Here is a 70,488-nt window from a genome sequence, read left to right on the forward strand (position 1 = left end):
CTTTTATTCGTTGCATCATCAAAGTATGTTAGAATAGAGCTTTACAGCCAGACATTGCTAATATAAGAAAAAGTGACGTTAAGAGTTAACATGTTCCTGTCCATTTGTTTCATCTAAATTCATATTTTTTTAAATAAATAGACAGTCACTGAAAATTTTACAGCCAGACATATTAGTAGTTATGGGATCTGTTCTATTGCTCAGGCTCTTTAATGTGGTAAGGAGGACTTTCAAAGCTTAGAGGAGAAAATAATCATTCCAGGTAACATTTCTATGTTTGAAATACTTTCAGCGGATAGAAGTGGATGATAAATAGAATCAAAATTTTAAATACACAGTATTAAATATCTTGACAAATGCCACTATACCTGCATTGGAGCTAGTAGCATCAATGCAAGAAGTTATTTATTCTGTTTCTGTGCATTATTTTTTTGCTGAGGAAGATTTGCCCTGAGCTAACATCAGTTGCCAATCTTCCTCTATTTTGTATGTGAACTGCCACCACAGCATGGCCACTGATAGACGAGTGGTGTAGGTCCACGCCCAGAAATTGAACCCAAGCCACCAAAGGAGAGCACACTGAATTTAACCACTAGGCCACCAGGGCTGGCTGTGCGCCTTATTTTTAATAAGGCAGTTTATCCACAAGTCTCTTCATTGCCTATACAAGTTTAATTTTTCCTAATTCTGTCCTTAAGGAACACTGCATTCTTCTGAGACTAAAGATTAATGACAATGTAAATTAAATCATTTTGGTTTCCAGGGGATTTCACAGATTTGACACTCCATTCTGGTACATGAAAAATCCCAGATTCATTTCTCAGGGTTTAAGAGTCAATGTCCATTTTATATAGTACCTTTACAACATCAATTAATTATTTTTATTTCATACTTTATCCCGAGATAAAGATTTGGAATGCTAATTGAAACTCAGGTCTAGTTACTGCCAAGGAGAACTTAATCCTTAAACCTTCCTTTTCTTATATATAACCTTTTGTAGTAGCAGTTTAAATAATGTCTTATGTAAGGTGTCTTGGATGAGGAAAAATATCCGTGGTCCATAGAAATTTTATACACAATATTATTTTTCCAGATCTCACAAATCTGCTAAGAACATTTCACTCACTTTTTTCCTTTTCTCCCTTCAAGAATTTAAACTGTTATTTCTCTGGAATCTTTCCCCAATGCCCTAAATTTCATGATAAATCACCTTTCTTCGTCGTTCTTCCTCTTGCCTAATTTTCTTTGTATCTCTTTTTGTTACATTTTGCACCTCTGTTGCTCTCTGCAATATTGATTAGAAATAAAAAGTCAACAAAAACTAATGCAGCTATGAGAGAAATTTATTGGTCTGCCGTCTTTTGTCTTTCTGCTCGCTTTAGTATCTCTTTTGTAAACAAGCTTAATATTTCTTCCTCCCTTTTAGGTTTAGCTAGTTCAACATTTTTTATTTCTCCAATCTGTGAAAGCTCATTACTAGGTTTCTGAGATTAGCACTTTCTATACGTTCTACTAAAAAGTACTTCTTACTGACTTTTGGGTATTGGATTGGCCTATCTGTTTCAAATGCAGATTCCTTCACATTTGTCTTTATCACAATAGAATTATTTACATCTAGATACTCAAAGTAGCAATAAATGGCAATGTTCTCACATATTTTGGAGGCATTTTTAATATTAAAAAATGATTTGACCTCTCTGTAGTCATCACAGTCATCTTCACGGTATGGAAGATCACACTTGGCAGCAGAGGTCTAGCACTCTAACTGTTCAAAAGAGTGGATCAGCGAGTCGTGCCACACATTTCATTCCACTTCAATCTTCTTCTTTTAGAAGAGCTTCTCTACTGAAATAAGAAAAGAGTGCACATCTGTGTGCACGTCCATCTGTCAGGTAATTTCACACACAATCCAACTACGTATTTTCATATTACCTTCCTCATTTTACAGGTAACAATGTTGAAGCCCGGTAGTTATGTAATTTGCCCACAGACATAAGAACAGTAAGTAGAGGATCCATGATTTAAGCCCTCATAGGTCTGCCTTTACAATTCCATGCTGTTTCTAATACGTTTCTGTCTCCTTAAGGAGAAAGACGTATAACCATTTAGGAGAAAGATCTAGGTGCCCTTCTTTATCATATAGTTTGGGGAATTCTAAGTGAAGTTTGCTAATATTGTCTTTTGCACAGTTTTCTGACTTTCTCTTCCCCCCAAAAGCCAACATAGTAAATTTATAGATTGGGATTTATTTATTTGTTAATCTAAGAAACATTTATTGGACATCTCTCTGCTAATGATACCAGGTAAGACGTTGAGGAAACAGAAAGATGAAATACAGGCTCTGACTTAAAAACATTAAGTTTCCATTTGCTATGTCCCCCTTCAGTAAAATGAGTAAAATCATAATACCTACCTCATTTCATTTTTCTCAGGTAGTTATTATTATTATCTACCATTTTACTGATGAGGAAACTAAGGCAAAGAAAAGTTGTGATTTTCTAAGGTCATATGGCTAATCAGTGATGGAGCTGGGATTTGAACTCAGGCAGACTGGCTTCCACTTGTGTGTTCTCAGCCACTATGTCGTGCTGCCTGCCTGATGATCAGTATACATCACACTGGAGCATGACATGACACTGGCTTCTTTCAGTTTTGATACAGATAGGGTACAAGCTCTCATTTCCCTATTAGTGAATCTCTGAGTTTTTGATGTCACTCTTAGAAAAAGATGTTAAATGTCTTATGTGTTAGTCAAAGAAACCACAAGGACCCAGAAAATGGGTCTTTCTCTTTAACCAGGTTTAAAATGAAATAAAATGACCTGCTTTTTAATAAAATGTACAGTGGTAACAATAAATAACTCTGATCTCACAGAGCAGTTTTGAGAATCAAACTAGATAATATAGGGCCCAGCATGGTGGTGTAGTGGTTAAGTTCACATGCTCCACTTTGATGGCCTGGGGTCCGCAGGTTCAGATCCTGGGCGTGGACCTACACACCGCTCATCAAGCCATGCTATGGCGGTGTCCCACATACAAAATAGAGGAAGATTGGCATAGATGTTAGCTCAGTGACAGTCTTCCTCAAGCAAAAAGAGGAAGATTGGCTTACAGATGTTAGCTCAGGGCTGATCTTCCTTACCAAAAAAAAAATTAGATAATAATCCTATAGTGGTTTTAGCACTGAATAGATGCTTAATAAATTTTATATGCTTTATGAAAAGAAAATTGCAGAGATATTTTTGCATTTCCTGCTAGGAATGAGCTGTTTATGTCTTCCAAGAATGAGGGATAAAATAGACTTCTTTTTCTAAATTTGATATGGTTTGTTAAGTCTCATTAAAACTAAAACTTACCCTGAACTAATATACTAGGACGTGTCTCTCGTCGGCTGCTCTGCCCCTAGCCAGAATACAAGGCCTAAATGATGTACACCATTGAGTCTAAGGTGGTAAGAAAGCATTTGTGATACTGAACAAAGTTACAAACCAATTAATATTTGTATTCATTGATTTTATTTGTAATTTTAGTTTGGCATACAGAAGTCAAAAAGGACATTCCACGAAAAAGGAAATAAAAGTTTATACCAATTGAATTCCTAATATATGCTGTGTAATATGCGAGGCATTTTCTCATGTGTAATCTTATGTATTCTTTATATAACAGCCCTTATAAATGTTGTCAGTGGACACTAAGTCAAGCTTTTCCTAGGACTTGGAAATAAGGAAAACTGCATTGCCCTTGAGAGGTAAACTGAGAAGCCAGCACATAAAGGATGACATAGAACTACTCACAGTCATCTGCCAGGCCTCTAGGACTAAACAACACAGAGAGGACACGTAAATTAGAAGGGGGTTGAGCAGAACTGGGAACTACAATAATAACTTCTATTTAATGAGCACCTACCCTGTGAAAAGCAGTGCACTGAGCACTTTTTATTCTTTTTCTGCAAGAAACTGTAAGAAAGTGGCGGAGTTGGAACTTGACAGTAGCCTCTCTGACACTGATGTCCGCAACACTGGAATCCTGGGAGACAATGTCAGCCATCCCTGTCCTACCCCTGTCTGGGAAAGAGGACGCCTAGAGTGGCCGTAAGGAGTTTTAATGAATATTTGCCACTTTTTTTTTTTTTCCTGCCCAATATCTAACCTCTGTTTCTATGCATGGGGTATCCATACAGCATGCGTCTTGGCAGGAGGCCCGGCCAGTCCGAGGCCCCCACCAGACCTGAAATCCAGAGCCGAGGAAGTGGAGAAGCAAGAGAGATGTTGCTCTGGTTGCAGGGCAGCCAGAGCACATGGAGTGTCAGGGGCCTCGCTGTCAGAGGTGCACTGGTCACCCCAGTGACCAGTGCCAGCTGTAGCCACAGGTGACATAATTCCGCCCACCAAGTTCCCTAGTATGGCTTTGGCACAGCCTTACTTTATTCCTGCTCATTTTCTGACTCTGGCTCCCCAGCCTCCCCCGGGTGCTGTGAGTTAACCAACAGCCTTTCAATGACGTCTTTTCTTGCTTCTATCGAAACTCTGAGCAACACAAATATCCTAGTCAATATAACTCAAGCAGTCTCTGTTGGGACAGCTGAATGGAGCTGTCTTTGCCTCATCCATTAAAAACTTACTCATATAATTCCCTATCCTTGTTTTCTCACCAAGCTTGTGATCATGATTTGGTTTCAGTCAATTGAAAAAGAATGAACTAGTCATGCTGGCATGAGATTTCTCATTCACCAAAACGGTTCTGCTTCTCATGTCAAGTTAATACATTGATCTTCTGGCTTTTTGACAGTGTCAAGAGTTTTGTTCATGTGAATCTACTTTTGAAAGCCAGCTTCACTCTAATATGCCAACAACTCATGTGCCTGAGGGCCAAAAGAAAAGGATTTTGGTGAATTCACCAAATGTCCACCAATATAGCCTCTTTGGGTAAAAATGCCCCATCCCAACATTGCTACTGGCTCAATCTTGCCTTTCTCCAAACTTTTCTGTCATGGAGATGAATACAAACAGACTAGTGTAGAAAAAATATCTGGTAAGGTAACTGTCAAAAAAACGGCAATTGAAAGTTTCAGAATTCATAATTTGCATATGACCCAAGTGTTGGAAATTTACCAAATTGTTAACAGTGTCAGAAAATTCCAAAATCAAAACTTAATTTAAAACAAATGAGGGCAGATTGGATGGAGAGGTAATCTCTCTGAACTCCATCTGAAGGTACAGGGATCCAGAGGTAGAATATAAAATCCTGTTCAAGAGTGACCATGGTTAGAACTAGAGAAGACTCCCTTAGATTACAAGACAAGAATGATGTGAGAAGAGATATTGGCAGACAGAGCTCAGCCCAAGGTTTTCAAAGAGCCACAAATAAAGAGAGAAAGGAACTTCAGCTCACATGAGTGGATAAGGAAGATAATCCAGGGCAAATATCATAGCTAACTAAGCTTTTTTCAGTTCCTGGAAATACGTTATGTAGGTGCACAAAATCCAATTAAAAGACCTGAGAGTGAGAGGACAGCTGAAATGGAAATTGTGCCTCAGGGAACTCTGGAGATGGGGCCAAGCTTGGACCTTTGGACTAAAACTATGAGGCAATGGGGTTTAAGCAAAGGGCAAAGAAGGTGAATTTTGAGGCTTCCATCAATCTTAATCACAGTGTCGGTAAAATTTGTGTCTGTTTCACAACACGTATAGTCCCAATACCTTGAGTCACTCTTAGAAACATGTTTTAAAATCCCCCAATCACGGGGCCGGCCCGGTGGCGCAAGCGGTTGGGTGCGCGCGCTCCGCTGCGGCGGCCCGGGGTTCGCTGGTTCGGATCCCGGGCGCGCACCGACGCACTGCTTGGTGGGCCATGCTGTGGCGGCGTCCCATATAAAGTGGAGGAAGATAGGCACCGATGTTAGCCCAGGGCCGTTTTCCTCAGCAAAAAAAGAGGAGGATTGGCGGATGTTAGCTCAGGGCTGATCTCCTCACAAAAAAAAAAAAAAAAAAAAAAAAATCCCCCAATCAGGAAGAAGCCCCTTGACATTGGTCTTAGCAATGATTTTATGGATATGACACCAAAAGTACAAGCAACAAAAGCAAAAATAAACAAGTGGGACTACATCAAACTAAACAGCTTCTGCACGGCCAAGAGAAACAATCAAGAAAATGAAAAGGGAACCTATGGAATAGAGAAAATATTTGTAAACCACATAACTCATAAAGGGTTAATATCCAAAATATATAAGGAATCCACACAACTCAATAGCAAAGAAAGCAAATAATTCAGTTTAAAAATGAGCAAAGGACATGAATAGACATTTTTCTTCTTTGTAAAGAAGAAAAGAAGAAGATATATATATCTGGGTATATATCTGAAGGAAAGGAAATCACTATCCCAAAGAGACATCTCCACCTCCATGTTCATAGCAGCATTATTTACGACTGCCAAAACATGGAAACAACCTAAGTGTCCACTGATGAATGAATAGATAAAGAAAATGTGGTGTATATATATATACACTGAATATACAATGAAATATTATTCAGACATAAAAAAGAAGGAAATACTACCATGGATGGACCTTGAAGGCATTATGCTAAGTGAAATAAGTTAGACAGAGAAAGACTAGTGCTGTATGATCTCACTTATATGTGGAAGACCGAATTCATAGAAACAGAGAGCAGATTGGTGATAGCCAGGGGCAGGGAGTAGAGGAGTGGGATAGGTGAGGACGATGAAAGGGTACAAACTTACAGTTATAAGATGAATAAATTCTGAGCATGTAATTTACAGCTTGGTAACTATAATTACCAATACTGTATTGTATATTTGAAAGTTGCTAAGAGAGTAGATCTTAAGACTTCTTAACACAACAAAGAAAGTTTGCCACTATGTGAGTTGATGGATGTGTTAGCTGATCTTACGGTGGTAATCATTTAGCAATATATACATATATCAAATTCTTACGTTGTACACCTTAAACTTACACAATGCTATACATCAATTATATCCCAATAAAGCTAGACAAAATAAATTACAATACAACAGCAAAATAAAGAAATAAAATCTCCCAAGATTTTTTGTTCAAATTTACTGAAAAATACATGATATTTTGACTATTTCTGTTTAAAGTCTTGAAAATTTGAGGTTCATTAAATAATCTCATGTGTTCATTGTTCAATCTCTAAATGAAAGCAATCGAACTGTAGTGTAAATTCTCAGGTCCCCAAATAAGATTTTATGCATTCAACTGTCCTACTGTAAATGCTGATTTAAAACCATTTTTTGTATCTGATCTTTTGTCCATGTTAAAAGGATATCAAGGACTTTATTTTTTGACTGAATTTCTGCTAAGAAATTAGTTACTTTTTACCCACCTCAGAATCAGAAAAACTCTTAGATTCAGCCCAAGGCTTATCTTGTCTGTTGTGCTTTGTTATTTAAAACAGCCCAATATTTTGTATCAGTGCCTTTAAAAATGTATGAGGATGAGATCATATAGTATTGTCACACAATTTTAAGACATCATCCATCTTTAAGCATCATTCTCCTAAGTCTGCACCAATACTCTCAGGTCATTGTAAAACATACATTTTCAGATTCACAGCATCTTAAAAGCTTCCAAGAGTTTAAGCTTTGAAAGCTTTTAGAATGGTTTATTGATCCAAAGCGCCTGTTGGGAAGGTCTAATTTATGTTTCCCAGTTATGATCACAGTGTCTGTAGTAATCTATATTCTTCTGTCTGCAGTTAATCTATATTCTTCTGAAGTTTGACAACTTTATTTTCTGCCATACTTAGTATCTTCACTTATTCCATCATTTCAAACATGTTCTATCATAGCTAAAAACCAAAAAATAAATAAACACGGGGGGAGAGGCACATTATATACAAAAGTATAATTTAATTATTTCTTTTATTCATTATTTTAACTAAGGTAGATGATGTAAATTTCCTATTCAAACATGCAGTCAGCAAGAGACTTCATTGACTACAACTAAACAAGTTTTCCTAAAATCTCCATAGCTAATAGACACTGAGTTTAGCTTCAGATAAAGAACTGAACTAAGTTATTTTATTTCAGAAAAACCAACAAATGAAAACTAATTGTACTCCATTACTCCTGGGAAGTAAAGAACTGTTGTCAGGTACACTTTAGTGTCAATGTATTCCACCCCAAGAGTAATGTTAGCCCTGATGGTTTTTACTTCTCAATGTTTTAGTTACATTATATGCATTATATATGCATTTTAAAATTTGTATACATTTTTATATCACTTCAACAAAACATAACTTGACAACAGGTAATCCTCTGGAATTAACTATCCCATCCACATAAGTTAGTTAAAGATGGAAATCAGTGACAACACAGATCTTGCGATACAATGATAAATATGACTTCAAAATTAATTGTGTTTCCTTATCCAGACTATATTTATAGATAATCACTAGAACACCATTTTAGAATCTCTTTCTCACATTAAGCATTAAGAACTTTATCTTTAAGGGATATTTTATTTATAACACATATCACAATTTACATTTATTTTATTTATGTTTTGCAGTGGTTGTCTGTCTTTCCTTTCATTTGACTATTAACTTCATGAGATCACATTGATTTTGCTCACTGTTATGGCTCATAATGCCACATGGTAGCTGACACACACTGGGCTCCCATTAACACCTTTTGAATGAATAGTAAACAGGAGCAGATGTTTGTCAGACATGTTTCTCAAGGGTCTGTTGTGAGGCCAGCCAATTAGATCTTCAACCTCTCTGGGATATACCAAGAAAAAGTATGCACAGCTCTATGGGAATTTCACTATGCTATTCCCAAACTTCCTCAGACCAGTGGTTACTATCTCTCCCATTATCACATATACATGCGGGGCTGAATGATAGGGATATATTCTGAGAAATATGTCTTTAGGCAATTTTGTCTTGGTGCGAACATCACAGAGTGTACTTACACAAACCTGCATGGTGTAGCCTACTACACACCTAGGCTATATGGTACTAATCTTATGGGACCACCGTCATATGTGCAGTCTGTTGTTCACTGAAATGCTGTTATGTGGTGCATGACTGTACCCAAAAAATAAGTAGAGCTGGAGATCTGCAAGTGTCACTCCATTGTTGATACCAACAATAAAATGAGAAATAACAACTAGATTACTGCCAGAGCAAGGTCAAGTGGTTTGTTTTATGATAAAATTGAGTCATTATGCTGAGAAAATGAATTGCTTAACATTCTAACTCCCTCCTTAGAATTAGAAGATTTTTACTACTGTTATTTATTAAAATACTAATTATTGTCTAGTAATTTCCAATTAAACTCCAAGACATTACATCATGCCTGCAGAGCACTATTCCACTCATCTTGGATGTGGCTTCCAAATTCCCTTGAGCAAAGAAATCCCAGTTGCCCCTATTTGATCAGAGTTAGCACTGCAGTTGAAATTGACTTTTCATCCTTGTATTGGTCGCTCTCCATCTTGTTATATGATTGTCAGAGTTGGTGGGACATCTTCTTCCTACTACAGTAAAATAACTGGAATGGGGGCTGAACTGGTGGCGTAGTGGTTAAGTTTGTGTGCGCCGCTTTGGCGGCCCAGGATTCAGCAGTTTGGACCCCAGGCGCAGACCTACACTCTGCTTATCAAGCCATGCTGTGGCGGGGACCCACATAAGATAGAGGAAGATGGGCATAGATGTTAGCTCATGGCCAATTTTCCTCAGAGGAGGAAGATTGGTAACAGATGTTAGCTAATCTTCCTCATCAAAAAAGAAAAAAAATTGCTGGAATGATTTACAGACACAATGCAGCTGTAAACTAGCATGGATTCAAAATACTGTTGGAAAGCATATAGAAAGCATGTCAGGAATTTTACAGAAACAAATTTTAGAACACTTTTCATAATGTGGAAATTGGATCAAAATTTTCAAGTTTGTAATATATCTAGGCTAATGTATAATGTATATTAATCTTGAAATGCATGAAAGAAATACTTTTTGGGGAATCATAAAGAAAAAATGCACCAGAAAAGATATATCTTAGTGGTAATGACTCTTTAGCAAACTAATGTTTTAAGGGGAAAAAATGTAAGTGTGATCACTATGGAGTTGATTTCCTGACCTGGAATTTTAACAAGATTCCAGGGTAAGAGTAGAGAAAACGCACCACAGGTGAAATTCATTCATGGCCCAAATCAAAAGAAAGCAATTACAATCAACTATTTAAAACCCAGAATTTTCATGATGTCATCCATATGTTATAATAATATACATTCCCCATGGGACTACATAAAACTATTTTATTTTGTTTTGTTGTTGTTGTTGTCGTCTTTAATTTTTTGTTTATTGCAGTAACATTGGTTTATAACATTGTATAATTTCAGGTGTACATAATTATACTTCTATTTCTGCATGGATTCCATCATGTTCTCATGTTCACCACCCAAATACTAATTACAATCCATCACCACACACATGTGCCTAATTATCCCTTTTGCCCTCTTCACTCCCCCCTTCCCCTCTGGTAACCACAAATCCAATCTCTGTCTCTATGTGATTGTTTGTTGTTGCTTTTATCTTCTATTTATGAGTGAGATCATATGGTATTTGACCTTCTCCCTCTGACTTATTTCACTTAGCATAATACCCTCAATGTCCATCCATGCTGTCACAAATGGCTGGATTTCGTCATTTCTTGTGGCTGAGTAGTATTCCATTGTGTATCTATACCACATCTTCTTTATCCATTCGTCCCTTGGTGGGCACCTGGGTTGCTTCCAAGTCTTAGCTATTGTGCATAACACTGCAAGGAACACAGGGGTGCATGCATCTTTATGCATTGGTGTTTTCAAGTTCTTTGGATAAATACCCAGCAGTGAAATAGCTGGATCATATGGTAGTTCTATCCTTAATTTTTTGAGGAATCTCTATACTGTTTTCCATAGTGGCTGCACCAGTTGGCACTCCCACCAGCAGTGTATGAGAGTTCCCTTCTCTCCACATCCTCACCAACACTTGTTGTTTCCTGTCTTGTTAATTATAGCCATTCTGATGTGTGTGAGGTGATATCTCATTGCAGTTTTGATTTGCATTTCCCTGATAGTTAATGATTTTGAACATCTTTTCGTGTGTCTGTTGGCCATCTGTATATCTTCTTTGGAGAAATGTCTGTTCAGGTCTTTTGCCCATTTTTTAATTGGGTTGTTAGTTGTTGAGATGCATGTGTTCTTTATATATTTTGGAGATTAACCCCTTATCAGATGTATGGTTTACAAATATCTTCTCTCAATTGTTAGGTTGTCTTTAAGTTTTGTTGGCGGTTTCCTTTGCTGTGCAGAAGCTTTTAAGTTTGATGTAGTCCTATTTGTTTATTATCTATTGTTTCTTTTGCCAGGTCAGACATGGTGCTTGAAAATATGTTGCCAAGACCGATGTCGAAGAGCGTACTGCCTATGTTTTCTTCTAGAAGTTTCATAGTTTCAGGTCTTACATTCAAGTCTGTAATCCATTTGGAGTTAATTTTTGTGTATGGTGTAAGGTAATGGTCTACTTTCATTTTTTCGCATGTGGCTATCCAGTTCTCCCAACACCATTTGTTGAAGAGACTTTCTTTTCCCCATTGTATGTTCTTGGCTCCTTTGTCAAAGATTAGCTGTCCATAGATGTGTGGGTTTGTTTCTGGGCTTTCAACTCTATTCCATTGATCTGTGTGTCTGTTTTTGTGCCAGTACCATGCTGTTTTGGTTACCATCACTTTGTAGTATATTTTGAAATCAGGGAGTGTGATACCTCCAGCTTTGTTCTTTTTTCTCAGGATTCCTTTAGCTATTCGGGGTCTTTTGTTGTTCCATATAAATTTTAGGATTCTTTGTTCTATTTCTGTGAAAAATGTTGTTGGAACTTTGATAGGGATTGCATTGTATCTATAGATTGTTTTAGGAAGCATGGACATCTTAACTATGTTAATTCTTCCAATCCAAGAGCATGGAATATCTTTCCATTTCTTTGTGTCTTCTTCAATTTCTTTCAGAAATGTTTTATAGTTTTCAGTGTACAGATCTTTCACCTCTTTGGTTAAGTTTATTCCTAGGTATTTGATTCTTTTTGTTGCAATTGTAAATGGGATTATAGTCTTTTATTTATTTATTATTTTGTGAGGAAGATCAGCCCTGAGCTAACATCCATGCCAATCCTCCTTTTTTTGCTGAGGAAGACCGGCTCTGAACTAACATCTATTGCCAATCCTCCTCCTTTTTTTATTTCCCCAAAGCCCCAGTAGATAGTTGTATGTCATAGTTGCACATCCTTATAGTTGCTGTATGTGGGACACGGCCTCAGCATGGCTGGAGAAGTGGTGCGACGGTGCGCGCCCAGGATCCGAACCCGGGCTGCCAGTAGCGGAGCACGCGCACTTAACCGCTAAGCCACGGGGCCAGCCCTGGGATTGTATTCTTAATTTCCCTTTCTGCTACTTTGTTGTTAGTGTATAGAAATGCAACTGATTTTTGTATGTTGATTTTGTACCCTGGAACTTTACCGTATTCGTTTATTACTTCTAAAAGTTTTTTGGTGGATTCTGTAGGGTTTTCTGTATATAAAATCATGTTATCTGCAAATAGTGACAGATCCACTTCTTCCTTTCCAATTTGGATCCCTTTTATTTCTTTTTCTTGCCTGATTGCTCTGGTTAGGACTTCCAATACTATGTTAAATAGGAGTGGTGAGAGTTGGCATCTTTGTCTGGTTCCTGATCTTAGAGGGATAGCTTTCAATTTTTCACCATTGAGGATGATATTAGCTGTGGGTTTGTCATAGATGGCTTTTATTATGTTGAGGTACTTTCCTTCTATACCCATTTTATTCAGGGTTTTTATCATAAATGGATGCTGTATCTTGTCAAATTCTTTCTCTGCATCTATTGAGATGATCATGTGATTTTTATTCTGCATTTTATTAATGTGGTGTATCATGTTGATTGATTTGCGAATGTTGAACCATCCCTGCATACCTGGAATAAATCCCATTTGATCATGGTGTATAATCTTTTTAATGTATTGTTGTTTGCGATTTGCTAGTATTTTGTTGAGGATTTTTGCATTGATGTTCATCAGTGTTATTGGCCTGTAGTTTTCTTTTTTGTGTGTTGTCCTTGTCTGGTTTTGGTATCAGGGTAATGTCAGCTTCATAGAATGAGTTAGGTACCTTCCTCTCCTCTTCAATTTTTTGGAAGAGTTTGAGAAGGATAGGTATGAAGTCTTCTTTGAATCTTTGGTAGAATTCACCAGGGAAGCCATCTGGTCCTGGACTTTTATTTTGGGGGAGGTTTTTGAACACTGTTTCGATCTCCTTACTGGTGATAGGTCTATTCAAATTCTCTATATCTTCTTGATACAGTTTTGGAAGGTTGTATTGATTCTAAGAATTTAAACACTTCTTCCAGATTCTCGAATTTGTTGGAATATAGCTTTTCATAGTATTCTCTTAAAATTTTTTATATTTCTGAGGTGCCCATTGTAATTTTTCTTCTTTCATTTCTGATTTTACTTATTTGAGCCTTCTCTCTTTTTTTTTTGAGTCTAGCTAAAGCTTTGTCAATTTTGTTTATCTTTTCAAAGAACCAGCTCTTGGTTTTATTAATTTTTTCTATTGTTTTATTAGTCTCTATTTCATTTATTTCTGCTCGGATTTTTATTATTTCCCTTCTTACACTGATTTTGGGTTTTGTTTGTTTTTCTTTTTCCAGTTCCTTTAGGTGCACTGTTACATTGTTTATTGAGATTTTTCCTGTTTGTTGAGATAGGCCTGTATTGCTATCAACTTCCCTCTTAGAACCGCTTTTGCTGTATCCCATAAATTCTGGCATGTCGTATTTTCGTTTTCACTTGTCTCCAGGTATGTTTTGATTTCTCTTTCGATTTCTTCACTGACTCAATCATTGTTCAGTAGCATTTTGTTTAATCTCCACATATTTGTGGCTTTTCTGAATTTCTTCCTATAGTTGATTTCTAGTTACATACCATTGTGGTCAGAAAAGAGGCTTGGTATTATTTCAATTATCTTAAATTTACGGAGATTTGTTTTGTGGCCTAATATGTGATCGGTCCTGGAGAATGTTCCTTGTGCATTTGAAAAGAACGTGTATTCTTCGGTTTTTGGATGGAATGCTCTGTATATATCTACTAGGTCCTTCTGTTCTAGTGTGTTATTTAAGACCAATGTTTCCTTATGGATCTTCTATTTGGATGATCTATCCATTGTGTAAGTTGAGTGTTCAAGTCCCCTACTATCATTGTCTTACCGTCTATTTCTCTTTTTATATCTGTTAATAATTGCTTTATATATTTAGCTGCTCCTACGTTGGGTGCATAGATATTTACAAGTGTTATATCCTCTTGTTGGATTGTTCCCTTGATCATTATGTAATGCCTTTCTTCGTCTCTTTTTACAGTTTTTGTTTTAAAGTCCATTTTGTCTGATATGAGTACTGCAACCCCAGCTTTCTTTTCATTGCCATTTGCATGGAGTATCATTTTCCATCCCTTCACTTTGAGTTTGTGAGTGTCTTTAGGTCTGAAGTGTGTCTCTTGTATGCAGCATATATATGGGTCTTGTTTTTTTATCCAATCAGCCACCCTGTGCCTTTCAATTGGAGCATTTAATCCATTGACATTTAAAGTAGCTATTAATAAGTATGTACTTACTGCCATTTTTTAACTTTTTTTTTCTCAGTGTTTTAGTAGCCCTTCTTTGTTCCTTTCCTCTTCTCTTGCTCTCTTCCCTTGTGGTTTGATGGCTTTCTTTCATATTATGTTTGCCTTCCTTTCTCTTAGTTTTTTGTGTGTTTATTATAGGTTTCTGGTTTGTTATTAACATGGGGTCCGTATACAGAATTGATGGTCTCTTTGGTTTGACCTCTGTCTGAAAGCTCTACTCTTTAACTCCCCTCCTCCCACATTTTATGTTTTTGATATCATATCTAACCTCTTTTTTGTGCATTTGTATCCATTACCCTCTTATCATGGTAATAGATAATTTTTCCTATTTGTGGTCTTCTCTTTTCCCCTTAAATAAGTCCCTGTAGCATTTCTTGTAGTACTGGTTTCTTGGTGACAAACTCCTTTAAATTTTGCTTGTCTGGGAAACTTTTTATCTCTCCTTCCATTTTGAATGATAACCTTGCCAGGTAGAGTACTCTTGGTTGTAAGTTTTTTCCTTTTAGCACTTTAAATATATCATGCCACTCTCTTCTAGCCTGTAAGGTTTCTGCTGAGAAGTCAGCTGGTAGCCTTATGGGGTTTCCTTTGTATGTAACTTGTCTTTCTCTTGTGGCTTTTAGGATTCTCTCTTTATCTTTAATTCTGGACATTTTAATTATGATGTGTCTTGGTGTGGACCTCTTTGGGTTCATCTTGTTTGGTGCTCTCTGTGATTCCTGTACCTGGATGTCTGTTTCCTTTCTTAGGTTAAGGAAGTTTTCAGCAATTACTTCTTCAAATATATTCTCTGCCCCTTTGTCTTGCTCTTCTCCTTCTGGGACACCTGTAACACGGATATTAGTGCACTTGATGTTGTCCCAGAGGTCCCTTAGACTGTCTTCACTCTTTCTAATTCTTTTTTCTTTTATCTATTCACCTTGGGTGATTTCTTCTAGTCTTTCGTCCAGCTCGCAGATCCATTCTTCCGTATCCTCTACTCTGCTTTTGAGTCCCTCTAGTGAATTTTTCATTTCCAGTGTTGTAGTCTTCATTTCTGATTGGTTCTTTTTTATATCTTCCATTTCTTTGTTGACATTCTCACTGAGCTGATCCATTCTTCTTCCAAGATCAGTGAGCAACCTTAACATTCTTTGTTTGAACTCTCTGTCAGGTAGGTTGTTCATTTCTGTTTCACTTAGTTCCTTTTCTGGGGTTTTGTCCTGTTCCCTTATTTGGAATGTATTCCTCTGCCTCCTCATTTTGCCTCTTTCCCTGTGCTTGTGTCTATGTATTAGGTAGGTCAGCTACATCTGACCTACCTAAGTAGCAAGAGCTACTCCTGCTCTTGGATAGGTGACCTTATGTAAGTGCTGCCTTAGGAGGCCTGCTGTGTGCTTCCCTCACTTCTGAATGTTCCAGGAGTGACCCCTATGTGGGCTACGTGTGTCCTTCTGTTGTGGTCTGTTTGCTCTCCCTGTAGGCACCCAGGGAGGCTGAGTTATGCTCCTGGCCAGCTGTTGTAATGCTCAGCTGCTTGTAGTTGTTGTGGGCCCTTCAGTCTCTTTATCAGGTGTGGGGAGCCCCAGCACAGTTGGCTGCAAGTTCTAATACCACATTTGTGCTGCAGTATTTCTTTTAAGTGAGTAGGCCCCCAGCGTGGCAGGTTGTTAGTCTCAGGGGCTTACAATTGCTATAAGCCTGCAGTCTTTAGGTCTCTTGTCAGCTCTCTGAGGATTGGAGCTGGGTAGGGCTGGCCTCAGGCACGGTGCACCCAATTGTTTCAAGCTTTGTAAGGTGGGGCAAACCCCCTATGTGGGTCTTAGAGAAGCACAAGTCTTCTGTAGCTGACAAGACCCACTGCCCACAGGTCCACATACACAGTCAACACAGTCCTGCCCCGTGCACATGCCCCCACCTCCTGAAGTAGACCCAGTCTCTCCAAGGCGGGAGCCCCACACACTCCACCACCACACTCTCCACCCGCTCCTTGTGCATGCCCTGCCCCACTGAAGAGGGTGGCCCCACAACCTCCACCTGCTCCTTGTGCACGCCCTGCCCCACTGAAGTGGGCCCAGTCGCCAGGCTGCAGAGAATCCAGTCACCAATCTATGTAGGCACACAAGTTGCCTGAGGGCTTGTTGTTGGGTGAGGCCAGTCCCTAGGGTGGGCTGCCTTTCCTGGCTGAGCTGGATTAAATTGGTGCTCTAGTGGGTGAGGCAGACCCTGGGCTAGCAGGCCTCAGGGAGAACTCCAATGACATCTGCCAGCGTCTGTGTCAGCATGCCCACACCAGGCCACAACAATGGCAGCCTGGAGAGGTCCCACCTCTCACCGAGATGCACTCAGAGCCTATCAGGTGAGTCTCTTTTCACCAAAGCACTGTGTACCTTTCTTTCTGTGATTTTTGGTTGCTTTCTGAAATGGGTGAATTTGTGCATGGGCCCTTTAAGAGCCACTTTTAATTTCTTTGTGAACCAGGTTTTCTGGGGGTACTCCCCAATGTTTTAGTAGCAGGAGAGGTCAGGCATTATGCCACTCGTCTCAATTGTTCTGAGTCCACAAAATGCCCACAGAGGGGGTGCTCCCGGCTCAGGGCCCCACTCCTTTAAGGAGGGCTGCATACCTTTGGGCTGCTCCCGGGTGGCCATGCAGCTGGCGGCTTGTGAAGGCGGCATTTTTTCTCTCCAGAAGGGAATTTCTGCCTCTTCCACCTCAATTAGGATTGTCATTTGTTGCAGGAGTTCCTCTTACCCAGTTTTCAGTTCTCTCTTGGGGTAATTTTTCCACGAGTAGTCGTAAATTGGCTGTGTCCGTGGGAGGAGGTGAGTTCAGAGTCCGCCTACGCCGCCATCTTGACTTCTCTCCCAAAACTATTTTTATTTTGAGGAGAGAAAATATGTTCTATAAATTTTTGTTTTTCCTGAGTTACCACTTATTTTTTCAAAAGTTGCTCAACATCTAGCACCCACTTCTTGGCTTCTAAGTACCATTCTCCAATACAAGGAACCAGAGCTACTTGGAGAAGTGGCAGATTCCATGGCTGGACAGGGAAAAATACAAGATGAACCTGGGCCATCTTCTGGTGTCAGAAGTAAGAAAGTATAAAGGAGCCAGAAGGAGCTCCCAACGGCCAAGGAAGTAAGAATTTGAGCAACAAATAAAACATAGTATCGGATTATTACTTGTAGAATAAAATACATATTCATGAGTCCATACCTATGTAAAAACATATTTGAGGAAATAAATAGGGAAAGGGACAACTCTTTCTCATAGAAAAGAAAGTCCACTAATAAATGTAGAAGGAATGAGGGAAGTACAGAATCACCATAAGGCAAACATGACAGTGACAATTGTTGGAGGCAAAATCCACTAATATATGCTAAAAATTTTCGGGTAAAAATTTCAAGAGAAACAAGATATTACTATAGTTTCAAAGAATCTTCCCCCAAATATGGATCACGTATGAAGGGAAAATAGCAACTTTATAGCGGAGAAACCAGAAGACGCTATGCTATTCATGTGACCATAGTTAATATCACCAGCAATAAGATATATCAAGACCACGCACCTCTGAGAAGGGCCCAGAATCACTTTGGTGTTATTTTTAGGAAAAATACATAACAAAAATCTGGTCATGAGAAAACGTCAGACAAACCTAAATTGAGAGACATTCCACGAAAGAACTGACTAGTTCTTATCCAAAGCGCCAAAGTTATGAAAGACAAGAAAAGAATGAAGAACTGTCACAGATTAGAGGAGACAAAGGAGATTACACAACTAAATGTAAGGTAAGATCCTGGGTTAAACTCTGGAATAGAAAAAGAATGTTAGGGGAGAAACTGGTAAAATTCTAATAAATATGTAGTTTAATAATGTTGTATCCTTGTTTATGTCTTGGGTTTTGATCACTGTACTATGATTATGTAAAAGTTGCCAACATCAGGGGAAGCTGAGCGAGAGGTATGTGAGAACTCTGCACAATTTGCAACTTTTGCATAAGTATAAAATTGTTTCAAGATAAAAAGTTTAAAAGCACCTTTTAAAAAAAGGGATCTCATCACGAACATTTATAGCTGATCTATATGAAGAGAATCTATAGTGATGAAAATCAATTTTATTAAGTACTATGGAGAGAATAGATAAATAATGAGCATTTCAAAAAATGATTGAGCAATGCATTGAATAATGCACATTGTAGGTAGAAGTTGACAGCTGAGGTGCTTCTAGAATGATCTCAACAGAAGAATAAATTTTGACCATTTTACTGAAACAGTAGATGTGAAACCATCGATGTGTATACAAAAATGAAATAATTACTAGAGATAATGTTTTATTGAATCTTATTTGCCAGGCACATTAAATCTCCTGGCAAGCTGATGAGTTAAATATCTGATCTGACCTCTTCAAGCAGTCAAACTACATCCACAAGGTTACACAGCTAAGAGGCTAATCTGTGTTTTTAATGCAGGCTGATGAAGCTCCAAGTCAGTGCTACCATTGACCATTAGGCTACATGATATACCTTTAATCTCTGAGCTTTAAGTTTATTCTGTGGCGGAAATGCTAGGTTTGCATTTTACCACTTTCTACAACTACTAATGAAGAGTAGCAGGCACCCACGGCTGGAGGAAGGCCTCCAGTTTATGGTGGCAGAGTTTTTCTCTTTGAGAAGCAGGGAATGATCACAACCTTGAGTTCTTGGTCATTAGATGCTAATCCACTCAGCTAAACTGGTCAGAGGACTCAGATGTCACACGTGTGCTGTGACAGCAACTCAACCCGCCTGAGCAATGCGGCCTTCTCCAGAAGTCACCAACGCAATCTGATACTGGAGGGCGCCATGTTGAACTGCGTTAGTACAAGCAGAGGCTTTAGTGGCCATTCAGCCAACTGTGTTTTGCCTTTCATAATTGGGTTATTTGGAGCTTTGTTCTATGTATATAAAAACCTCGACAGCCCTAATTTCTAGGCCCTGGAATTTCTAAAATAGTATGTGAAGGTTTCCACAAATGCAGCCTTCGTGTTGTGCTTCAACACAAACACATTATTCATTAATAAGGAATTGAAGGAAAAGAAATATCTGGTTCTCATCACTATAGGAAACAGCATATAAAAATAGAAAAAAAAAAAGAGCAAAGTTTAATATGAAATAACTCTATCTTGTTCTGCTGCTATTAGCAATATTAGCTTTCTTTATATGTAAACTTTGCTGAATAGACTATAATTGTGTTGAATAATAGTATCTTTTTAAGTCTGAAATTCTGACATTTGTTTCAAATTCATAAAATGAAAAGTGAGAGGGAGTTTCCAGCCCGTTAAATCAGGGGGAAGGAAGAAATTAACATGAGTACTTAGCCAAAAGCCATCTGAACATTCCTAATCCACTGGACTAGAAAATCTTAAAAGAGCTAACTTCTAAGATAGACAGTACCTAGTGGTGACGGCCAGCCTGGAGAAGTCATGAGAATATTAAGCCAAATGTTAATTCCCCAATATTCCCACTATTTAAATCTCTGATTGAGGGAGTGAAAGGGGTCATTTCTGACTATTGAGGGACTTTTTTTGTAGCAGTTTCTGCCAAGGTTTGAAATAACAGTCGCATGATTTCTGGTCAACATAATGAACTTGTGTGAACCTTAAGAAATGTTGCAAGTTCACTTCAGTTTGGTGATTTAACTAAAAGTGATTTTTAAATAAGAAAATATTTTAAATTAGCCTGTGGAAATACACTGTACACGTCATTTTTTCCTTTGTTTATATAAAACGTATCATATACGAAGAACGGAGAGTCTGAGTTAATTGGACAATAGTATATTTTCTTCAGCTTTATCTGATCAGTTCTAAAGATCACCACTCCCCTGACTCCAGAAGCTGGGATTCAATGCTAATTAGCTCAATGCCTGTGGGCAAGTCATTTAACAACTTTGGCCTCTGGTTTGTTACCTGCAAAATGAGACTTTGTGAGTAGATAAATTCCAATGCACAGTTCAGTTTTGAAAAAAGAAATGATTCTAAGTTTAAATTTCATATTTACAGAAAACGGATACTGTCATTATAGGGTTTATGGGAATGTATTCTCTTACAATGCTTTATAAATTTTGAACTAAAGCTTTTTCTTTTATCAGAAGTGGTTAAAAAATAATTCTACAGGTAACTTGAGAGTGATGTCAGCCAGTTTACCCACATCAATGATTGCTGAAAGAAAAATAAGTTTGAATATTGAGCTGAAAATTGGAAGCTCTAGGTCATATTGACTGCTTTATTTGTCTCTGGCTGCTCAGTTTGGTACCATTCTGCATGCATAAAAAGACCTTTTCCTAAAGGTCTTTATTGGGTACGAAACACATGATTAATGAAGCTTTGTCATAAGACTAACAAGAAAACAACAGTGGAGGAAGTATTTTATCTATAATTAAATCACAATGGGCTATTCCTTAGATATGCCATCTAAAATTCTGTTTAGCTAATAACATGCCATCCAACTAGTCCACATATAAAACTCTTTGCCCTTCCTCCCTATCCAGCTCCATTTTTTTTACAACCCCCTATTCTAATTGACTGAAAACACAAACATGTGACTGGATATAAATCTCAAAATAAAAAGCAAAGCCATTAAAAGGAGAATGGAAGTTGATGGAGAGTGTGTTGGGTTTCCTCTTTGTAATGGCTCCAGTGAGCTTTCCTTTTCCTCCTTTTTTTAGGGTTGGGGCTTGGGCCAGGATTCTGAAGTGATTTGCTAAATGTTGTTTCCCACATACTTTAGAGCAGGTTTAGATTTCGAGTTTGGTAAGGCATGCCCATGACCTGATTTATGTGTCTGAGGTTTCCTTGGCCCTGAGCAGTTTTCACAGTCAGACTCCTAAACAATGGAATCACAGAGAACCTCTTAGGCTCAATCAACACTCTTCATGTTCCTTCATGCGAAACATGTAAGAAACTTCTTGATTTTTTTTAGCATCATATAGTTTGACAGAGAGCAGAACTTGACTTTCGCTGATCATAATTCTCTTACTTTTAAGTGGGAATGAAGGACTGATTCTACCATCTATGAACAGCAACATAGACCCGGCCAGGATGGGAGCCATATCAAGGTTCACTGTAGTCATTTTTGGTTCTGGAAATTCATTCTATCCGTGTGATGGCCTTTCCCGTTTAGATAGCTAAATGGACTCTTAAACTTGATCAATGTAAAACTAAATTTATGCTTTCCCTAAAAAACAACTCACGTCTTTTGACTCTCCTAATGACATTGATTCCACCAGTACTTTTTACTCAATCAGGTGGTTAAGCATGGAGTCATCTTTGTCATCCACCTTCCTCAACAGTTCATACCACTGCTCATCAGGCCCTGACGACTTTCCTCATGATGCCTTCAGTTCTTTTCCAGCAACCATGTGAATTCAAAACTGAATCACCACTGTGATCCTGGCACATCAACTTATTCAACTATCCATAAAATATGTCTAGTAAAATTTAGCAGAGCTAAGCAGAGGAAAGGTAATGAATATGTTGTCTGGAGAGATATAAAGAGAAAGAGGGGAAAGATGGAGATAGAGATCAAAATAGAGATAGGGATAGGGATAGATTAGGGACGCAGGTATGGTCCAGATACACATCCAGGTAGAGGGTTTTTCAAGAACTTGGTACCTACAAAGTTGTAGCAGTATACCGGATAAAAGAGATCTTAATCTTCTTTAGAAGAAAGCATTAATAATTAAGGCTTGAAGGTTACTGAGCAAGGGATGATTTGAATAGGACCCCAAAGCCTTCTGGAAGGGAAGAGATGGGAACTCAACACCTCCTCCCAAGGAGAGTTTTTACGCAAGTTGTGATGGACAGAGAAGGCCCTCTTCAAGACCTAGTGGTAAAGAAGCAAGGACAGTGAAGGGGAGGGTGTTCCTGAGATAAAATCCCTGTGAGAATCAAAAAGAGTCAGGGCAAGAGTGACGGCCCCTGAGCCTAGAATGGGGTAGTGACAGAAACTGTCTTTCTGGGTTTGTGGTGCAGCTGACTCTGGTCCCAACTTCGACTTCTAAGCTGCAGATTTTGAACCACAGAAAGTGATTGTGCTCGTGAGCAACTCAAATTGCAGTGTGATAAAAAGTGAACATTAGGAACCCCAGTCTATTTGGCATGGAGGGACAAAACCAGCAAATTAACACCGAGAAAGAGGCATCCTCCTTCCCCTGCTGAGAACCCCCAGCCAGGCCTTCAGTAGCAGGAAGCTCCAAGGTCTGCCAGCACATTCAGTTCAGCGGCTGCATGAGCCTCCTTTGCCACAGTGTCCACATCAGACTTGTGAGGCCTGCCAGCAGTACCAGGAGCGACAGAATTGAGAGTAAACCCACTCAGCGGATAGATTCTTTCTTTCTTAATTTCATATGCCAATAGTAGTCAGAACTGATTGCTTGGGGACAGAGGAAGCTTTAGGATAGGAAGTTGACAGATTACCTGTTAACAGAGTAGGAAATCAGAGAGAACCTCAACTTTGTATTTTAGGAGCCTATGAGCAACTTTCACCCCCGAACTGTTAAAATGGGCCATTTTACTTACAAAGAAAACACTAAAACTCAGCTGGGAAAACTGTCTCCTGAAACAATTGGCACATTGTGAACACCCTGATTTTTTAAAGCCGTAGGAGAGAAAATGTTTATCTGGTTGGAGGACCTGATTCTTTTCTTACATATGACAAACTCTAACAATGGATGATCTGAAAGTTTTTGTCTGAAAGGGAAGGACTTTAATTTGTGGCTCTGATTTTTTTTAAAAATCATTACCTATAATAAAGACAACTTTTTTTACATCTGCCTGATAAGAAGAGTTAGATGTTTTCGTTGTCTTTCAAAGCTCTGAAGAAACAAGATATTCCCAGCAGTTTACCTGAACAAATGGCTTCTGTTTAGCATAATGATTTCTTAAATATCACTTTTAACTCCTGTGTTAAAGAGAGCAAGTAAGCGTCATTCAAATTTTTCCTGAGCTGTATGGGGCTCTGTGGCTGCTGTTTAACCAAATTCAGAGGCTAGTGTAATTAGTCTGCGGGGACTGTGTGGTCATGCAGAGCAATGAACTTGGCTGGCAAAGTTGGCAGGCCAAGAATATTTTTCTTCTTTTTGTACTTTAAAAAATCTGTGTAAAAACTGTTTTGCTCATAATTCTCTCTGGTCCATTTATGGTAAACATTTATATGTTTTTAACTCTTTTAAAAAAAATTATAACTAATTTATTCTATAGATTAATCAAATATGAAATTGAAGCCAACGTAATATGTAGGAGGAACAGCAAGTCAAGCTTTGCAAAAGTCACGACAAAAGTGAATTAGAGCTTAAAAAAATTATGATTTTTGGAAGGAGTGGAGTAGGAAACAAGAATATACACTTCTATGAAAGGCATTTCTTTTTCATTATTGTATATTTGATGTACGGTTCTTTCTTGATGTGAATACTGGCAATACCTATTATATCATGAAATTGAAGTTATCTCTTTTATAAAATAAAGTCACAAATTGTGACCCCAAAGTTTGATGTGTTGCAGGATATGTGACCAAATGCATTCAGAAATAACCAGTAAAGAGCTGGAAACCCCAAAGCACATGAGATGTGTTACATGGCACTCAGTCTGGGATTTGAAATTTATTTTGTAATTATTTGTGGTTGGTCTCCTGAGTGTATGTTTCATGTATTTCTTCCTTTTTACCCAGAATGTAATTTTGCTTGGGTGGTGACCGTGTGAGAATAATGGCACTGTGGGAAGAGTGCTTTGCAGTTTTCATTGTAATTTGATCAATATCAGTAAACAGTTTGTCTGAAAGCTATTCATATAAAAATAAACGACTATTTAGTAACTGTTCTTCCAATGCTCAGAGAAGTGAACAATTTACACACAAGGGAAAAAGTGTATTGAATACAAAAAAAGTGCATAGACGAATAGCAAATTTTCTCCTAAGAAATTGTCTTTCCGGGATCCCCCCCCACCACCACCATTACATTAAAGCATCAGATAATTGACAGTGAATCAATTATCATCAATGATTTAAATAAAAATAAACGCCTGGGTTCATCATGTGGAAAAATGAGGTAAAAATTAAAGCAGGATTATGCTTGACTTTAAATGGGCAGGATGATCCAGGATGTGGTTACGTGTATCAGTCATTGATAAATAATCCTGGGGTGCTCACTCTGTGGTTGTACCCTAGATCGTGTTTGTTCCTGGATTCACGTTTATTGTTCTCAGTTCTTGATATTAGAAACTGGGGAATCATATTTGACTCTTGGTGTTTTTGTCTCTCCACCTCATTCAATCATCAATTCTAAATTTGGTCCCAACTATTTCTCACTTGTGTTTCTTTTGTCCTGTATCTCCTAGTGCTATACTGGTTCAGGCCTCCTCATCCTTTACCTGAACTACTTCAATGGTCTTTTTACTTCTATTTCTATCTGGAATCTTGTCTCCCTCCAATTCATCTTCCAAACAGGCACCAAATAACAACTAGAATGCAATGCCACAATGGCCAAGTACCCTTGCTGAAGACAGAGTATTGACACATGGTCTACAAAACGCCTATGACCTGGCTCACGTCTTTGTCTGTTGCTGCTTTGTGACTCAACCATTGATCAATTTAAAAATATTCAGCACCTACATGCCAGGCATTGTGCCGTTCATTACGGTAGCGTAGTGCCCTCAACATAAGAGGAACTTAATAAATATTTTACCTCCTAAATATTTCTTAACAGACCGACTTCATTCCGTGTCCACTGACACCACGGAGCCCAAGTCAGGCTCTTGTCTGGATGCTGTAACAGCTTCCTAACTCTGCTTCCAATCCCCAACTCTGATCTAATCTCCACCTCCTGCGGCCAGAAGGATCTTTCAAAAATACAAATCTGACCACGTTATTTCCAAGTTTAAAATTTTGCAAAGATTCCCTAATGAATCTAAGATCAAGGTAAAGCTCCTAACCTGCCACCTAAGGCCTTGCAGCCGGCCCCTTGCTCCCTCTCTACATTCCTGCCATAGAGGATATTCCACTGCTCCGCTCCTCCCATCCTCCTTTCCTTTGTCAAATGATACTTATCCCTCAGGTCTCAATTTAAACCTCACTTTCTTAGTGTAGCAGTTCCTTACCCTCTCGACTAGGTTAAATTATTTTTCCCTGCATTACTGTGGCGTTGCTCCACGGCACTCATCACACTTGTAATTGCTTGTTTAATGCCCGTAACTTCCTCAGAGAAGCTCTCCCTCACGCCCCTGACAAGAAGTATCAGAGTTAAACGTTCTCATAGGTCATCTTACTTAGCATGCATCATGGTTCAATAATTATTTGTTGAGTTGAATTGAAAATAGATCTCTAGTCCTCCAGGAACTTTGAGGTTTGGCTCTAGATGTACCTACATACTCCTAGATAACTCGTGCTCATTTTTTAAGTCTCAGCTCACCTGTCAGCAACTCCAGAAGCCCTTGCCAATCAAACTTTATAGCAGTCCCAGGCTAGACTAGATCCCTACTCTCAGTCCTCACATCATACCGTGCACATTTCTGTTATTGCACTTACCAGAATGCATTACAGTTATCTATTTATGGGTCTGTCTCATTAGATAGTAGTTTCTTTCAGATTAGGGATGATGCCTTATTCATGTTTTATATTCCAAGGGTACAGGGACCAACGCATATAAGCACTTAATGAATATTTATTGAATGAATGGATGGGTAAACACTTGTAAAATAGATGACCTCTTGCTTCCAAGTAATATACCCTTTCAAATAGGAATGAGGGACATCTCAGTGTCAACCCTGCATGGACTGAAGAACTAGGGCCCTCTTGGGCACCCCCACACACTTACACCCTAGGCTTTGACACTGTATGAACACAACCCTGACTTGAACTGAAGTTGTTTTCAAGACACTTATAAAATCAGTGATCAAAAGGTAAATTAAACTGAGTTATAAAAAATAGATAAAATTATACTTATTTTAATCCTAAATTTGTACACTGAGAATTATATCCTTTAGATATATACATAGGTGTGTATATATATATATATATATATATATGTTTTGTTTTTTTTTTTGTAGGGGAGCAGAATTTGCCAACTCAAGATGTGTCTCTTTGGCATGAGGATTATTTTGGGTTGGTTACTTTTAAGAAACTGTAGACGGGGAGAAGCTCTGAAGACCAAGTAGAAGTTACCCTTTGTAAAAGATATTTATATGTGTAAAGGAAATCTCCATTTGTAAAAATGTCTCCCTCTCTGTACCAGGAAGAGGAGGGGGATAACCTTATCTCTAGAAACTTATCAATGCAGAAGACAAGGACTTAAATCTGCATAATAACTTTACTTTTGTTTGCTGTACTTTTTCTGGTAATCTCTCATAACTGACTCCCCCCACCCCCAACATCCTCCTTTGTCTTTAGCTGAAGATGGTATTTAAGGTAGTGAACTCAGCCATTCTGGTGAGTTACTCAGCTTTCCTGGGTTTCTCCCACATATACATGTTATAAAGCTCTGTTTGATTTTCTCCTTTTATTCTGTCTCATGTCAATTTAATTCATAGACCAGCCAGAATGACCTAGAGGGTAGAGGAATTGTCTTCCTTGCCTAACACTGTGGCAGGTAGAATAACGGTCCCCCAAAAATGTCCACATTCTAATTTCCTGTGAATATGTTACTTTATACAACAAAAGGGACTTTGGAAATATGATTAAGGTAAGAGTCTTGAGATGGGAAGATGATCCTGGGTTATCTGGGTGGGCCCAATGTAATCACAAGGATCCTTATGAAAGGGAGGCAAGAGTGTCAGAGTCGAAGAAAGCTTTGAAGTCAGAGAAAGGGACCAGGAGCCAAGGAAGGCAAGTGGCCTCTATAAGCTTGAAAAGACAAGGAAATAAATTCTCCCTGAGAGCCTCCAGAAAGAACACAGCCTTGCTGACACCTTGATTTTAGCCCAGTAAGACTTCTACACCTATAGAAGTGTAAATCTGCATTGTTAAAGCAGATAAATGTGGTAATTTTGTGGTAAGCAGGTAAATTTGTGGTAATTTGTTACAGCAGCGAAAAGAAATATATATGTATGCTATATGTATATTCTGTGTATTTGTATCTATATTGTGAGTATTTGCGAGCACTCCAGTACTATTGCCTTTATGTTGCTTAAGAGCCTAGAGGAAGAGACAGACGATAACAAACAATACACAAATCATCACATATTTAGAACTGGGGTAGGTGCTAAGAAGAAGTACAGCAACCTAGGCTCTAACACTTATGCTTCCCTTGTCAAGAGGATCAGGGACTATATTTACACACACACACACACACACACACACACACACACACACACACTGTTTTCCCAATGGCCCAGAGTTAAAGACACAGAGTTGGTCATCTGGTTGTATTTCAAGAGGATTTGATTTTGCATCATGTATATAAATTCAAAAAATAATTGTCTAGAAGAGAAGTGCAGGAGAATTTTTGAATATGCCACCTCATTTGTAACTACACTTACTTATGTCTGTCTTGTCAATGTAAAACTGGAGAGGACTCAAGCACATTTTCTAAAAAAAATTATTAATAGAGATTTCAAAAATAAATTTTCTGGATCTAGTAGAATATTACAAGATTTTAGAAATTTGGAATATTTCAATATCTAATATGAAACATCCACCAAATCCCCATATATTGCCCTCCTGTGTCAGAATACTATTATAATGAACACAATTAATCTCCTTTCCATTTACAATATTTTATTTTAAAAGAGTCAAAATATTTGCGATTATATATTTTATGAGACTGGAAAATAGACTTCTTCATCACCTTCACTCATTGGTAACATAGTTTCAAAAACAACAATAATTACATTTGTAAGTATTTCCTCATCATATCTGCACTATCATGATTGTTTTTTATTGTCAGAAATAAAATCATCCCCCTCACTGACAACCAGTCATGTTCTTCCAGGAAAAGATTACCTCAAATTCTGCATAATTACATAGTGCATATTAAAGATAACAGATAATTAACTCAGGATATTTACATAATAGTTAGTTGGCATGCTCAAATAAAAATGGAAATATACTTAAAATCGCAACCAATCTGCACAACTTAATCATGGGTTGTGGGTTATTGTTGTTTTTACTGGCATAATTGATTCCTTCTTGTGTAACAAGAAATGTGCAGAAAATTTATGTGAACCATTTTTCATAACTTGCATCACACGTTATTTTTTAATGTGCTCTTTCAAGAGGAATGTGGTGAAGGCCACAGAAGACAAATACTAGAAGTGGGTTTTTTTCATAGTTTGCTCAAATATAAAATTAGTATTTGAACTGTTAGTCTTTTAAAATATGTTAGTATTTTAGGTCAGAAAGTCTGAAGTTTACCTTATTTTTTCACCAAGAGTTTGTAATAAAAAGAGAGATAACTATCTCAATAATTTTTGTGGTTTTACAAGAATTGGATTTACATTCCCAAATTATTTTAAGGAAAAAACAGACTTTAAAGGATTTAATCCACAGAAATGAATGAAAGAACTGAAATTCAGCTTAAATAGTTGATTTAATTTGAGATATTTAGGTCTAATCTTCCATCTAGTGTAGACCTCTTATGGATAGGACCACATAAATAATTCTCAGATATTATACAATATTCATTTGTAATGATTATATTCAGTAGGATTATTAAGGTTTAAGATACTCCCGTGGTATTCAAAGTAAATTATAAAAAGCATGACATTCCATAGATGAAGAACATATCAGCATTCCCTAAAAGAGTTATATCCTATTAAACAGTTTCATTAAATATTAATAGGTGATATGGAAAATATGTTCTATCGAATATGCCTGAGAAATTCTTGATATAACATATTGATTGGAATTTTTACTACAGGACTTATCAGAGCCTTAAAATGTTAATGAGTATAGTGAATTTCCAAAAAAAAGAAAAGATGTAATTTGCAATTTTCCTAGCTTTATCAGCTAGGAAAATCGGTCCTAGTTCTTTTCACTCTATAATTCTGACCTTCTGCATCAGGTGACGGGTTCTAGGTTGAAAGGTTGTTACTCCCAAGCCTGCCCAAATTCTCTAGGAAGATGTGTTAGCTTTGTCCTCTCTTCCTACCAGAAGCTCTAGGTGCAGAAACTATTCATTAGGTTGAATTGTGAATCTAAACTGAAATTAACTCTAGTGATTTATGGACCTACTCAGCATTCATTCATCCTCCTGTGGAATTAACCCCTGATATTTAGAGGTATCCTCCTGTTTTATTTATTTATTTATTTATTTATTTATTTATTTATTTATTTTTATTGGTTTATAACATTGTAAAAATTTCAGGTGTACATCATTGTACTTCTATTTCTGCATAGATTACATCATGTTCACCACCAAAATACTAATTACAACCCATCACCACACACATGTACCGAATTATCCCTTTCACCCTCCTCCCTCCCCCCTTGCCCTCTGGTAACCACCAATCCAATCTCTGTCCCTATGTGTTTGCCTGTATCCTCCTGTTTTAATTGCCTATTATTCATCCCACTGGTGAGGGAGGATCCCCAGCCTCGAGTTATGAGGATGGCCAAACACAAGACACTGAAACTGACAGAGGAGCTGGACAACAGTTTCTTAGTCACATATACTCACAGCCAATGGGAGGAGGACACTGCAGGCCCTACAGGGGCACGTGGAGGTGGCACTGGAAACAGAGTGAACAACCAGGGTCTGTGGGAGGCAGGCTTTGTAGTAGTAAGAGGTTAGAGAGCCCCCTCATTCTCGCAGGAGGATGTGATCAGCTTGTTTGAATAACTCCGCAGGCTGGTAGAGAACTGAAATCCACTACTCACGGATAAGCAGGAACTTCACCTGTGCCGTTGACAAGGAGGGTTATTTCGGGGACCTTATCTGCAGGGCAGAGTGGAGACGGGACCTTGTGGTTCAGCTATTCAAGGCTCGCCTGGTTTCCGATGTCAAGGCAGCACTTCATATTGGGTATAATTTAGGGCTTGCACCACATCCTCTTCCATCCACACTCAGTCCCTATGGTTTAGGGAAGGCTTCTCTGACTCCTAGTACCAGATAAGAGTGTGCGACCCAGGTTTAAGTTGATCACAGCCCCCATCCACAGAGATTAATTCAAGAATGAGTTTATCACCCAATTCGGGCCAATGAAAGTCAACCTAAGGATTTTTTGGGGGGGTGGCGGTGAGGAGAACTGGCTCTGAGCTAACATCCATTGCCAATCCCCTTTTTTTGCTGAAGAAGTTTAGCTCTGAGCTAATATTTGTGCCCATCTTCCTCTATTTTGTAATGGGATGACACCACAGCATGGCTTCATGAGTAGTGTGTAGGTCTGCACCTGGGATCCGAACCTGGGAACCCCGGGCTGGGCCACTGAAGCAGAGCGTGCGAGCTTAATCACTACACCACCGGGTTGGCCCCAGCTAAGGATTTTTTAATAGGACCTTAGGGAAAGAGATGTGCTATTTTTTAATGCAAATGCTAGCAGTAAGGGTGATGGAGCCTGGTGTTCCCAGGGACCATGATGCAAAGCCTGAGAATGAAGCCAACACAGACAGAGCAGGGTCTGGAAATGGAAATAGAATCATCTGCTGACCTCACCTGCTCTGTATCCAGTCATGCCTGACGCCTCTCCACCTCTGGACTTTCTAGGCATGTGAAACATTCCTTTTCCATTTTTGATTAAGCTGATTTGAGCTGAATTTTAAAATTGTAATAGTTCTGATTGATACATGAACTAAATTGAATTAATGCCTGTCCAGCTATACTGAATGGTTTTGATAAGGACCACTTCACTGTTACCTCTGGCAATATTTTCGAACTCTGCAATCTCCTCATTAGTAACCTCAACTAAATTATGGCTCCCTTTCAAAGTCACCCTCATTGGGTAGCTCTTCACCAAATGTTATTGTTATACAAGATTAATCAGCATTTCCACTACCGCACAACAAATGATCTTGATGGCCACGTGCACAAAAGTAAGAACACAATGAAAAAGAGGATAATTATTATCATGGCGTGAGTCTATTTTAGAAGACAGAAATTGACTTGATCAATTCAGAGTCAAGTAACATATCTCAATCTATTTATAATTTGAATAAATATTACAAAACCTTTTAAAGAACCCCCATCTCAATAATATGAAATTAGCAATTAATTTTTAAACTCTGAGCAAACAGTTGACACTTTTTGTTAATAAAGAAGTACACGTTGTAAAAGTGAAGAGCAAATAAATGTGATGACTATGGCTCAGCGAATAACTTTGAAAGATAAGTAAATCGAATGTTAGAACTTGTGCCTCTAACTTTTAATATTTTCTTAAAGAAAACATTAGGGGAAATATCAACAACATTTACACACTCTTTGATATTTTCATCCAGATGAATCCTGCAACTCAGAGCCACTCAGCAGTGATGTGAAGGAGAAGAGCTGCTCTTAACATTTACACTGGCTTGATGAGAAATGTTGAAATACTCACAAGTACACTCATTAAGTGAAAGAAATGACAGGGCACACTGGCTGTCTCCAAATGTTGACAATGGACGCAGAGGTAAAGGAGGCAAATGCTTTCAAAATGCTAAGTCGTGCAGGAAAAGACAATGAAGGCAGGTTTTAGCATTTCTTGATATATCCTAATTTACATTTGTTTATCTATCACAAAGATATTTTATAAACATAAAAGGAAAAATCTGCTATCAGAAAGAGATGGAGATTAATTTGAATTTAGAGTCACATTATCCATTATCTGGGCGATGAGAAGCCTCAGGGCATGAATTAGTCTTTCCCAACCATTTGCCTCTGATGACTACAGGTGCAGAGGCAGTAAGGTAGGTAACATATTTATCCGCTAATTTAGCCATTTACTTGATGGATGTGAGAGAATTTTGAAGGAAGGTTATAAAGGTACTTGCATATACTTTTTCAATGTACTGCAAGATTTGCAATAAATACAGCATATAAAACTTTTTAAATACATTCCAAGTATCACAAGCCTAATTCATGAATAGCACTATAAAAGTGTATCAAGCAGGAGAGAAGTGTAATTTCTGGAAAGTGCTACGTATAGGTGCAAGCAGTGTACTTAATGTAATCCCAAGAGCTGTTGCGAAGGAGAGATGACCGTGAAACATTCAGAACGTGCTTCTGTTGGGCTTACATCTTCATTTCTTTCACTTCATGCATTTGAGCCCCAGAAGGTGCAGGTTAAACAGGCTGAGAGCGAAAAGCTGGGATGGTTGGAATTCCTTGCTGATACCCTGGAAAGTCCATTTACAATCAACCAATCTCTCAACAGTTTTTTCTTCCTCTACAGAATGAGAGTTTCATAAAACTCACAAGCCATTTTCTTCTTTTTCTTTGAGTAAACGTGTTAGTCTATGATACAATATTCACTAGGCATGTTTTTAAAAATCTTCTGATTTCATGAACTTTTAAACCAGGATTTATAAGATAATACATAAGTAAAAATGCACCTCCTATAGGAAGGTTAACTGGAATGTTTCAAGGATAGAGCTGATGGGAAGGTACTGTTTACTGGTTGGATCACTATCTTTTATTAAAACATATATACTGTATAAAAGAGTTAGCATTTTAATAGTAACACTGCATTCCTTCAGTTGCTCTGAAAACAATTTAACTTAATATTTTTGTTATGGATAAGATTTGCACATTTAATTTCTTACGTCAGTATTTCTTTTGGTTTAACTATTGTATTTTTCTCAAGTAAGACTATTATCAACCTGAAATCAGAGCCAAGAGTCTTTCTGTACTTCAATGTAGAACAGTACGACTATAGCACAAATGATGGCATCCATTCAGCTTAATTATGTTCTAGCTGCAAAGAAATGCGTATGCTGTGTCTATGGATTTGCAAATACAAAGCAGGGGCTCCCTCTGCATAACCACCAGTGTATTGCTTTTGTCCTCTAGATTTTACAATACAGATAATAAAGCCAAATTCTCTTTAGAATGAAAAGTAGATAATTGGAACATGACGCTAATTACATGTAATACCATGATATTTCCTAACCACTCAATACATTTGAATAGCGGTATTGGCAGTGGTAACTGTATTTTTAAGAAAATAATCTAGTTAGGCCACAATAAAAAAGTTATATGACAATATTAAATATTGGAATGGCAAATGAAAAAATACAGCAAAGTTACTAAGCTGAAGACACATTGAAAATATCACCAGCTATGCAACCTTCCTGTTACATTTTGGGTCATCAAAGAGAGAAAATGCAAAAAGATTCTGAATGTGTTCTAAGAATAACAAAGGTACATTAGTTATATCACGTACCTCGTGTCACCACCAAATAGGTGACTGCAGATGAATCCCAATAGTGTAGCTCCCCACGTGCTCACTGTCAACTCCAGAGGCAGAGGTTTTGTTTTCACTTCTCCAATCCATCTCTAGATTCTGTCTCAAGACTGCAGCACCTAATCCTTCTTGAGCTTCTAGCCTGCCTCCTTGCCCTATGGATTTCAAACTCGAAACTGTGACCTCAACTCTCACCTTAGTTTCCAGTCTGCTGGCCTTCCCTACAGTGTTCAGACTTGCGAGACCCCACAATCAAATAAGCCAATTCTTTAATCTCTCCTTCACTCTGCTAGGGCCACCATAACAAAATACTATAGACTGGGAGGCTTAAATAACAAAAATTAATTTCTCACAGTTCTGGAGCCTGGGAAGTCCAAGATCAAAGGTCTAGTGAGGTTCGTTTCCTGGTAAAGACTCTCTTCCTGGTTTACTCACTGTGCCTCACATGTGGAGAGGAAGACAAAGCAAGCTGTCTGTGTCTCCTCTTATAAGGGCACCAATCCCATCATGAGGGCCCTACCATCATGACCTCATCTAAACCTAATTACCTCCCAAAGGCCCATGTCCTAATACCATCACATTGGGGGTTAGGGCTACAACATATGAATTTGGGGGGGGCACAATTCAGTCCATAGTGTTCTCTCTCTTTCTCTCTCTCTCTCTGTCTCTCTATCTACAGATATATACCCTATTGGTTCTGTTTCTCTGGAGAACACTAATACATCTTATCATCCCTGAAATCTGAACTCCAAAATGGCTCTCTCTGACCAAATGATATTTCCAGATCACTCATTTTCTAACTGATTGCTGTTCTTCATCTACGTGAAACTTCCAGTCCCTGGGCCACTTTACTCTGGCAAACCATCAACTGCCTTCTAGCTTCAGTTTTAATTCTCAGCTGAGCACTCCATGCTGCCATGGTAATTGCCTCAGAAGTTATTTCATTTAACCTCATTCTTCGAATCACTAAGGTTATCAATGGCTTTCATTTTGCCCAGCCAATCAATATTTTTCTGTCCTCAGGTTGCTTAAGATCTTTGTGTTTTTGATCCTATTGCTTCCATTGATTACTCTGTGTCCCTAGATAATGTTTGCTGCCATGTAATGTAAGGACTACTTTTACTATAAGATGCATTCTACATGAAGGTCATGGATCTCTCCCTTTTATTTTACATGGCACTCCAGTGCTTAGCACAGTGTCTGGTCAGTAGAAGATGCCTAATAAAATCTCATTGTATGAATAAGCCCTGTGTTGAAGAAAAATGCTACAACAGTTGATGATGACATTCGAATGAGAACGAAAAATGGGTTATTATCATTAAAGTAGAAAGTGGGGGAAATGTTGAGGCCAAGGCATTTAGTTAATGATAATAATTCCTTCTTTTATCCTTGATAACTGGCAGCAAATAGTTCATTTAGCCCACAGAAATGATGATGCAGAGATGCCCTACCTCCATTCTATCCTACAAAATAAGTGAAAGATACATGAACATTCCTGTAGATGGAATCTTTCAGTAAAAGTACCATCTCATATTCTTTAAAATACATTCTGAACAAACATGATGTCTGGAGACACAGCCTGGGTTAGTGGAAAGCATACTCCACAGGGAACAGCAGACCTCAATGGTAGCTCTGATTCTGGCTAATTTGCTGTGTTTTCTAAGAGAAGTTAGTTAACTTCCTCAAAATTCAGTGTCATTACTTGTGAAGGGATTGGATTTGATTATTTCTAAGGTCTCTCTGAGCTGTAAATTTCTATTCTAGTCTAATGGGATTTAAATTTTTAAAGCCCTTACTTCCTACACACTTTTTATATAGTATAAGAATTACCATGCAACACTTTTCCTTCCCTCAAAAAAGTTTCTTTGTCAGCATTTCAGGATGCTTAGACATAAACCTTTGTACACTTTAACATAAAAAAATGCTAATCTTTCAATCCTTTTAATGTTTTTAGTCTTCATAAAGTCTATGTCATGTTATTCATTATTTTAGTGGGACTAGTAATGAATAATATAAACTAAATCTTTAGAGTGGGAATGTATTTTTCCTGTTTTTTCCTCTTAAATTGGATGTTATACTACTTTGTGTCAGTTTATCATATCAAACTAAGACAATGCAAATGCAGGTGTATAATATTGACTAACACCTTGTATTTATAAGAGCACTTTAAACTTAGTTTGGGAATGATATCCATCCATTCTACTTTAATATTCTTAAACGAGGATTAGCATATTACTACCATTAATATATGGTACATTTCAGCTCTTCCTTTGAGATTTACCGAGTAGTATACTATAAAAAAATTCTCAATACAAAAAAGAATATTTCTAATCTTTAAACAACAGTTATTACAAGCAATATTTAACGTGACTATATTATACAAGGATGTTGAAATTAACTTTTCAAAGTCAGCAACCAGGACAGAATATGAAATGTCACATAAAACTAATTAAATTTAATAATCCTGAGTTAACTCTCTTAGTCTCTTTTTCCCCATCTGTCAAATAAAGGGCTTAGATTAGATGATTTGAGATAGAATATTTTGTGACTCCATGAGGAAAGGAGGGTAATTAATGAATGGTAATGGGATTTAAGGTAAATCCTGAAACAGGTAGCATTGTCATAGGAGAAGAGAGAGACGGGACTCCCAGACAGAAAATACAGCTTAGATATTTCCTGACTCACCTCTTGTTTAAATGATAGAGAGAAAATGAAAATTAAAACTCTACCTGCATAGTCCTATATTTTAGCTACTAACCAAAGGTGGGTATTAAAATTTAATTTTGAATTAATTTAAATTAAATAAAATTAAAAATTCATTGTCTCAGTTGCACTAAACACACTCGAACTGCTTGGTAACCATGTGTGGCTACCACATTGGATACAGTATATTTCTATCATAACAGAAAGTTCTATTGGGCAGCAATGAGTCTAGATAATAATAACAAAATGAGGACAAGGAAACTAAATGCCTATTTGACTCTAATATGGTCTGTATCTCACTTAAGAGAAGATACAAATAACTTTAGACTTTATTTTAAAATATATAATTAAGTATGTTTGCTGAAAAAATAAGATCTATATTCTTCTCCATGCATGCAGAGAAAAATAAGGGAGTATAGAAAATTATCAACTCAACAGAAGTTACAGAAGAAGAATTATGGGGGAAAATGTGTATTTCTTAAGACTAGACTCAGCTACAAGAAACACATACACATGTTGATTTAAATAAGGAAGGTGTTTATTTTGTACTCATGTTAATCACATAGTGTTGAGATAAGAAGTCCAGAGTGGTATGGTCACTCAGTTCAATACTATCCTGAGATACTATCCAATTCACCATTCAGCCATCCCTGGGGTAGGGTCCTTATCCTCATATTATAAGGAAGCATCCATATTCCAGGCACAATAATGCTGGAAGAGGCAAAGAAGAAGAAAGGAATGGCATCTCCCATTGTTTCATAATGAAGACTCTGGAAGGCTGGTATTATATTCCATTGGCCAAAATTTAGTCACATACTCACACTTAACTCCAGGATGGCTGGGACATGTAATATTTATTGCAGTAAGCCCTGTGCCCAGTTAAGAAGTCTGTTCATTCAGAAGAAAGGGAAAACATATATTGAGGAATACTGCTGTAGATAATAAACACAAGATAAAACATTTTTTAAAAAGCTAAGATATATCAGTAATTATAATAAATATTAAAGGATTAAACTTTTATACGAAAAGATAAAAATTGTGACTGTATTTTCTATTCCATCTAGAAACTGATAACTCCACCATCATAGTGGGAAATTTTAATACAACTGTAACAGAAACTGATTAAACCAAATAATTGAAGATTTAATGTTCAAAAATAAGTGTTCTAGTACATATGTAGATATCCTGCATATGAGACACATGAACTACGTGTTCTTTTTGTTATTATCTGCGAAAATAATTTTAAACTTACAGAAATAGCACAAAGAGTTCCGTATACCCTTCACCCAGCTTCCTTTTATGTTAACACCTTACATAAATATAGTATAATTATTAAAACTAAGAAAGTAGCATTAGTACAATGCAATTAAAGACTTTATTTGGATTTCACCAGTTTTCACACTAACGTCTTTTTTCTGCCGCAGGATCCAATCCCGGATTCCACACTGCATTCAGTCATCGTGTCTCCTTAGTCTTCTCCAATCTGTGACAGTTTCTTGGAGAGTACTGGTCTGTTATTTTGCAGACTGTCTCTCAATTTGGGTTTGTCTGATATTTTCTCATGATTAAATAGAGTTTATGCATTGTTGGCAAGCATACTAATTATTCTGTGTCCTTTTCAGTACATCCAGTCAGGGAGTACGTAGTACCCATATGTCTTATTACTGGGGATGTTAACTCAATCACTTGCTTAAGCTGATGTCTGCCAGGTTTTTTCACTATAAAATTTTAATTTTCCCCTTTTTAACCAAATATCTTAAGGGAGATATTTTGAAACTAGGAAAATGTCCTGTTTCTCCTCAAATTTTTTGCCTAGTAATTTGAGCATGCTCTTGTTTGCAATAATCTTGCCTGCAGTAATTATTACTGTGGAATTCTAATGGTGATCCACTATTTCCTTCTCTTATATATTTATTAATTGGAATTTTTCTGTAAGAGAGAGTCATTCCTTCTCCCCACCTATTTATTTATTTGTTTATATTAGTATGGACTCATGGATATTTATTTATTCATAGGTTAAATACTATCATTATTTATTTTGTTTCTGAAATTGCTATATCTTTCGTCATTGGGACTTTCATGTTGTCTCCTTTGTCTTTTCAACAAGTCCTATCTTTTTTTTTGAGAACTTTCTTACTTTTTGACTCCAAACTATGCTCCAGGCTCATCTTTTATTACCCCTCCCCCGGCTGTGGAATCAACCACTTCTCCAAGAAACCCTGAGAATAGTTTTAAAAAAATTCTTTCTAAGGATACATGTAATATTTGATCTCATAATGTCACAAAAAAGCCTCAACAATTTTCAAAGAATCAATGTCAAAGAGAACATGTTCTCTGGTAACAATCAATAAAGCCAATATCAGGATTTTTGAAAAATAAAATAATATTGTTTCCAGCCATACTTATTACAGAAGAAGAGAGCAACTAAATTGTTATTAGGAATAAAAGGGAATATAACTACAGATACATTAGGAGTTTTTTTTAATTGTAACAGAATACTAGGAGCAACTTTATGGGAATAGATTTGAAAACATAAATAATAACAATAATTTTCTAGAAAATATATAAATGACCATTTTTTTCCATATGAAATTGAAAAAGTGAATGAACGATAATCATTAACAACACTGAAGGTAACCAAAATTTTGCCTTGTCCCCTATAAAAAACACAACCCCCCCCAAAAAAAGATCTAGACAGTTCTACAGGAAACTTTTCCCAGGAAACTTTTGAACTTCTTCCTTCAAAAGACAAATAAGTTGTAATTATGCCTACTATTTCAGGGAATCCAAAAAAAGTGAAAGATCCTCTATAAATACAATTAGGCAATATTAACTTGATGTTCAATGTAGACAAAGCCAATACAAAAATAGGGAGCATTTTGGACAAAGTCCATTCATGGACACAGATGGAGAAATTCTAAATAAAATATTATTAAATTTAATTCAGTACAGTATATTTTTTTAAATACATGATAACTAATAGACTATTTCCAAAAATTTCAAGGGTGTTTAAACATAAAAAAATAAGTTAATTGAATAAACCATATTAATTGATTAAAGGAGAGATCTATTTACCTCAACAAATACTAAAAAAGCATCCACTAAAATCAACACTCATTCATGTAAAAACAAAGAAAAATTCAGCAAACTAGGAACAGAAGAGTAGTCTACCTAAGCTGATAGGGCATTATCTCAGGGCTTGCCCTATGGCGTAGTGGTTGAGTTTGGAGTGCTCTGCTTCAGTAGCCCTGGTTCACAGGTTTGGATCCCGGGCATGGACCTGCACCACTCATCAGCCATGCTGTGGCAGCGACCCACATACAAAGTATAGGAAGATTGACTTGGATGTTAGCTCAGGGAGAATCTTCCTCATGGGGAAAAAAAAAAAAAGGCATTTTCTCAAAAATCCACAGTAAACGTCCTATTCTGTGGGCAAAAAAAATTTTAAATTCCAAGGGGGATAGGAACAAAGTGAAGATGTCCTCTACTGCCATTTCTACAATTAGATATGGAAAATAAACCATGTATATAAGACTTAAAAAGAAAGACAGAAATCAATCTTTAATTGTAGGCAATATTGTTTTTCACACAGAGAAATCAGGGGAACCTATATACTATTTGAATTAATAAGGTCATCAAATTTTCTAGATAAAATATCAAATAACTCAATAATATCCTAATAATAAGCTATTAGAAATGAAATTGAAAGAAATAAGATTATATTAACTATTACAGTACACACATCTAGTATATAGCAGACACTATTAGACACTATTTCTAGGATCTTGTAGACGTGCACCAAATGCATATTTTGGTTAAAGACCAAGTGCCCTAATGTTAATATCAATATATGACCACAGTTGAGACAAAGCCAGCTATGACTACCATAGATAAACTTCTAGAATACAAGAATAAATCTGAAACTTCATTAAAAAATATAAATTTTATTACAATTTTATTATTTTATAGGTTTGTTGTCAAAATTATTTCTTAAATTTCACAATGCAGAAAATATTATTTCTGCATAATTTCAGCTGCTAGGTTGTTTGTGCAGCCCCTGCACAGAACATCCGTGCCATTAAATGGACACTCATTTTCAATTATGGTTGCTTAAGGGGAAAAACTCCTTAAAGGAAGATAAATGTTTAAAAGTCAGAGTTCTTAGTTTCCTTCATTTAAGTCTTTGGCTACTGTACACTGAACAATTGTACAAAGATTAGAACTATTATATAATCTCTAATATTCTGCCTTGTATTATTTAAATTGTATAAACATTTGTTGGTTCAAAGAGTATTGAATATTTTTTCTTAAGTAGCTAACACATTTTCTGTTAATATTCTAATTTCATTCTCAAATTCAAATTTAATCCTCAAAATTGTTGTCCTACATACTTAACTATTTGAAAGTTTATAATAGTTTTGTCATGATATTAACATTTTACAGTCATTATTAGTTCCTATGGCATTGTACTTTTGCAATAATCAACATTTTTATTTCAAAATAACAGATTTTTACCACAAAAACAACATAAGGAGAATTTTCACTCTAATATCTAGAATATTTACATATATTTGTAAATGAACATTCAGATACTCACAATAAATCCAAATAACATGTCTTGTTACATGTTATTTGTAACTCTCTTTAAATATGAAAGAAACCTTTGAGATCACAGAATTATTGATCATACTCAAGTTCAGGGATGCCAGAAATTATATTGAAGTTGGCTTGCAGCCATTTCATCTTCTGAAGACCAAGGTTGAAGCCACACTGAATAGCTGGTTTTGGCCAAATATCAAAGCCAAACAAAATCTCCATGAACTCTAATAACTAGGAATACATCTAACAGAAATTATAACAACATGTTGAATAATATAAATAAGGACTTGCGTAAATGGAAATAAATCATGCTTATGGTTGAAAAGTCATAATATCATAAAAAAACATTCTCTCCAAACTAATTATTAATTTCAACTCAATTCCAAGGAAAATTCCAGTGGGATTTTTCATAGAACTTGACAATCTTACTCGAAAATTCACATGGGAGAGCAATGAGACAAAAATAAGTTAGAAAGAAAGAAGAAAGAACAAGGTGGGGATCTCCAACGCCATCTTGAGAAAGAGGAATTGTTTCCAGTTTGAACAACAGTGCCCCATGAATTTGCCATTGATTAATGGGTCTTGTCCTAACAGATACCAAGCCTTAGTATAAAGGTATAAATTAGACCAATGCAATAGAATTGAAAGGACAAAAACAGACCCATGAATATTTAGAAACTTGATACATAACAGAAGGGGCATTAAAAATAAGTAAAGAGTGTGTTTTTCAATAAACGTTACTGTGAGAACAGATTTTGTTATACACAATAAAAATAAAATTAGAGATACACTTTACAATCCATTCTAAGTGAATGAAAGACCTAATCTATGAAGAAAGAAAGAAAGAAAATATAGTAGAATATCTTTTTAGCTACAAGGTAGGGAAAGATTTCTTAAACATGATTTAGAAGCTCAAAACATAAAAGAGAAGACTGATGAATTTGAATATATTAAATTTTTAGCTCTTCAACTAGAGACCATGAACAAGTGAAAAGACCAGCTATCAATTGGGAGAGACTATTTGCAATTTACTTAACTGAAAAAGGAGTAGTCATAAGAATATATGAAGAGCTTCTACTAAGTAATAAAAAAATACACAAACAGCCAAAAAAGTGAGGAAAAGATACGCATAGGTAGCCCAGTGCCAAACCAGTGTCCAATAAATGTGTAAAAAGATACTCAAGCTCATTTCTGAGTAGGGAAATGAAAAACAAAACAATAGTAAAATATTATTTCATATCCATCAGATTGACAAAATTGAAAATATTGTATATTAACCATTGATAAGGTTGTGGAAAAATGGGGAAGTTTTATTATACATTGTCAAAAATGTAAAGTTATACAAATACCCTGAAGGGCAATATGGTACTCTCCTGGTAAAGTTATAGAAAAGCACAACATTTGAAAAATTGGACACAAGCCTAACTACTTATTAAATAAATTGTAATATACTCCATCAATAGCATGATATAGAGTACTTAAAATGAATGAAACAGATAGATATGTATTAACATGGTGAAAACTCAAAAACAGAATACTGAAAAATAAAGGCAAGATAAATAAGGATGTTCACAGTTCAGACTATTTGCATAAAGACAGAAAATATACGAAACATTACATGGATAAATCCTTATGCAGTAATAGCATAAATACATACCTGAAATTGACAAGCATTCTAATGAACAGCATATGAATGGAGGGAAGGGGGGCAACCTGGCATGGGTCGCCAATTGTTTCTGTGCTCTTTTATTTCTTAAAAAATCTAAATCTATCAAAATGTTAAAGATTTGAAAGCTTAGTGCGTTTTCCTGTGTCACGATCATATTGTTTCCATACTTTTCTGTATGTTTGAAAAAATTCACTGATAAAAATGGAGGTGTTACCACATTCATTGAATAAAGAATGATAATAGAGCCAGAACTAGCATAACTATCATAATAAACACAATGCAGGACAAAACACTTAGGTCAAAAAAATAAAATAAAAGGAATTACAGCAAGCACTGCACAACTTTCCTCCTATATATCTGTAAAATGCCACCTTTGATTAGTAAGGACAGATACATAGGAGTGAGGCAGATAAAGAAAGCCACTTCCATTGTGTGTTCAGGAAATAAAATTTCCCATCAAATAAAAGCTTCTTATTCCAAACTAAAACAACATGGGTATAATATGGCTGATGGCTGATGACTTAATGAATCTAACAGCAAAGATGAGAAACAGATTCCTTTGAAATTTATAAATTACCAAATTTATGTATGATGATGTAAAGTTATGTTTAGGTAGGAAACATAGACTTTATTTTTAAAAGTGAAAATTGAAAGTTAAAAATGAGTTATTCTTTGAAGAGCATGATATTTTAAACAAATAATCTTGAATCATTTAAATAGCTGATCACAATGATTTTAATTTACCGAAGTCATTTATTTTACAGGTAACTGTGATTATTTTCCCTAGACTTCCAATTACACTTTCAACTACATAAGTTCTGATATTAGCTAGTGCCAACATTTCAACTATTTATAAAATCTCATGTACCCTGGTGCCATTTAGCATAGTGAATAACCATTTGTAAACAAAATGGAGATACATTATGATAGCCAAAGGGCAGAGCTTTACCTGGACAGAGATTCATCATTTTTTAATGCATCACAGCTTGGTGCTTGTGCTATCATCAAGCACTCTGAAAGGTTCTTGCCAGAGATTGATGACCTAAACAATTACTAAAACTTAATAATGTCATCTGCGACTGCAGGTCGATATTGCACACAACAGAAATATTACTTTCCTTCTTGTCCATGCTTATTGTTGACCAAGTATACCAATGCTTTGACCAGAGGAAATGTCAGAGAAAGCTGCAATCTTATATTATTCTATATTAGTAATTATATGGTATTTTTTTCTTTTTCTTTTTTCTTTTTTTTTTTGTTTATTTTATTGTAGTCACATTGGTTTATAACTTTTATAAATTTCAGGTGTACATCATTATACTTCTATTTCTGCATACACCACATCATGTTCACCACCCAAATACCAACCACAATCCGTCACCAAACACACGTGCCTAATCATCCCTTTCGCCCTCCTCCCTCCTCACTTCCCCTCTGGTAACCACCAGTCCAATCTCTGTCTCTATGTGATTGTTTGTTGTTGCTTTTATCTTCTACTTATGAGTGAGAAAATATGTTTTTTGACCTTCTCCCTCTGACTTATTTCACTTAGCATAATACCCTTAATATCCATCCATGATGTCACAAATGGCTGGATTTCATCATTTCTTGCGGCTGAGTAGTATTTCATTGTGTGTATATACCACATCTTTATCCATTCATACCTTGATGGGTACTAAGGTTACTTCCAAGTCTTGGCTATTGTGAACAACACTGCAATGAACACAGGGGTGCATGTGTTTCACATTCTTTGGATAAATACCTAGCAGTGGAATAGCTGGATTGTATGGTAGTTCTATCCTTAATTTTTTGAGGACTCTCCATACTGTTTTCCATAGTGGCTGCACCAGATTTGCATTTCCCTGATAGTTAATGACGTTGAACATCTTTTCATGTGCCTATTGGCCATCTGCGGAGAATATCTGTTTTGGAGAAATGTCTGTTCAGGTCTTTTATGATATTTTGATATGGTATGAGCAAGTACCACATCAAAAATAATTCACTTGCTTATTTACCCAGACGTAGGATGGTTGGATCGTATGGTAGTTCTACTATAATTTTTTGAGGAAACTCCATACTATTTTCCGTAGGAGCTGCACCATTTTACATTCCCACCAACAGTGTACAAGGGTTCTAATTTCTCCACATCCTCAAATTAAAATCAGAATCTGGAAGAGATGTCTGCACTTTCATGTTCATTGCAACATTATCCACAATAGCCAAGATATAGAAACAATTTAAATGTCCATTGACAGATGAATGGATAAAGAAAATGTGGTATATACATACAACAGAATATTATTCAGTCTTTAAAAAGAAGGAAATCCTGCCATATGCAACAACATGGATGAATCTGGAAGACATTATGCTAACAGAAATAAGCCAGTCACAGAAGGACAAATACTGCATGATTCCAGTTATGGGATATACAAAATAGTCAAAAACTCATAGAAGCAGAGATTAGTATGGTGGCTGCCAGGGGCTGGTAGGAGGGGTAAATGGGGAGTGGCTCTTCAACAAGTATAAAGTTTCATTTATATAAGATGAATAAGTTTTAGAGATCTACGGACAACATGGTGCCTATAGTTAACAATACTGTGTCATGCGCTAAAAATTTGTTAAGAAGATAGATCTCATGTTAAGTGGTCTTACCACAATTAAAAAAATTAATTCACTTGCGGATCAACTGTAAAACATTATGCAACAATATACAAATGGGTTTATCAAGATAGTATTTCATTTGCTATGTGACACTTGGGGAGCACCAAATGGAAAACTAGAAAGAAAGTAACATAATCCTGGTTATATATGGATTTAATGTCAAACATATCCCAAAAAGTTCGTGACATATTGTATTTATGTCACCGGCAATATATGTTAATGAGATAAATGTGTCAAAGGTGATTTTCTGGTTTTATTCTTTTTTTTTCTAGAAAATGCTTTATTTCCTATTGTTGGTTTGATAGTTTGTTGAAAGTGTATTTTGCTGGAAGGTGCCTCTCTTTGGACTAAAAAAGATATTTCTATGTATATAATTTAACCAATTTCAATAATTTCACCAAGAAGTGTTAGAAATGATGGCTTGATGATTGAGAACAAAGCATTGTAAGGTAAAGACACAGCTTCTGTAATATTCCAAAAGGAGCTGAGTTATAAATGTAAAAAGCATGGTTGATTCCCACTCATTTCATAACTTACTATACATATCCTTTTTTAGAGCTCTTTGCATGTATATAAAATTCGAGACTACAACTGAATAAAGCACAAATCAGTGAGTGATTTTCTAATTTAAATTTTGTTGTGAGCGTTATCAACAAAGGCAGGCCATCAAAAAGGTTATGACTTTAGTGAATTAATGGTAGAAGGACAACCAGGGTAAACTATTGTGCAGACGGGCCAATCATGAAAACACAGTTAAAACAGCAAGGCTTGCCAACTGCTGATGAGACTCAGGAGAAATTCCTTAACAGATGTTTCCCTGAGCAAATATATACTTTGCCTACTCTGATTATGATGGTCTAGAGAATTCGTGATTTGATTCAACATTCAGCTACTCTTCAGCAGACTCATAAAAATATGATTCTTACAAACAGTCTATTCTAAATTTTCCTTTCCTAAGAACCAATATATAACACATTTATGGTCCTCAGTCCCATATGGTGAAGCAGCAGTCCAACAGTACTGTTTATAACATTATAATTAAGGTTGTGTCAGCATTTTATTATGAAGGAAAGGAGGCAAAGCCTTGTTTTGTTTTTTTCATTTTAGAAGCTTCCTTTAGTTGAGTGCCCACCGGCTGCGGCAATCTGCTCTGACCTCTCTTTTGCCTCCTACTAAGAATTTCTGATGGCTTGCTCTTGGCTGAATGATTTGTGTACAAACAGTTTAAAAGCTTTTTTGGAGAACCGGAAGATTGTTCCTGACAGAGAGTTCCACCCTTCAGGTTCATGTCCAATCATTATAATATTGTGAAGACTTCTTTCTGGAATGGGCATTAGCGGGAAAAAGTTAGCGGTCTATAACAGCAGTAACACAATCTGCAGAGAGCAGCGAGGCTCACAGTTATTGAGTCCCATTGGCTGCCTATCACCGGCATCTCTGCGGTTTTACTATTTAATCGTGTATTAAAGCCCTAATTAGGTGAATTATTTCTTTCTAAAAATCTTCCACTTTCCAGTTTTTTTATTGGGTGAGAAAAATCAAAATATGCATTTACTGGGGCCAGCCCAGTGGCGTAGTGGTTAAGTTCAGTGCGGTCCACTTTGGTGGCCCGGGTTTGTAGGTTCGGATCCCTGACGCAGTCCTACACTACTCATCAAGCCATGCTGTGGCGGCATCCCACATACAAAATAGAGGAAGATGGGCACAGATGTTAGCTCAGGGCCACTCTTTCTCAAGCAAAAAGAGGAAGATTGGCAACAAGTGTTAGCTAAGGGCCAATCTTCTGTACCAAAAAAAAAAAAGCTCTTACTAGTTGCGTGACCTTGGGCAATTGATTTAGTTACACCTCAACCTCCAATCCCTGAGTATTGAATGTAGATAATAAGAATATCTACTTCATTGAACTACATGAGGATCCAGTCGGATAGTCCATGCCAGTGTAAACACAGTGCCTGGCCCTTGATAACGATCCACATGGTCTCCACCCTAACCTAGCATGGCGCCGTCTATTTATTACCATAGGCTCCCTCATTCTGCAGTTGCCTGAACTAAGATGCAGGAATCTAACTTTCTACCCAAAGCCAACCCTTTTAAAACATTCTAAACTTTTTTTTGTTCAAACACAAGCAACACATTAACCAAATCGATGACTGCTGTAAGATTAATAAATTATCCTTCAGGCTCCATGAAGGGGAAAGTCCATGTCTGTTTTACTAACATAGTGCCTCATGCCTGGTGTAGAAGTATGTGCTTCAGAAAAGATTAGTCTCTAGAGCTATTAAAAAGTCATGCTATTATGTGCAGTTACACAACTACTTAAGTGAAAATAATTCATTTCTGAGGCTGTGAATTCAATTTCTGGTATGGCTGGTAAGTGAAAAAGACAAACTTGCTCTGGTATTATTTTATTTTAACAGCTTTGCTAGGAATCCAGTATTAGAACTAATATTAACTCATACTTTCAACAAGAGGCTTTAAGCTGAAACTGGAGGTCATGCCACGTTACTATGCACTAAGCAAGTCACCTGGACATAGTGAATGGCCAGGAACCAAAAACCCACAGAAATCCTGAGAAGATCCTGGAAGAGATCCCTCTTTAAGACTCCTTGCCATGGCCTGAAAGTATTAACTACTATTCAATGCCTCTTATTGATAAACCACAATTGTCCCCATCACTCTTATTTTATAATTGCAGAATTTCCAGGACTTCAGGAGCATCTCTTACCCAACTCCACTTAAAAGAATAATTGCATCTGTGCATAATTAAAAAGAAGAGGTATCTGGCTAATAATATTTCCCACTTATATTTTGACTATTTTGTATTTTCAGGTAACCTTAAAATACGAATGAACACTCTCCTGTACAATTTGGTGAGAGCCCAGTGATATTTGGCTGTATCAAAAACTTATCAATGGTAAATTAACCAGAGGACAGCCTTTCGCCATAACAATGGAACCACTAGCACATATTCTAGGCTGTATTCAGAGGTTTCTTTATATTTGCATTCTCGCATTTGACAAGTGACAGATTCCATAATATAGCCTTTAAAAAACTGACATTAATGCTTTATCACCACAATCTAAATATTTCCGCGTGTCCTAATAGGCAAGAACATTCAAATCTTTGAAGGATTTCCCTGACTGTTATCAAGAGATAATTCACATGTGCCACCTTCCCTTCCCAATTGTAACATTCTCAGCGGTTGAAAGCTGCTAGAATCATTAACTGACTCTGCATTATGCCATTTCTCTTGCTGTCTAACCTGTCACCTCCGTGCGCTCCGCAGTCGAAACGCGTTTCATTATAGCTGGTTCCTCGCCTTCCACCTGCGGTCTGACAGGCTGCTATTTTGCCACCGCCCTCCAGGGAGCGCTGCTGGACCGTGAGCCTGCTCGGGATGCTTAGAGCTGAGCTCCTGCCAATCAGGAAGAGAAATATTCTTTGTTAGAGCAACAGCGTCTACTTTTAACCACTGCTACAGACCATGGTTTTTACTTCTGATTCCAAAAGACACTTGTTTAGATACAAATATCGAGCACCGTAAAGTAGCTAAGTTCTTCTACGGGGCGGTTTTGCAAAGAATCCGCACTACCAGTGCAAACTTGTTAAATCTTAGTAGTTCTTTGTTATATAGATTAGCATAAGCGTTCTTTTTACTGACTTTCACTAAAATGCTCGCATTTTTTTGCCTTTTAATTCATTATATTTAAAATATGAATGAAATAGTAAACCTGAACAGGTTTTGTTAATTCTATTATAGAATTATATGTTAATAATTATAATAGTCTACATTATAATTATCTTCTTATGATTACATTATAATTTTATATTGCTGCATCGGTACTCCTTATAGCAATTATTGTCTAAGTGTCCAAATATACTAATGTTATTTAACATGTACATAACCCACAATGAGCATTATATAGCTTTGGAAAAGTTACTTTTAGTAACTTCTCAACAATACTGTGAAACATCTAATAGTATCTCTGCCACATATCTTCTCCTTTATTTTAATTCATGATAACATGTATAAATCTTCTAAATTTGCTTTTTATACATATGGTAATTATTTATGTAAAATAAATACTTAATTCGAAAATAGTTTTAAATATGGTTTCTGTAATCAAAAGCATTTTCCACACATGGTATCTGTGATACAAGTGAACTTGCTGAAATAATGAAGAAAAACATCTGCTAAAAGGAACATTCTGTCAAAAATGTGCTATTAATTGTCATGACTATTTTTCACTATGAAAGTATGAAAAGCAGAATGAAAGATATTCATAAAACACAAATAGGATCATGTCGCATCCCTGCTAAAATCTTACAATGACTTCCAGCTGAAATAAAAATGGTGTACAAAAGTTTACGTGGTCTGCAAGGCGCAGCATGATCTGGAGCCTCAGTCTCCAGCTGCTTCTCCGTACGTCCTACTTTCCTTGTCCCTGCCCTGCTCCCAGCTCCTAAACTCACATCACAATGCCCTTCTCTCAGTTCTTTAAACAGCAAACATGGTGGCTGCCCTGCGTTGCCCCTCACACATAGTTCCCCTTAGCTAGAATGCCTCCCTGCTCTTATCTTGGCTCCCTACTTCTCTCCTTCCAGATATCAGCTCAAATGTCATCTTCTCAGAGTCCTACCCTGACTGCCCTCCACGAGACTCTCTCATGACACCCTCTGCTGTTCTTCACAGCACTTGTCACATTTGTAATTTTGATAGACTCTGTGTGATTATGTGTCTTTCATTTCCACTAGAGTTGGAGTAGGAACCACAGCTTACTGGTGAACAACATGGCCTCTAAAAAATGGCCAATTAGGTTCATGATCTCAGCTCTGCCAATTACTAGCTTTGTGGCCTTCGTTTTCTCAAATGTAAAATGTGGTGAAGATTCAATAAATATATATATACAGCACTTATAAAAGGCCCGTAGTAATTACTATACAGGTGCTTATAGGGTATTTTCCTCATTACTATATATCCAATGGCTACCACGTAATAAGCCCTCAAAAAGTATTCGCCATCTGAATTAGTGAATGAAAATCTTTTTGTTGCCCTCATAGGAAACTGTATATCAAATGAAAGAAGTCTTCCAGTCCACTGGGACGTGGATCTTAATTTTTTTTTCCTCCCCAAAGCCCCGGTACATAGTTGTATATCCTAGTTGTAAGTCCCTCTAGTTCTTCTGTATGAGCCGCCACCAGAGTGTGACAACTGACAGACAGGTGGTGTGGTTCCACAACTGGGAAGCAAACCCAGGCTGCCGAAGCGGTGAGAGCACCGAACTTTAACCACTAGGCCGCCAGGGCTGGCTCTTAATTTTCTTGGGTGTTGTGGAATAAAAATGAGGATGAGAAATAAGAGAGGCAGGGGACACGGATGACAGCCCTTTGAAATCACTTTACTTCCTACTCTGCCAGTCTTTTCTCCTATGCTCCAGAGTTGAGCACAGATCTGGGCTGTATTAAGGTTATGATCCATGATAGCTATTTAATTCATTTATTCACCAAGTATCTTTTGAGCACCTACAATGTTCTAGGCATTATCGTAACTGCCAGGGGTGCAGACAAAAACAACACAAACGAAAATTCCTGCCTTTATGGAACACGCCCTCAGTCATAGTGGGAAACCTTTGGCTTAGCTCCAACTCTTTGTGGATTTCTAAAGGAAATGTGATGAAATATCCTGAACCTCCCCCCTGAGGGTGAGAAAATTTCAGATCTATTTACTCAAGGTTTCCTAGGCAACTCTGGAACTTCAGAGCTGATCTGGGGTCTGGAAGTACAGCAACAGAGAATCTAACTAAATGAATGAAGCATTCCCCAAAGCGTACACTGTAGTAATGGACGTCACTCAAAATGCACAATCCGTGGACAAATGTGTATGAAGAACAATGGTTAAAAAGAAAAAAGCTTTTTTAATTACTGTGACTGTGGCTTTTCTTGCTTTGTTCTGTTTCATCTTATGTTGACTCTGGGACCTTCTCACTAATATATCTGGATTTTGGGGGTTTTTTGTGTTTTTTTTGTTGTTGAGGAAGATTAGCCCTGAGCTAACATCTGTGCCTATCTTCCTCTATTTTGCAAGCAGGTCGCCGCCACAGCCTGGCTTAATGAGTGGTGTAGGTCTGCCCCCGGGATCCAAACCCGGGAAGCCCGGGCTGCCAAAGCAGGGCACGCTGAACTCAACCACTATGCCACCAGGCCAGTCTCTAATTTATCTGTTTAAATACCAGTTTAGACTTTTTCTACTGTATGCACTGGGCAATTACTAAACTCTTCTATGCATCAGTTTCCATAACTATAAAGTGGGCATAATAACAGTTATGGCCTCATAAAATTATTGAGGATTAAATGTCAATACATGTAATTTGTATAGTTTAGAACTTGACACATGGTGAGTACTCAAGTAATGTTAACTTTGTTATTGTTATTCTTATTATATGCCTCCTGATGAACCAACAAAATCTTTATTCTGGGATTGATTTCTACAGATCACACTTGGGAGATACTGAACTTCATCAGGACATTAAACACGCTGAAAATGCCAATTAAGTTCATTCTGGCAACTTCAAAAGAAGCCCCGGGTCAATGGGCACAGTCAATCAACGTTTGTAAGAAAGGCAAGTAGATTGGAATCAGCCATCCATGCTACAGGAGAGTGGTGAGGGCCACTACAGTGACAGGAAAATCCTGTCCCCACCCAGACAACCTCAATGACATTACAATAAAATGTAACTGCACATGTTCTATGTGGCAAATGGTGGCACGGGCTGGCTATATTTAAAATTAAGAGCTCTAATATTACCAATAAGACCTCTTAGGTTTTCTTCAAAAATTGTGAATATAAAAATGGGAAATGCAGATAGAATCTTATCCCAGTGAGTGCCATTTAACCAAAAGCTGTTTTCCATATATAACTGAAACATTTACAATGAATGCTCTGTATCCAAATATCGTATAAAGCAGTTATTCTCTTGCCTCCTTCCCAAGTCACTCATTTTAAATTCTTTACCCCAAAATTCCCATCCCATCAAAGCAAATTTCCAAATGAACCGCCAAATATCATAGTATAAAAACAATCTTGCACACAGAAAGATGTAAAGTTTTACGTCTTTCACCTTTTTTTTTTTTTTTTCTTTTCTTTTGTTTTTGTTTATTGCGGTAACACTGGGTTATAACATCGTATAAATTTCAAGTGTACATCATTATACTTCTATTGCTGCTTGGATTGCATCATGTTCTCATGTTCACCACCCAAACACTAATTACAATTCATCACCACACACATGTGCCTAATTATCCCTTTTGCCCTCCTCCCTGCCCCCTTCCCCTCTGGTAACCACCAACCCAATCTCTGTCTCTATGTGTTTGTTTGTTCTTATCTCCTCTACCAAATCATCATTCTAAGCTGATAGCCAGCACTGATGGGGAAAAAAAGTTAAAGAATTAAATGAATTTAACAATAGAGTCAGATGAGGAATCAAAAATCTAGAAACACAGATATTTGGGGAATCCAGACAAGAGAAGTAAGAATTCAAAAATGGTAAGGTGGGCGCTTGGTTATGTAGGTTTATAGGGTTTGCAAAGCTGGCACAGATCCATAGCCCGCACCCAATGTAACTGGTTTTCCAGCCTGGCTTTACCATATAATGTGGATTGTACAAGTCCTCTGGTAAACTTGAGCTTGGATTCCCCTGACACTGAGATGCCGCATATCTATCTTGGTAGTTCCTATGCAAAGATGAAGTACATCCTATGTGACTGAGGAAGGACAAAGAAGGACTGTGCCTGGGAATATGTGGTGTCTCTATGATTGATGATTGCCTGTGCTTTCTCTCTCCTGCTCTGCCACACCCTTTACGTTTATTAAAGCCGAACGTGGGTATATCCTCTGGGTACGTGTCGTCCTTTCAAATATGGACCCCAATGTCATCATTGCATAACTTAGCTGAAGCATTTCTTTTCATTGCTAATTTCAGGAGCCAAATATGATGTTTGGTTCTATTGGTCATCCAGCTCGATCATGCTAGAAATGCAATTTACGGTATGTACTCCCTAGATCTAAATTCTACTGCAACAGAAATCAGATAGCTCTTCTGGTTCATCAGAATGATATTTTGTATATGTCATATTCTGATTTTTGTGATCTTGCTGGAAATACTTATTTTCAGTAAATCAGTAAATTTTGTACCATATATATATTAAGGTTATCTCCTCCAAAGATTAATCTACATCATGCAGAGAGATTTGGAGAATGGAGTGAATCTTCTAGACACTCGATCAGAAGTGAATTTCCCTGTGATACCATTGGCATTTGCAACCCAAAGCGGGCTGAATGTTTAAAAGCAGTCAGAGGAACATGGATGGACATTGAGGGTATTACGCAAAGTGAAATAAGTCAGAAGGAGAAGGTCAAATACCGTATGATCTCACTCATTAAGTAGTAGATAATAATAAGCACAAACAAACACATAGAGACAGAGATTGGATTGGTGGTTACCAGAGGGGGAGGAGGGCGGGTGGAGGGCGAAAGGGATAATTTGGCACATGTGTGTGGTGATGGGTTGTAATTAGTATTTAGGTAGTGAACATGATGTAATTTATGTAGAAATAGAAGTATAATGATGTACACCTGAAATTTATACAATGTTATAAACCAATGTTACTGCAATAAACAAATAAATAAATAAATAAAAGCAGTCAGAGGGATTTTCCTTGGAAAGATGTTCTTAAGTGTCAATTACTCCTGCACAAAAGGCTGGAAAATAATTGAAAACTTGACTCTGACAGGTAGCCACCTTATTTTCTTTATTACCCTTATAGAGGAGATTCTTCTCTCATCAAAGCTTGGGGAATAAATATTCTTAGGCAAGAATTACAAAGGTTAATGTATTAACTAGTAAAAGTTTGCAAGCATGAGTTACAACGTAAAATGCCATAAAATATTTTACCACAAAATTAAAACTTTCAAATAAGATATCAGAAAGATACTTTTTAAAAAGAGTTTCTTCTCTTATCTTAGTATTTTTTCCCTTTCATTGAATTCTTTTTCAAATAATGAGTAAACCCTTACTTAGAGGAGATAAACAAACAAAAATAAAACAAACACAATGGGGCCGGCCCTGTGGCTTAGCGGTTAAGTGCGTGCGCTCCGCTACTGGCGGCCCGGGTTCAGATCCGGGGCGCGCACCAATGCACCGCTTCTCCGGCCATGCTGAGGCCGTGTCCCACATACAGCAATTAGAAGGATGTGCAACTATGACACACAACTATCTACTGGGGCTTTGGGGGAAAAAAAATTTAAAAATAAACAAATCTTTAAAAAAAAAAGAACAAACACAATGGAAGTTATTTTATGGATGTGCACCTCTGCATCAGATAGCCCATTGCGAGCCAATTGAGCTCTCTCCTGTGGTTTCCGTGTGGTCGATACCTTTCATGCTGTGTATGTGCATTTCTCTTTCAGTTGAATCTTCCATAATAAAATGAATCCCCCAAAGCTTCAAAGCCAATTAGCCTACAGTTATATTTTTCATTTTTTTCTATGAATTTCTACTTCAGTTAAAAACGCAGTTACTGATAAAAACAACATCAACAACATAAAAGATATGCTTATATTGGACCTATATCAACAAATATATCAAACTAACCATTCTATTAGTTAGCAGTCAAGAGTAAGTCACGTGGCCAGCATGCTCAGTTTGGCTCAATCACCTCAGCGAGAAGATAAGACTCTTCTTTACCCTAGGGTAGACTGAGTCTTCCATACCATATTGTTAAAAGATCAGCTTGGTCTTACTGTGCCTGAAATGCAAATATATTAGTGAGTCACATACAGTTATTGGCTAATTGACTTTAATATATCAAGGCTTTATTACAAAAGAAAAATGCATACCATTAAGTATTAAACTAAATATCAAAGTCACTTCAGCCATGCTGGATGCCATTTATTTCATGATTTAAGAATACTAAACACAAGAGGAAAATAGACTAATCATAGACTTCAGTCTGGGGGAGTCAGAATCATTCATTTTATGAGTTTCATAAAGTATGGTTTATAAGTACACACTATGAGAATTGAGTCAAGTATTTACTGCTTACAACTCTCATTAAAAATAGATAAATAGGCTTGATTGCACCTGAGTCTGTGTGTGGCAATTCTCACTGGCGGGCAATGTTAAATATTGTGGATGGCTTATTCAATCTAGATTCCACCCTATCTCTGAGATTTGGGAAAAGTGAAAACAACATTAATCTATTGCAACTAGAGTTTTGGGTGCAAAATATGTTCCTCAGATTAAATGTACTTGAGTGAGATTTGGAAAGGGGAAATGAGGCTGAAACTATGTTCTTGTTTGCTTTTGATGTTTCCCTAGCTAATAAGACCATAGAAATTTGAAAATTTTCTGCCTCGTTAATTGTCCTTTTTCCTGCTTCTTTTGTTTTGATAGGGAGCTGTATCAGAGGCAGTAGTGACATTAACCTCTTGATACCAGGGCCCTGCTTCCTGCACCATAGCCACTCTCAGTTGCCCTGGTTGTCTCAGTACATAGGTCTCCTGTGGATCTGTTCTTGATTGCAGAGGTCATTTCTGATGGCTCAACTAGAATCTGTCCTTCCAATCTACCTCAATGTAAGCCTATAATTCTCTGTGTCTAATCTTTTCTTCTTCAAAATATTTAGAGTAGATCCTGCTTTTACAACAAGTTCTGACTAATACAATATCTAGTAATAGAAGTAGTTGTGAGCAAACATCCTCAACGATGGGAATCTGGGAGTTGTGAGATTTGTTTGGGTGTGAAGCAAAGATGATTCCACTAAAACATGGAAAATACACAACCATAGCACACAATTACTCATATGATCACATTCAGTCGCTTGACATAAAGTGCCCACTGAAGGGAAAGTTTGGGTAGACCAGATGACCACTGTGAGAGACCATTTACAGAGGGAATGAAGACTACAGAAGTCCAGCTATTGCTCATTACACTGGAGAGTTTAAAGAAGAAAATAAATAGCACAAGCTCTGGGTTTTAAATTCTCAGCTCAAGACACGGTTGGAAGATCAAGGGACATTTATTATGATCTCTTGCCGCCACAAAACTAACAGAGCCAGAAATCAGACACACAGTCAGTTCCTATAATTTGCTCAATCACTACATAAATTGAATGCAAAGCCTAGCCGTGCCTCCTATGTCAGAGCTTGAGCATTATTAAGAGAAAGTAGAATCCTACCTGAGGACATTTTGGCGGATTCAGATGAACCTGACCACTCTGTATCCCTGAAGACCAGTGAATATCCCTTTGCACGCAAAGACAGTTCTTCCTCCCCTCTCTGATGAAACAAGCCCTGACTTGTTTGGAGACCCTGTAATAGCTTCACCTGTCAGGGGGATGACAATATCCCTCCCCCAACTCCGCCTCTACTGCACCTCAGACACTACACCTTGGCAAGAGCTGGATCCCAGGGAGACAAATACAGAGCTGAACATGGAAGGAGTTACACTACATATCAAAATAGAGCCATGATCTGGCTAATATATAGTAGCAGAAAGCTGAGGAATATGTGTAAGAATGGGTTCTAAGAGGGCTAGACAAGGGAAAAAGAAATGTCACGATAGATCAGGCCCACTACATCAATAGGGGTGTCCCTACCAGAGATTATATACTCAGTGTGCCAACTTGAGCTTCCCCAAGTGGTATTCAACGTTGGCCTGGTTAGTTGACTGGAATCTGGACTCAGTGGGTGGCCTGCACTGAATGAAGGTGAGACGCCTAAAATTATTCACATAATATGGAAGAAGGAATTTTAAAACTTAGAAAGATAAGAATGGAATGGATTTATTTGATGTGCCCTTAAGTCACTCAATCTATAAGAATTTCTCCTGAGGGAGCTCAGAGGATCCTCCCTTTACCTGGGCATCTAGAAACAAATTGGTAAACAAAATATTAAAGACAGAAATATGTTATAAACCACTGGGGGAGAAAAAAGGGAAACTACGAGTCCACACCAAAATAAATAAATAAATAATATATATATATATATATTCACCTTCATATATATGTATACTTATATTTTTTGGTATGGATTTATAGTTATATAGAAAATATATATAGTTATGTATATATATAACATGTACTTCTATATACAAAACACAGAAAGAAAGAGAGAGAGGACAGGGGCTCTTGCTTTAGAAGAATGCCAAGTGTTGACTGATAAATACAGGGAGAGCACAGGAGTTGGAAAAAATTATCATTTTGCAATCATTGTAGTAAATATTGGTACAGGCAAGAATCATCAACTGATGCTAAAACTAGGGGGATAAATTTTGATAAGGAGCAAATATTTGTATGATCTTAAATTGTCCTTCTACAGATTGTTTATTAATTGCAAGGCAAAAACTAGTAATTACACAGTGGGGAAATCAGAAAAATCTTGACAGGGAAATCTTGACAAGGTGAGAAAAATGTGGATGGACACTGTGTGCCTCTTGATTTGATACCCTGAGGAGGATATGAAGTCACAGGGTCCTTTATGCAGTGTTCTGGCTGGGAATTCATAACCTAAACCTATTCGTGAGGAAACATCAGACAAAGTCAAAATGAAGAACATGCTATCTTATTTTTTGAAAGAGAGGGATTTTATTCTGCATAAATGCTACTGTAATAAGAGACGAAGAAAAGCTTTAGAAGTATTCCAAATTAAATGAGTCTAAAACCAAATGACAACTAAGTGCAATACCTAACCCCAGACTGCATTTTATACTGGAGGATGAACATATTCTACAAGGGACGTTATTGGGTCAATTGACAAATTTGGAATATAGATGATAGATAGAATAAAAGTGTTGAATTAACGTTAAATTTACTGCAAATGATAACCACACAGTTGTTAGATGAAAATATATCTTTTTTCTTAGGAAATAAGTATTTAGCAGTAAAGGACCAAGAGGTATGCAACTTACTCCCAAATGTTGAAAGAGTCCAAATGGTAAAGTAAATGAAGCAAACTATTAACAATAAATGAACCTGGATAAAGGGCATATTGTTGCTCTTTGTAGATGCTTATTTTTGCACCTTTGCTCTAAGTTCGAATTTTTAAGTACATTTTTGTAAAAAGATACTTCCAGCACCTTGAAAGGTGCTATAGTGGCTGTCCTTAGTAGGCCAGGCAGGAGCATAGAAAAATGCTGCGGTTGAAATAGGCTCGCTGATTTCAGTGAGGGTGATTGGATCCCAGAGTGGAAAAGGCTGAGTGGCAGCACTTAACCGCTAGAAACAAGGTGCTCTTGATTACAAAAATAGGTAGCAGGGACAGAAAGATAATCAGGATAATTTGCCCAATAGGGATCTTTCGTAGTTGCTAATCAACCATGGTATCTCTTAGACTAAAATAGTTGGGCAGACTGCGAGGGTCCAACTTGATCTGAATAAACAAACAAATGAAACTCTAGTGTTGTAAGCAGAAGCCTGACTTTGACATCATAAAGGAGTAGAAGACCAGCTCATCTAACTCTTAGACATAGTTCACTTCTCAAGACCAAGAGTCCCTCATATAAAGAGTAAGACACATTCCCTTAAAGAAAGGAGCTTATGACATTGTGACATTGCTAAATCTTCTTTCTAGTCTTTCCCAAAAGGACATAGGGCCACCTACCATGGAATTGGAATAGGAAATTCCTAGATCTTTCAAGTCTGAGCTTGGACTAACACACGGGGTTTTAAGGACTCCAATATACTTCACCTCTATCTTCCCTACCTGAGTTCAGAATCATTTGAGATTTAGACAAAGGAGATTAAAATATATTTTTAATGCTGATAAATATATTGGAGAATTTTTGTCAGATATGGTCACATAGGTTAGGTAATACATCAGTCACTGCAGGTCCCTAACTGTGATCCTAACCAGGTCCCTATTTTGGAGCACAACATTACCTCCACTCTAACACACACATTGTGAAATTAGGGTGACCTAATTAACGCCTCTTTGGAGGCTATTAGACTTCAGTTGTCTAAACGTTTGAGACTAAACTCAATTTACTATTTTATGACCTGCTTGGCTGTTTGACCCTTTATCTAGGAGTCACTGAGTGCATAAATTGTCAAGATGTGGCACTTTAACCATTTGAGTAGTTCACTGAATTAAAAACAAGCTATAGAATTGATATTAAGGCAACAAATAAGCACTCCTTACTTATGGAAGTTTTCCAATTCTATTTCATTTTCAGATCAGGGAATATATGAGGAGCTATGAATCATGTCAAAGATATAAAGGGATTACTGATAATGCAAAATTATTTTCAACCTAACAGCTGTGCAGAAAAATTTTCATAATAATGATTGCATTTAATTACATAAAGAGAGTAAAGTCTCTATTATTTTATCTCAATAATGAAGCCTTGATTTTGAAGATAATCCTGGCCTTTCTCTGTCAAGGCCAGCAAGTGAGTAACAATGAATTCAATTCCCAGTCTTAGCTATCCTTAGAGGATAAAACAAGAGTAATTTTTCACATACCCTATGAAGATGAAAAATATTACCTTAGGGCATATTTTCTTTAATGTGCTCTAAAATATAGATATTGATAGACAGATGTACAAAAAAGAAAAAGAATTAGCCCCTGAGTCATTCTAGAGTTAACTGTAACACCCTTCAACAAAAATTAAATAATATGGAAGAGAGTCTTTTTTAAAAAACACAGTAGTTTATTATATTTTCTAGTACCCATGCCTATTTGTATGAGATTTAGCAATGGCTCTGATGGCTTACATCTTCTCTCAGGCTTCGTTTCTAGGCAGATCTCTAGTTTCATGAAAATAATTAGGGAGCCCAACTCTGCCACGTAAACTAGAGTCTTGAGGTTAATTAAAATGGAATAAATGCCGCACAAATGTGGACCACCAATGAAGCCTGTCGGGCAGGTACACAGAATTCTGTCATCTACCGAGAATACAAGCGAAGAAAGCTAGCTTTGTAGATTACCTGGGGACCTTCATGTTTAGACTCTAATACCATCTTCAATTGATATTGACATCTGACACATTATGCCAATAGAATCTGTGGTTGTATATTACACTGATTTTATACACAGTATTCAGGCATTTCCAAAATATTTCTATGTATTCCTAATATGTCGTGAATACTTTTCTTATATGTTTTTGAAAGAGAAATTGATGGAAACATTTTTAAATAGGCTCATTAATTTCAGCGATGTCAGATGTCAGCCAGCTAATTAATTGGCCACATATGACAAAAATTCTATTTCAAAAATTAATTATTTCCAAAAATCATTCAAAAGTATGGTGGCAATACAAAAAAAGAAAGAAAAAGTTCAAATGGCCTACTTCTAGTAGAAATTAGAATTCAGAGACTTGGGTTTAGAGCCAGAATCTGTCTTCAAGGGAGAATGACTTGAGCGAGTCTCTTAAACTTTCTGAGCCTCTGTATTTTAGACATTTAATGGATACAAAAAGCCATACCTTGACTTTATGGAGTTTTTATGAAGATAAAATAAGAAATATGAATGCACTGTATACTGTAAATCACTCTATACGTGTTAGAGTTTCATTATAGGAACTGTACCCCTTTTTTCCTTTAGATGAAGTTTTCTATTCTTAATTTGTTATATGAAAGCAGCTTGGTGGGGAGCAGGGAGTTGTCTCTTCACAAATTCAGGAAAAATGAACCCCTGCCAGGTAGTTAAAAGTTCGCAATAATGCCAGAAATAGAATAATGCATGAAATTTCATAGATTTCTAACCAATAATAGAAGGTACTACAAGTCAGAGGTTGATAAGTGGATGGAATGTGCATCCAAAGTGTTACTTGTACCATGCATAGATAAGTAAGATACATACACAACTGAGAACAATATCCTCTCCATCATAAAATGACTTGAAAGGTTTCGGAAAATATGCAATCAAACTAAATGAACGGTGGTTGGTAGCAGGGTCGCAATAGTTAACAAAGCTGATGTAGAGCCAATAGAAGTCTGAAGAGTATTATTCTGCAGTTGTGAGCTCTGGGAAGTTTCCCATGTGGCAGTGAAAATGTAATTTACCAAGTTGAGATGTTAAAGAGATAGGGGAAAATAATATCACAATAACATTGCATTTTTATCCATTGTGAAACAAGCATTGAGGGAGGAACTTGGGGGTGCTTAATGAAATTCAAGAGCATGAACTTTAGAGCATGGATTTGTAACATCTTTATTGAGAGGTCAGAGGCATTTTCCCCCTTAATTCCCAGTCTAATATATTCTAAACAACATCTAGTTAAGTGTAGTACATGCATTCTGTGTTCATACAGAACATGCACATAAACACATCAACACATATGCACGCCTGCACACACACACACACACACACTTCTTAATCAGATAGGAAAATTCAATTGATTTTCCATGGTTGAATCCACTCTTCTCTCCAAGTGGTTCCATTTATCCTACAAATTTAAGCCCAAAATGGCTATTTCCAAGATTATGCAATATCAAGTTACATTAATCCCTCTCTGGAGAATACTATAATTTCACTCATGACTAAGTCATTTGAGAAAGCTCCTTATTCCAAAAAGAGTTTTAATATTTTAGTCTAGCTCATTATTAGAACAGATTTTAAACCTGAATAAATCAGTTAGGATACTTTGGTAGTAAGTAACAGAATATGCAATTAACAATGGCTAAACCATAAAGCCATGAGGTTTTACCACTCAAGAGGAAGATTGGAGGTAGGTGGTTCTAAGGTCAGCATCCCAACAGTGATAGACTGTTAGGTCAGCATCACTATGAACTGTTTGGTCTTTCCTCCACGGTCAAAAGATGACTGCCAAAGATCCAAACCATGTCAGCATATAACTAAGTCTCAAAGAAGAGAGAATGAAGTGGGAGCAAACATGTATATTCCTTTCTATAATTTGCTTTTAAAAGAAGAGTAAAATCCTTCCCAGGTATCTGCCTGGACACTTTCCCTCCTGTTTCATCTTCCAGGACCAAGGTACATGTCTACCCCTAGACAAATCACTAGTCAAGACGAATGGGATACCAGGACTGACTTTGACCTACTGCATTTCACCCCTAGAAGTAGGTGCAATGAAAACCAAGCAGCATAGGAGTTCCGTCAATAAGAGAGAAGGAGAATAACTTTGAATAGGCAATGACTAGGGTCTGCCGCTCTGGATAGCCTCACTCCACAAATTGGTCTCAGTTATGACTCAAGTAGTTACAAAAAATACATATATATTTAAGAACAAATGGGCCAGCCCTATGGCATAGCGGTTAAGTGCGCACGCTCCACTGCTCACGGCCAGGGTTTGGATCCCAGGCGGACCAAGGCACTGCTTGTCAAGCCATGCCGTGGCGGCATCCCATATAAAGTGGAGGAAGATGGACACAGATGTTAGCCCAGGGCCAGTGTTCCTCAGCAAAAAAGAAAAAAGAGAGAGAGAAGGATTGGCATGGATGTTAGCTCAGGGCTGATCTTCCTCACAAAAAAAAAAAAAAAGAATAAAAATGGGTTTGCAAACATTGTTTTGTAAAGGGTCAAACAGTAAATATTTTAGGATTTGCAGGCCATCTAATCATTGTCCCAATTCTTCTTTGTTGTTTTTACCACCCTTTAAAAATGTAAAAAACATTCTTAGCTTGCAGGGCATACAAAAACAGGGCATGGACCAGGTTTGACCCTAGTATGGCAACCCCTGGATAGACACATGATACGTATGATTTAATTGCCCTTCATTCAGTTAGTTAACAAAACTTTATTGAGTGCTAAATACAGTCAGTCATCCGACTAAGTGTTGAGGATACAGCCATGAGTGATATACAGCATGTTCCTAGAAAAGCTCATAATCTAGTAAGATGCTCAAGATAAATAAATCCCAAATTCAAGCCCACCCTTCATTTTCCCAAAGTGAATATTGTGAAAGTTTTTTACAAGTTTAGAATATAAATTTTACCCATATAGGTAAAAATAGTCACAAAGTTACTTATAAACTTATTAAACTGTGAAAATCATACAGTTTCTAAGGAATTACACATCTCGGAAGCATTTATGTCCTACATACAAGAACTATATGACAGATGCAAAGCAGGTAAAGGTAGCAGAATATGCTCCCCCAAAATATGCCACTTTGGTATATTGATTATTTTGAGCTGTAGGCACTTGAAAAACAGCAAATGCAGGGAGAGCCTTTCTCTGAACTCCCCTTATCTGCCTCAAGACAGATCCTCAAAAAGGAACCAATTGTCGTAAATCTGCTTCCCAGTAGTTTCATCAACCACGGAAGATTGACTCTTGTCACAGGAGAGGAGACTAGAAATCGACACCACACTCAGACACACTTCATCTCAAACTGTCACACCTCCCATCTATTCTTCTAACGTCCCACTTGTCTTTTCTAAAAATCACTTCCTCTCCACCAAGAGGCCTACACCCCTCCTGTCCCTATTGAGATGATATTTAAGCCTGAATTCTAAGCCACTTTGGGGAGTTACTCATTGTTCCCTGGGCATCTCCCACGTATTCATGAGATACACATGTTAACCAAATGTCTGTTTGTTTTACTCTTGTTAATATGTCTTTTATTACAGAGTCTCAACTAAGAACTCAGAAAGGTAGAGGACAAATTATTTTTTCTCCCCTACATACCAAAACAGGATGCAAATATCCGAAAATATTAATGCAATTGCTGGTCCTGGTGCTAAATTCCTATTAGTTTCCTCTCTTAAAAAAATAAATAAAGACACATAGACACACACACACAGATATGTATATGTACTAAGGCCTAATAGCAAAAGTTTAGAAAGCATAGAGTCAGTAATCTTAACAACAGTAGTTGTCAAAAGCAAAAATTTCATATGCTGAATGTAACAGAACCTAAGATTGGCCATGGTAAGTAAATTTAATCCAATTCTTAATGTAAGAGATTAATATCTTATTACCCAGATCTCATCATTTTTAAAGGGATTTCTTAAAAACACTGTGGAAAATACACATTCTCTAGAAAAAAAAGAAAACATTTAATCTGAATCAATCTGACGGGGTCAGTGTTTGAAGAGTATTTTAGCCTGATTTAAAAGTCTTTACCAACGTCACCTAAAGTACCTGTTTGTCTTTGAGAGACATCCTCGATCCACTGCCTGGGGCCATCAGAGGATCTCTCAGTTGCTAGTTCTATTCTTTCTTTTTCATGTTGACTAAAGAGGCATGCGAAGCAGCACTTCTAAGCAAAACAAAACAAAACAACAAAAAATAGTCACCAAGGCATTTCTGAAAAAGAATAAAACTGTCCTCCAGAAAACTGAAATTGCATTTGGGAACGGCATGTTCTGCCTTTAAATGTAGTCAACAAAATCGTCGCTCTCCTAGAAATGGTTTGTTTGTAATAAGTGAGCTTGCTGTCTGTAGACGAAGCCCCCAGAGAGTTTCCATCACCAAAATTTTCCTTCCTCGGAACTTAGAAATTAGAGCCTGCAGTACCATCCTTGCCTACGCAGCACAAAAATGTTCCTAACATCTTGGAGCTTGTGAACAGCTTTGGGAGAGAGTATCCCGCGAAACTCCTTGGGGAACACCCCAGAATGATTCTGGGGACCCTGATCCTCTGCATTTGCACATTAAAAGTTTGGTAAGTTTCTCAGTTGGCCTTCCTGGTGCTTTTGTGCTGAGGAAATTCAAGGCTGTTTGATGATTCTAGACATTGTAAAAGTGTCAGAGACAAAGGATGAAGTATTCATAATACAACCTTCTGAAAATTATGTGACTTGATAGGTCAGCTCTGAAAACTGGTACAGCTTTAATGATTTGCCAGTAGAAGCAGCCTGGAGTCATTGAAAAGATAGTGGCTCTCAAGTCAGAAGATCTGGTTTAAGTCTTAGCGCTATCACTTATCATCTTCATGACCTTGTAAAATATTCCTTAGTTACCCCATCTGATCCTTTTTCTCCTCCTCTGTCTAACGGGGATAATGCCACGAGCATCACATGTGATCATGTTTTCTTTCATTCTCTCATTCAGCAAGTATTTCTTTGAGTCAGGCATTATGTGTCAGGCTCCAAGCAAGGGGCTGGGAAGGCAACAAGAAGAAGACAGTCATAGTCCTGCCTTGTGAGAGTGGACATGCTTAGGAAACTGTGCAGCGATCTACACATGCTGGTTACCATCGTAAGAAGAAGGATGCAACGTGCCGGAGGTGGAGAGTGATAACCAAGTCCATTTCTGGTAATAAATAACAAAAATCATTACTCAACATCGAGCTGATTGAAAGAAAGATGCACATACACACCAGATTAAGTTTTTCTCTATTATATGAGGTCCCTCAGATAAAGCAAATTTCTAGGAGGTGATAGGGAAATTAACTTGGTTCCCCCTACCAGAATCTGATCAGTGTAAAGCTACAGTGAAGGCACTGGTCTTACTGGCGGTGAAATTTGAATACGGTTCAAAAAGCCCAATGCTGAATTTCAATTATGCATCAAGTTACATTGCTGATGAGATACATAAAAAAACCTCAAGGAAACGGTTTAACAAAACTTAGTAATCATATGCCAAATATGTTTTTTTAGGTATTTCTATCAAAACATAAAAAGACACATGGGGGTCAGCCCTGTGGCATAGTGGTTAAGTTCAAGTGCTCTGCTTCGGCAGCCCAGGGTTCATGGGTTCAGATCCTGGGTATGGACCTACACAGTACTCATCAAGCCATGCTGTGGCAGGCGTCCCACATATAAAATAGAGGAAGATGGGCACGGATGTTAGCTCAGGGCCAATCTTCCTCAGCAAAAAGAGGAAGATTAAGAACAGATGTTAGCTCAGAGCTAATCTTCCTCACCAAAGAAAAATAATACAAATAAAAATAAAAGGACACTGTTCATCTCCTAAAGCAATGTAGAGTCCAGATATTTTTAAGTCCTAATTTAAATCTTATAAATTATTTTTCAAAAAATAGAGATAAATAATACAGAGTCTATTACCAAAACTAAACTTCATGCTTTAAAAAGTATCACAGAATTTCAGAATTGAATTTGATCTTAAAGATAAATTTTAGATAAGGAAATGATAGGACAGAGAAGTAAAAATTTTACATACATCACACAGCTTTTTAATGGCAAACTTGGGATCTCAACATGAACACATGTTAATCTATGTGTTCCTTCTATAAAAGGTTCCTTTTAGTTCATAAATTAATAATATAATACAATAAAGAATATGAAAATAGTGAGTGCAATGAAATAAATGACTGAAGAGCACTGTCATTAGTGAGGAATAATAATAAAACATTGCTTCATTTATGTAACAATCTTCCTTCATTCATTACTTGACTCACCATGTTTTTTCTGAATAACTACTCAGTAGTCATCACTGTACATGCAAAAATAAATAAGACACACCCCTGACTTTTGAGGATCATCCAGTGTGGAAGGAGACAGGCACACAATCAGGTCATATAAGAGGCACAGAGAAGGACTTTACTGTCTTTAAAGGCAGTTTCAAGGTCTGAGGAAGAGCAAAACTCATGAATCACGCTCTGCCCTCTGCTGGTAGATGCTCTGGAGAAAGGACGATCTGGGATGAGCTGGGGAACCACTGCACAGAACCGAAGAAGCTGGGTTAGTTTGGCATGGATTGGTAAGGAGAAGATTACTTGGGTCAATTCAAGGCTGGCAGCCTGGTTTTCCTTGTCTATAATGTGGTATTAATGCCTATCTCATAGATGGTTATAAAGAATAAAAAAGAGAGTGTCATGATGGCAATTTTAATAAAACACTCATAGAAAGTCGAATACAGTAAAATCCCTCAACAACTAGAATTCAGATAGAAGGCCACTGGTGACCGGCCCACATCCTCCACAGCAGGCATACCAAGGTCATCTCATTAGCTTCACTATGATAAGAACAACTCCATTCCTCACCTCCCCACCTCATTTTACATGGTTGAATTTTTTTTGTTTTTTTGTGAGGCAGATCAGCCCTGTGCTAACATCTGCCAATCCTCCTCTTTTTTTTGCTGAAGAAGACTGGCCCTGGGCTAACATCCATGCCCATCTTCCTCCACTTTATACGGGACGCCGCCACAGCATGGCTTGACAAGCGGTGTGTCAGTGCACGCCCGGGATCCGAACCTGTGAACCCCGGGCCGTCACAGCGGAGCGCGCGCTCTTAAGCTCTTGCGCCACCCAGCCGGCCCCCGTGGTTGAATTTTTTGATCCATTTATAGCATTATGGTGGGTTTTCATTTTACTACTAAAAATGATTTACTCAGTGTTTGTATTATTCCATCCACTCCCATCATTTAGTCCTTACAACTTGAGGAGGAGGAGAACTCTTATCCTCTCTTGGAGGGATTAGAGAGGGTGAGTAATTTGCCCAAAGTCACAAGGCTCAGAAGTGAGTGTGGCCAGAATTCCAACCTAGGGAGTCTGACTCCAGAGGCTCTATCAGTCTAATTCAGAGGCTGGCAAACCGAGGCCCACACATAAAATCCTGCCCACTGCCTGTTTCTGTACAAGCTGAGAATGGCTTTCACAGGTTTAAGTGGTTGGAAATACACCCTCCACTACTATTATCAAACACCGAACGGTTGGAAATTAGCTTTTAGTGCCGACTTGATAATGTTTCTTAACGAATTCAACATAAAATTACAAGATAAAAGAGTGCTTATATGCAAAACTTACATTGCAGTAAAGTCATTTCTATGACAACTAATGCTGTTTGAAACAAAGTAATGTAAAGCTCCTTTATACATATCATGTACTGTTAAAAGTTAAAACAAAAAACAAGATCTCCGTTCCTGCACAAATGTGTGGTACATAATATTTTCCAAGTTCAAACCATATAGTTCCAGCAGCATTTTTCAAAATGCAAGGGAAAAAAAAAACCCTCCATATTTCAAAATTCAATTAACTGTGCAATTGAGGAGCTTCCACCTAATCTTCCTTTGGAAGTTACTAATATGCAACATAATAACATGCTAAAGTCAGATATGAAGAGAAAAATATAACAGAATTCTACATGCTTTCCAATCGATAAATATGCTCAATTAAAATCACATACGTCTATATTGACATCAATGTTTGGCAACACTATCTGTGTGAAAAAATATTTTCAAAGACAAAATACTTAAAATCTCATTATGGATCAGCATTAACAGATGAATTTGCAATTGATTTTGATGATAGTGAAAACTAAGTTTGAACCTTAATTAAACAAAATATTGTCCCCCTCAAAAAGAATTCCATTCTTCTCATTAGTAGACCTGTATTTTTAAAAATGAACCTAATTATCATCATTATATTTTGAATTTCATCAATAAAATATTTGTGGAAATTTGTTTTCTCTCATATAAATACCTCTATAATATCCTCAATTTTGCCTCATGGCCTGCAAAGACTAAAATATTTACTATCTGACCTTTTACAGAAAAAGATTGCCAACCCCTATTCAAATTCAAACAATCATTGGTTTCACATCGTTTTTCTTCCGAAGTTGTCTGCTAAATATCTTCACCTAGAGAGCAATTCCCAGTCTCATTTCCGTTGTCTTCAAAAGCTTTAGGTAAAAATTGCAAGGTACAAAACAATTTGTTTTTGTAGACTTTCTGTCTCTTTCTAAAACCCCTTACCTGTTGCTGACCAATCTCCTCCTCCCCTGCCCCATGCCACCTCTACAGATACAGGTAGTATTTTCATGCTACCCACTCATTAATCATTGTCCTCCTCCATATCAAAGCCTTTCCTTGGACTCCAAATTTTCCATTCTCTTTTCCAGATGCAGTCACACATCTTATTTTTGAGTGCTGAGCTGTCTTCAAGTCTACACCATTCTGTGTGGGCAGGGTTTTGGATCCCCAGGGAGTGAGGGTCCTGGCTCCCCCTAACTGTTCTACTCTCTAGAGGAAGCTCTCAGGCTGCGCGAGTGAACCTGAGATATTTTCTTGAAGACCTGAGAAACAACTATTCATGAGCAAGTGAGCCATGAACAACTAGCTCCCAAGGTTTGAGAAGGGGAGGCCTTGGATGGAGGCAACATATAAGGAAAGATTGTAGATTATAAAAAGGATCAACAAAATAACATTCCAACACCTATGGCCAAGGCAAACTGTTCAAAGGCAGTGATGGGGTCCCCAGGAGAGTAGAGGGTTCTGATGCTAATTCTCTCAGAATGACTTCTGAAATGCTTTCCACTCAGGCTCACTTCAGAGGGTCTTTATCCCTTCCAGTCACCTGGTGTCATGATTTGGAGAAAAATAGGAAGAAATTTGTGGGAGAAGGGAGAACCAGCAACATTTCAATTAAAGGAATTTATACTAAGTTTGAAAATAATCTAATCTTTCTAGAGTTATTTTCTTTTTAAAAGGGAAATATTTGTGCACAAATGGGTGTGATTCGTAGCCGATGTGAGGGATCTAATTCTGAATGGGGGCTCTACTCTTTTGAGTATTTCTTGCTTAGTCGAAGTGTGGGGACCCTTTCACATAGCCACTGTTTGACACATAAAATCTTTGTCTATCAGGAGACTTGCTCTTTTTTTTTAGAAGATACTAAAAGGGGACTTAAAGAATGAAAATGTGAAAGCAGTGGGAAATTTAATTGCCATTAAATGTTTAAATGCAGTAGAATGAAAAGAAGTAACTAGATGCTCATATTAATGGAGAAATTGTACAAAAATAAATGAGCTTAAGTCCCAGGAGAAATTGACATAACATAGAAAAACAAATCTTCCAAATGTAAGGGCAAGGCTTTCCAAAACTGTGAAGTAATACAGATTGATTGTCTTTGCTTTCCTGTTTTGATTCAAAAACTGTCTTCTCTGCAACCCGCCATTAGTGTATTAATTAT

At 37.2% G+C, this 70,488-nt stretch overlaps 1 long non-coding RNA gene across 1 annotated transcript; it reads right to left on the minus strand.

The window, feature by feature from the left end:
- Positions 1 to 37,257: 37,257 nt before the first annotated feature.
- LOC131393914 (uncharacterized) lies at positions 37,258 to 56,942 on the minus strand. The gene is made up of 5 exons (XR_009216004.1): positions 56,894 to 56,942; positions 55,309 to 55,462; positions 48,921 to 49,073; positions 37,551 to 37,661; positions 37,258 to 37,440 (listed from the first exon to the last, which is right to left on the minus strand). It is a non-coding gene; the product is annotated as an uncharacterized LOC131393914 (long non-coding RNA).
- Positions 56,943 to 70,488: the final 13,546 nt, after the last annotated feature.

This window comes from Diceros bicornis, chromosome 29, assembly GCF_020826845.1.
Source record: "Diceros bicornis minor isolate mBicDic1 chromosome 29, mDicBic1.mat.cur, whole genome shotgun sequence".
Lineage (NCBI taxonomy): Eukaryota > Metazoa > Chordata > Mammalia > Perissodactyla > Rhinocerotidae > Diceros > Diceros bicornis.